At 36.9% G+C, this 67,439-nt stretch overlaps 6 protein-coding genes and 3 pseudogenes across 6 annotated transcripts; 4 read left to right on the forward strand and 5 right to left on the reverse strand.

Annotated features, from left to right (window-relative positions):
* The first annotated feature begins 437 nt into the window (after positions 1 to 437).
* On the forward strand, positions 438 to 3,357 carry LOC147298525 (putative WRKY transcription factor 31). Its single transcript, XM_086238577.1, has 5 exons — positions 438 to 937; positions 1,059 to 1,163; positions 1,305 to 1,487; positions 1,670 to 2,101; positions 2,207 to 3,357. The coding sequence occupies exons 1-5, from the start codon at positions 572 to 574 to the stop codon at positions 3,044 to 3,046; spliced, it is 1,926 nt and encodes a 641-aa protein (XP_086094703.1). The 5' UTR covers positions 438 to 571; the 3' UTR covers positions 3,047 to 3,357.
* Positions 3,358 to 7,211: 3,854 nt separating this feature from the next.
* Positions 7,212 to 11,991, forward strand: APA1 (aspartic proteinase A1). The gene is made up of 14 exons (XM_086230155.1): positions 7,212 to 7,256; positions 7,793 to 8,170; positions 8,280 to 8,340; positions 8,729 to 8,823; positions 8,906 to 9,018; positions 9,104 to 9,272; positions 9,377 to 9,416; positions 9,550 to 9,614; positions 10,313 to 10,426; positions 10,556 to 10,620; positions 10,807 to 10,963; positions 11,048 to 11,173; positions 11,467 to 11,555; positions 11,663 to 11,991. The coding sequence occupies exons 2-14, from the start codon at positions 7,799 to 7,801 to the stop codon at positions 11,745 to 11,747; spliced, it is 1,551 nt and encodes a 516-aa protein (XP_086086281.1). The 5' UTR covers positions 7,212 to 7,256; positions 7,793 to 7,798; the 3' UTR covers positions 11,748 to 11,991.
* A 5,787-nt stretch (positions 11,992 to 17,778) lies between these two features.
* LOC147298527 (mitogen-activated protein kinase kinase kinase 18 pseudogene) lies at positions 17,779 to 19,162 on the forward strand (annotated as a pseudogene).
* A 4,119-nt stretch (positions 19,163 to 23,281) lies between these two features.
* On the reverse strand, positions 23,282 to 25,056 carry LOC147298528 (uncharacterized). Its single transcript, XM_086229420.1, has 5 exons — positions 25,013 to 25,056; positions 24,710 to 24,862; positions 24,553 to 24,626; positions 24,358 to 24,437; positions 23,282 to 23,964 (listed from the first exon to the last, which is right to left on the reverse strand). The coding sequence occupies exons 1-5, from the start codon at positions 25,014 to 25,016 to the stop codon at positions 23,808 to 23,810; spliced, it is 468 nt and encodes a 155-aa protein (XP_086085546.1). The 5' UTR covers positions 25,017 to 25,056; the 3' UTR covers positions 23,282 to 23,807.
* An 11,187-nt stretch (positions 25,057 to 36,243) lies between these two features.
* LOC147298529 (B-cell receptor-associated protein 31-like protein) lies at positions 36,244 to 38,629 on the reverse strand. The gene is made up of 2 exons (XM_086250253.1): positions 38,058 to 38,629; positions 36,244 to 36,940 (listed from the first exon to the last, which is right to left on the reverse strand). The coding sequence occupies exons 1-2, from the start codon at positions 38,341 to 38,343 to the stop codon at positions 36,558 to 36,560; spliced, it is 669 nt and encodes a 222-aa protein (XP_086106379.1). The 5' UTR covers positions 38,344 to 38,629; the 3' UTR covers positions 36,244 to 36,557.
* A 574-nt stretch (positions 38,630 to 39,203) lies between these two features.
* Positions 39,204 to 40,523, reverse strand: LOC147298530 (putative F-box protein At4g22030 pseudogene; annotated as a pseudogene).
* Positions 40,524 to 43,716: 3,193 nt separating this feature from the next.
* Positions 43,717 to 46,996, reverse strand: LOC147298531 (peroxisomal membrane protein PMP22-like). Its single transcript, XM_086251451.1, has 7 exons — positions 46,689 to 46,996; positions 46,234 to 46,332; positions 45,009 to 45,110; positions 44,808 to 44,883; positions 44,444 to 44,514; positions 44,264 to 44,349; positions 43,717 to 44,122 (listed from the first exon to the last, which is right to left on the reverse strand). Exons 1-7 carry the CDS (start codon positions 46,758 to 46,760, stop codon positions 44,068 to 44,070), a joined length of 561 nt encoding a protein of 186 aa, XP_086107577.1. The 5' UTR covers positions 46,761 to 46,996; the 3' UTR covers positions 43,717 to 44,067.
* A 2,970-nt stretch (positions 46,997 to 49,966) lies between these two features.
* LOC147298532 (putative F-box protein At4g22030 pseudogene) lies at positions 49,967 to 51,480 on the forward strand (annotated as a pseudogene).
* Positions 51,481 to 55,328: 3,848 nt separating this feature from the next.
* On the reverse strand, positions 55,329 to 58,656 carry LOC147298533 (Glycine cleavage T-protein family). Its single transcript, XM_086248327.1, has 4 exons — positions 58,497 to 58,656; positions 57,179 to 57,753; positions 56,435 to 56,553; positions 55,329 to 56,032 (listed from the first exon to the last, which is right to left on the reverse strand). Exons 2-4 carry the CDS (start codon positions 57,737 to 57,739, stop codon positions 55,486 to 55,488), a joined length of 1,227 nt encoding a protein of 408 aa, XP_086104453.1. The 5' UTR covers positions 57,740 to 57,753; positions 58,497 to 58,656; the 3' UTR covers positions 55,329 to 55,485.
* Between the last annotated feature and the right edge of the window lie 8,783 nt (positions 58,657 to 67,439).

Below are 67,439 nucleotides of genomic sequence, written 5' to 3' on the forward strand. Positions count from 1 at the left end.
GATTGGAGAGTAACGTGAAGGGTAGGTGGGGTCAAGGGGAGACTAGGCCACTGCCCCACCCGGTCATCAGTCACCGAGAGAGAGAGAGAGAGCCGGGCCGTCAAAATCATTGACTTAAATTTGGGCCCTGGTGGGCTATTTGGCCTTTATATTATTTCCTCACGTGGAACGCGCCGCACACTTCGGGGCGGTGGGATTGGATTCATTTCTTTCTCACTTTTCTATTGATTTTGCGGGAACGAGTCAAACTCATTGTTGACGAAATGTGGAACATGGGTCGGGTATTAAAGGGGAAACGGGTGGCCCGGTTTGACAGATGGCAGACTGACGCACCATCTGACGCAAGCCAAGTCATCCAAATCCCATGAATTTCTCGTCTCAGAAATCCAAGTCTACGTCCACACCCTTTTTATAGGCGAGCACCTTGCACCGGTAAAAAGACTTGACAGACTTCCGTCACCCACACACACACCCCTCTCTTCTCTCCCTACTGTTTAAAGCCTCTCCCTCTTCTCTCTTAATTTTCCACTACTGCTTCTTTCGATCTGTTCATCAATCAATACATAATTTTATGGACAAAGGATGGGGTCTCACCCTTGATTCCGATTCCTTCGGCTACTTCCTCAACAAGCCTCCCCCTGCTGCGGCTTCACTTCAGCTTGATCATCATCACCATAACAATAAGCAGATCAAAGCCAATCTCTTTGCTGGCGAAAGGGTCATGTTTCAAGGGATTGAATTCCCGGTCAAACTTGGGTGCAGGGAAGACCAACCTGCTCCAGCACCATCCAACATGAATCGGGTGGTTGTGGATGAGTTGGACTTCTTTTCTGATAAGAACAAGCTCAAGACTGATCATGATCATCATCAAGATTTCAAAACCAATAATACTTCTGTCAGTGTCAAGAAGGAGAATTGGTCTGCTTCCGATGTAAATGTAAGCACTAGCTACTACCCATTTCAATTTTGTACAAAATTATTCAATCTAGCTAAGCTTCATTAATTAATATATCTACCACATGGACTTATTTTTCTTTTATTTTTGGATCTAAATATAGACTGGTTTGCACCTTGTCACTGCCAACACCGGAAGTGACCAATCAATGGTGGATGATGGGATTTCATCTCATCATGTGGATAATAAAAGACCAAAGAATCAGGAGGTAAGAAATATTAATTTCTCAATTAGATGCACACCCAGTTGAGAACATGATCAGATATCTGCTTTTCATTTTCAATTTAAGGGCGACCCATGTAATTAATTAATGAGTTAATTAAATATTTATTTGGTTGATGATGATCAGCTAGCACAGTTGCAAGTGGAGCTCCAACGTATGAATACTGAAAACCAGAGGCTGAAAGACATGCTTACTCAAGTGACTAACAACTACAGTGCTTTACAGATGCACCTTGTGGCAGTCATGCAACAACAGCAGCAACAAAATCAAACAGCAGCACCTGAAACCTCCCAAGACCAAGATCATCAGGTACTAATTCATTCACTTTCTTAATTAATTAGAGTCTAAACATATATGTAACAACATTGATTCCAATTAGTGGGAGGAAGTCTTGAATTCAAATCTCATGGACAATACCTGATTAATATAAAATATATCTATAACATCTTCGATTCGCTTGACTAATTATTCTTTAATTTTGGTATGCTCAGAATGTCGAAGGAGTAAAATCTGAAGATCATAAGAAACATGAGATTAATGGAGGAGGACTGGTGCCAAGACAGTTTCTAAATTTGGGGCCCAGCAGGGCCACAGCCGAGACAGCAGCGGATGAGGTTTCCAATTCCTCATCAGAAGCCAGAACCCCATCAGCTTCATCAGCTCATCAGACTGTTCATGAAGTTGCTCCATCAAAAGATCATGTGAAGAATAAAAAAGATCATCAGATTGTCTCGCCTAATTTCCGAGATGGCAAAAGGGTTGGCAGGGAAGAGAGTCCTGAATCTGAATCCCAAGGCGGCTGGGTGCCCAACAAGGTCCCCAAACTCAACTCTCCACCTAATGACAAGCCAATTGATCAGTCCACCGAGGCCACCATGAGGAAAGCCCGTGTCTCAGTTCGAGCCAGATCCGAAGCTCCTATGGTAAGTACTAAATAATGTGACAGTGTTTCATTTATTCAAATATGAAATTACTCGGAATTCTATAAAATTAATATTAATATCAATTTATTGATGGGTTATTTTCAGATTACTGATGGATGCCAATGGCGAAAATACGGACAAAAAATGGCGAAGGGAAACCCATGTCCTCGGGCATATTACCGGTGTACTATGGCCGTTGGATGTCCAGTTCGCAAACAAGTACAGCGCTGTGCTGAGGATCGAACTATTTTGATAACAACCTATGAAGGCAACCACAACCACCCACTGCCTCCTGCTGCAATGGCCATGGCATCAACCACCACAGCAGCAGCTAGCATGTTGCTTTCGGGGTCCATGTCAAGTGCAGATGGGATTATGAACCCAAACAACTTGCTAGCCAGAGCTATTCTTCCATGCTCATCAAGTGTGGCAACAATTTCAGCCTCGGCCCCATTCCCAACTGTCACATTAGACCTCACTACAACCCCACTACAGTTCCAAAGACCACCACAACATGCCCAGTTTCAGGTCCCTAATTTCCCAGGGCAGCCCCAGAACTTTGGGTCATCAGCAACAACCCCTTCATTGCCTCAAGTTTTTGGACAAGCGCTTTATAATAAGTCTCAGTTTTCTGGGCTTCAGTTGTCTCAGGATTTAATGGGGTCCTCCCAACCGCAACAATTGCACCAAAGTCACCATCAGCCCGGTGGTGTGGCCTCATTTGCTGACACAGTGAGTGCTGCTACGGCGGCTATCACTGCCGATCCAACCTTCACGGCCGCTCTTGCCGCCGCCATCACCTCCATCATTGGCGGATCATCTCATCCGAACAATGCCAACAACAACAACTCCACCACCTCCAACAACAGCAATGGCGGCAACAACAACACCACCACAAGCAACAACAGCAACAGCAACAAAATCAGCAGTTTCCCAGGAAATTAAATTACAATTAGTGGGGATCTATTGTTTTTGTTAATTTGTTCTTTTTCTTGGTGTCAATCAGGTTCTTCTTTTTTTCTTTTTTTTGGGGTCGAGAACGTACGAGATTTAACATGTTCATATACCTTTTGTTCTTCTTGTGGGGGTGAGGGTTAAGTTAGAGACCAGTTACATAACTCTTCATTCTTTTCTTTCTTATTTGTTTCCTTCTGAATAATTTGATTCAAATTTTTCAGTAAATACACACAAATTATTATGTATGTATCTATGTATTTACTATTCCAATCAATATATATATGATGACAAGTGTACTACATGTTTCTTGTACTCTAATTAATATCTGAAACAACCTTGACTAACACCACAGCCATCGAAGACAGACAGATATAAATGATCGTTTAATTACAAGAAAACCCAGAAAGAAAAAACCAAAAAAAGAGATTAATTAATGTGGCGTTTGGTGGTATATTCTCATTTGAGCAAGCTAGGTGCAGTCAACGAATTCGGCCATTTCTATCTGACACGTAAAGAATGGTGTACTAGCTACATCCATGGACCATCAGGCATCAACCATATATGGACCTAGCTAACTAAAACCATAGACTTAGCAGAGACTTCCAGGAAACTACGTATGGCTTAAATTAATGAATGAAAATGATATTGATGAATAAGTTAGGAGGAGAAAGAGAGAGACAGGACTGAGGAAGTCAAATTCATACAAATAAAGAAAAAGTTAAGCAAGCTGCTAGCCATTGATTAACTTTGTTGGGTAGTAGTTTCGTGGATAGTTGGCTGCTATTATTCAATTGGATGCGTTGTTGACTTTGTGTACACTTAGTTTGACATCACGTCATTGCCATTGAATCAAATGAATCCAATCCAATCATGTGAATTCTTTAATTGGCATGTATATATATTTAAATTGGGAAAATTAACCAAAACCAAACGTGGAGCATTGTGGGCTGCAACCGTACCTCATCCTCCGTACAACCATCTTTTACTCTTTAATGACTCTGTCTATCAAGTATCAACGCCTTCATGTTCAATTCACCTTCATAGAAAATCATAAATATGAGAAAACTCTAAAAGTCATGGCATGTAAAAAAATATATTTTTTTATCTTTATATATGTTGAAATTATGTCGCTTGATATTAAGATATGGTTGTGAAAAGAAATTTCACATAAAAAAAGTGATACAACAATTTATAATATATAAGATCTTTCAAGATAAAACCCTATACATATGTAAATGATGATTAAATTAAAAATAATATCGCTACAGGAGTAATATTAGTAGTGAGCACACAATGGTTCGTTACCGAACAAGTGGCATTAGAGCCAATAATTCGGCTAGTACACACGTCATTCAAGATGAAAGAAACATATAGTGGGCCCATGTTGGAACAGTACCACGTCGACGTGATTCAAAGTAGAACAAACACATAATATATAACATTAAATACATTTGTAATTAATGAATTTTGAGGAATTTGTTTTTTTGGGTGTACTAATTTTGAGGAATTTACTTTGTCATGTTAGAAACAGTTTGTCAATTATGGACTCACGGTATTATACAGAAAATTCTATGTTCATATTATGGTTGATGGTGGGTAGGAACAAGGAAGTGGAAGTCTTTATGAACTTGCATGTGAGCGAGAAGACCAGTCTCATCGTCTCAAGATCTTTCTTGTAACTTGTATATGCATTCTTGACCTGAAGAAATGGGGATCCACCGTGAAAGGGATATCATATTTGACAAATGAGTTTTATAGATATGACATGCGAACGTGCGCAGTTGGATATTTTGGACTACTACTACTACTACTGTAATTGATTTGAAAGAGTTTTGACATTAACAGCCTAACTACAGCTAGACCATTAATTGAATTAATCAAATAGTTTAATTATCAACATAAGAATTGTATGGATCGAAGAATTGATTTTTGAACAGTATACACATTTTTATTTCCCTTATTCACCTTTGAAGAGTTTGGGATCTTTTGGGTACGTTCACACTTTAAATTACGAGAGAATGTCAAATCTGTCCATTGCGTCTTTGGTATCTTTCTAATTGAGAATAAAGGGCCTAAAGGCAAAGGAGCATTCTAGCTTCCAGAGGGTCTTTGTGGACTCAGCTGGTTCGTTTTGTCTTCCACGAAAATGAAAGCAAATAGAAAAGAGTTTTCATGTATGAGAGGGATGTATATGTTTTAAGTGTTTAATTTTCTCATCACATGATAAGATATCACGTAATGAGAGAGACACATTGAATGTATATACACCCGTCTTATACAAGTTTTTCTCGGAGAGAAAGACACCTGCCCATAGATATATTGGACCAAACTTCACTATTAGGATTAAGATGAGAAGAAGAAGCACATGAGACGAGAAGCATAGTCTGGTCCAACTCCAGGCCTTACTTTTGAGCTAGGTCCATAATCTCCTTTTATAGCATTCAATAAAGAGAGATTTAGAGTTTAACTCATTTTATAAGTCTTTTTAACACTAAAACTGGTAGTGATTTATGGTTTTTAATCAAGTTTTTTTATTTTTCTTCTTTGACGGTTATATGTTAAGTTTTAACTCAAAAATTTTGGGCAGATACAAAGTCTATTCTACACCATAGGAGAGGAAATACCCTTTAATTCGAAAGAACTTTATTATGAATTAAAAAGATTTTCTTATAAATTAAAAAGACTTTATTATGAATTAAAAAAAAATTCTTATAAATTAAAGAACTTTATTATGAATTAAAATGATTTTTTTATAAATTTTAAAACATACCGATTTTTATTTAAAAATTGTTATTCGAACGAATCTAAGTTTAATTATCTCTTAAATAAATTGCTCCAAAACAAATTAACAAACGGTGGAAAGGATTAATCCAACTAGGTCATGTTTGCTTTCCTACAGCTACAAGCCCAAAACCATTTGGATCGAGTTTCTCTTAAATTTTTTCCATATATGATTAGACTGAAACAATAAAAAGCCCATTCTGGTCGATTACTCAATTTGAAACCTATTCTAATTGGGCCCAAACTAGTTGAGGCCAACCAATGGTGGGCTTCAAATGACCCAATTATTTTCTTGATAGACCTAATAAATTTGGAAACCCCTAGATTTTGAAGGCCTAAAAGAGTGGTCATCCATCTTAAAATAAGGGATAAAAAGGAAAAGTATAGGACAATTTTGCCTTGAAGAGGACCATTTTCTTGCTTGCACTCAGCAATTACCCTTCACCCTTGGGCAATTTGGACATGTAGGCTACCTTGCATGATCATTTTGGACAATTTGAGGTTCAAATGACCTCTTTGCTTGTAGGAAACCTCTTCATTATATTTTCGTTTGTCCAATCCCTTCCCCACCATAACTCAATTTTTTCTGTTAGATGAGGAATACATTTTTGAGCAATCATGAGCAGCAATAGTTAAATTTATTAAATTCAACTAGTAAAGGCAATAAATTCACTGGTGTTCAAAATCTGTCCCTCAAAGAAAACAATACTATTGTACGTAAGTACCATTAACATGAACATAATGGTATTTATTATAACTTATAAGAGTTTTAATCATAATTTTTCTTATTTGATTCATAATCATAGTTATTATTTGATTCATAATTTGATACCAGTTGTGGGTTTTATACTTTTATGTGCACCCAACACCTGACGGTGGGCCCCAAACTTGGCCAAGTAGGTACGTCAGAAAGGAGGAGGTGTCGCGTGCCAAAGCAACCAAAACGCAAAAAACCGCATGCGTCCATGACACGTAAGCCTTCAGTTGCAAGTAACCTATTACTATATTCCCGCGTTGTTTTCCTGGCACAAAAAACAAACCCCACCTCTTATCTCAAGGACCCACCGTCGGATATTCCCTTAACCCTTAATCACCGTTCATCTTGCCAACCGTTCCGAAACGAGACCATCGTGATTCTGACGCAGCGTGCTGCACACCGTCCCGGAATCTCGACGGTTAAAGCTCACCAACGGACGGCTCAGATTAAAAGGCATTACCGCAATACGCAATATAGGTATGAGCTTCTCTGGGCCCCACTGGGTCAGGCACAGTGTGACACGTCGGTTTCTAGTCCCTCCCTTTCTCTCAAATTTTCTTAGTTTAAAGTCTGTTTTCTGTTTCGTTTTTCTTCACCAACTTTCCTCTGGTTCTCTCTCTCTCTCTCTTCTTCTGCTGCGAGCCTGCGACGATAGAATCGGTGATTTTTATTTATTTATTTCCGTATTGTAATTTTTCAGATTATTTGCTTATATTTTCTGTAATATGGCAGTGAGCAATGGCTTCTTTTATTTTGATAGAAATTTATGGTTTCTATTTTCTGCTAGAAATTAATGGTTTCTCGTTTTAGCTCTTAGTTTACACTTTACATTGACCTTTTTTTTTTGGGCTGACTTGAAACATATAGTGTAAGTGGTTTTTAGTTTGATCGAGGTGTGCATGTTTGTGTTTGAGTGTTTTGTATTTATTAATAAGTTCTCTAGAAATTAAAATTATTATTGTTCAGTGAATTTTGGTGAGAACATTTCCAAAATGCATGTGTAAAAAAAAAAAGGTTTTTATGTTAAAAAAACGAAAAAATAATAAATTTGGCCCCGTATACTGTTTGTTTGATTGTTTGGCTATTGAAACTCCTCAGGTTGCTTTCAAATATTGTATTTCGAATATCTGGGATTTGAACATTGTTTTCGTGTTTCAGAATGAGTTGTTTTCATTAATTTCTTTTTGGATTTATAGGTGAATATGGAAACCATCTTCAAAGCGGTGGTGTTGTCTCTGTTCCTTTCGAGCTTGTTGTTTTCTCATGTCTCCTCTGCACCCAATGATGGGTTGTTTAGGATTGGACTGAAAAAGGTGAAATTGGATCCAAACAATCGGGCTGCTGCTCGGCTTGAATCCAAGAACGGAGAGGGTTTGAGAGCTTCTGTTAGAAAGTATCGTCTCCCTTCTAATGTCGGAGATTCCGAGGATGTTGATATTGTCACATTAAAGAACTACTTGGATGCTCAGTACTTTGGTGAGATTGGTATTGGTACTCCCCCTCAGCCGTTCACTGTAATTTTTGACACCGGTAGCTCTAATCTGTGGGTTCCATCCAACAAATGTTATTTTTCGGTATGCCTTAACATTTATATTTGCTGTAAATGTAATGAAATCAAATTTTTTGGATATGTAAAGAACTTGGTCTGAGATAACAAGATCCTGGTTTTTCACTTGGGTGCAGGTTGCATGTTACTTCCATGCCAAGTACAAATCAGGCCAGTCGAGTACATACCAGAAGAATGGTTTGTTTTCTGTCCTCATCCATAATGGGTTCTAAACATATGTGTCATCATTTTAAAGTAAAAGCAGGCTTGTAAACTAGTTCTATGATGGCATCTTAATTTTGCCACGACTTCGGTATAGAACAATTTTTGTGTTTAAAAATCTGATCCAGAATCCAGATTAAGGTCTTGACTACTCTTCACAGTAGGAGTCACATTTTTTTAGTAGACAGTTCTTTGAGTTATTTTAGGCTCATAACATGATTGGTTCAACATAGTCCTTTAGTACAAACTATTTGACGATCCAAAGTTGTATTGGGTGTGATAGGACAGTTACCATACAAATGCTGCAATATATATATATTTTTTGTGTTAACTGTATAGTGAAATACTGTCTGGTACTGTGCAGGGAAGTCTGCTTCTATCCAGTATGGTACTGGAGCTATTTCAGGTTTCTTTAGTAATGACAACGTTAAAGTTGGGGACCTCGTCATAGAGAACCAGGTAATCATAATTCCAAATCCTCCCCCCTTCACAAGTCTAGTGTTGTGATTTAACTGTACTCACTACTGTTGATCATTATCAGGAATTTATCGAAGCAACTAGTGAACCTGGTCTCACATTTTTGGCCGCCAAGTTTGATGGTTTATTGGGACTTGGATTTCAAGAGATTTCAGTTGGAAATGCTGTCCCAGTGTGGTATTCATTTGTATCTTTGGTTTTCTCATTGTATTACATAATTCAGCTTTCAGTGTTTGAGATGGGAGACATGAATGTCATTTAGGTACAACATGATTGAGCAAGGTCTTATCAAGGAGCCAGTGTTCTCCTTTTGGCTCAATCGTAATTCAGCAGAAGATGAAGGGGGTGAAATTGTGTTTGGAGGAGTTGATCCAAATCACTTCAAGGGCAAGCACACATATGTTCCTGTAACGAAGAAAGGCTATTGGCAGGTTGGTACTGAAACAGTTATATCCAATGTGAAGTGTCTGATACATTTTTTTAAATCTGTTACTTTTTATTTTCCTCTTTGCTTGCTCATCTCTCTCTATGACAGTTCGACATGGGTGATGTTCTTATCAGTGGTAAACCAACTGGTATGTACCCTATTGATGCCTAAAGCATCAGTTCAAATGAAAAACACATAGAAATAGGATAAAAAGTGCGAGCACGCTTTTTTTTTTTGTATGACTGCGAATATTTTTCTAAGTTAAGCATACTGCTGTTCAGGATATTGCACTGGAAGTTGTTTCGCAATTGCCGATTCTGGAACTTCTCTTTTGGCCGGTCCAACGGTATGTAATTCTGGTATTACTTTGTTTTTCTGTTGATCAATTTTTTGTTTGTATCTTCTGGTTCTGGGGATATAATTTTATCTAGGTCTTGTTTGATAAGCTGGCTCCAGTTAGCATTCTAATTTCTCAGGCTGAATATTGTTATAGAAGCAAAATGAGAAATGAACTGGTTTCAATTTTGTACTGGAGGAATTTAGCCCCAACACATGACAACTATGGCAGTTACAAGCATGTTAACTGACTGTTCCTCCTGTTTGAAGATCTAATGATGTACTTGTGCCTATTATGTTCTTCTAACATATATTCCCGTAGCAGTCATATGTTAACTCTCATTCTCTTTTGTTTTTTCACATCTCTTTTTCCAATTTCCTTTTCCTGTTTTTTGTGCATTGGTTACGGTGTATTTTAAATATTGAATGTATGACCCTGTATATGTTAATGTTAGTCTTTGTCACATTCATTTAGTGGGTAGCTAGTACTACGTTCTTTGGTGGCTTTGAAACTGGCTGTCTCGAAGCCTTGCCAGTTTGCGCCCACTACCTTGCCATCATAAACCTTGAAAATAAGAATTCTGAATCTTTGCTTTTTAAAATTTTTCATCAGTGCAGATAAACTGCATTGTTTGGTATAGTTTTGCGACTCTTGTTAATGATTTTCTTATCGATTAATCTCTCTCTCTCTCTCTCTCTCTCTCTCAGACTGTGATTACCATGATAAATCATGCCATTGGAGCCACTGGTGTTGTTAGCCAGGAATGCAAGGCAGTTGTTCAACAGTATGGACAAACCATTATGGATCTGCTCTTAGCTGAGGTAGCTTTTATGCCATTCAAGTTTTCAATTTTGCTTGTCAGATATATGTGAGTTAAATAATAATTTTACCTTGTTCTCGTGACTGGAGAAGATCATAATTCACTTTTTCTTGCATACTTTCTACTACAGGCCCAACCAAAGAAGATTTGCTCCCAAGTTGGATTGTGCACCTTTGATGGGACTCGTAGTGTTAGGTCAGGACTAAAAGACGTTCTTTATTAATATTCTTGTGCTTGTCTTCATTTTTTCTTTTCAATGCTTTATTAGAATTTCCTGTGTATTTATTTATTTTATTAGGGAGCAAAAGCTGTGATGTTTGTCACTGTTGTTGCTATATGCTTGGGCAATAAACTTATTGTTTCATAATTGTGTCTGTATAGCATGGGCATTGAGAGTGTGGTGGATGAGAACAGCAGAAAATCTTCTGGGAGTCTTCGTGATGCTTCATGCTCTGCTTGTGAGATGGCAGTTGTCTGGATGGAAAACCAGCTTAAGCAGAATCAGACACAAGATCGTATATTGAACTATGTCAATGAGGTAAAATAGTTGTACGATCCTTGATTTAACAATCCTTATTTGCATTGTGTCTCTTGCTGACTCCATGGTATTATACCTCTGCAGCTTTGTGATCGAATGCCCAGCCCAATGGGACAATCAGCTGTTGACTGCAGAAAGACAAGTCTTTCTTCAATGCCTACCGTTTCCTTCACCATTGGTGGTAAAGTTTTTGACCTCACCCCAGAGGAGGTATGATGGCATCCCAACTTGTCTTTAGCTATATGTTTGCATCTCCCTTCCCTCAGTTTTAAGATTGGAGAATATGATATCTCTTCTTTAAAAAAAATAAAATAAATAAAATAAAATGTGTTTGAAGTGTAATTAAACCAATACTTTCTTGAACAATAGTCGATGTACATTTTCACGACATATGCATGCTGTGTGGATTTACGGGTATAGTAGCAAGGTTATAGATTTGCATGCCTAAAGTTGCAGTGCATGTTACCTTTGCACTTATGCCAATTTTCTGTATGTTTGAGCAGTACATACTCAAGGTGGGTGAGGGTCCTCAAGCACAGTGCATAAGTGGCTTCACTTCAATGGATATTCCTCCTCCCAGGGGACCTCTCTGGTATGACCATATTATTCGATCCTCGATTTTGCCTCGAGCGTATTGTTAGTCATGTTTATGGTAAAACTTTTGGTTTGATTCTCACTCGCTGTACCAATGCAATGCAGGATCTTGGGAGACGTCTTCATGGGTCGCTACCACACTGTCTTTGATTATGGTAATATGAGAGTTGGATTTGCAGAGGCAGCATAAAGAACAACACTCGGACCCTTCTGTTAATTAGCTCATGCTCATCTTAATTTACTTGTTATGTTAACTGTTAAGTGCACTTCTTTTTCTCTTTTTGGTCAACATATGTGTACTTCTATGTAAACGAGTCATGAGTGGTTGAAACTTGAAAGTTGAGGTGTCAGCCTCAGCCTAAACGTAGCACTTGTAAATATAATGTTTGCAACCTTCTATCAAATGTTCAAAGTTGGGGTGTAGACGGTAGAAAGATTTGCAATATTCTCTAGTACTTTGCACAAATTCAGGGATCGAGTTGCTAAGCCATTCTGAAAATTGATTGTGAGCAATCGCATACCGTTATTATTCATTTGTGCTATCTTAACAATGTAATAGTAACAAATAACGAAAAGTTGGAAACTCTTTTAATATCAAAATAAAATGTCTCAAGTTCTTAACAAAATATGTGTCAAAAAAAAAATGAACAAACAAAAGATGTAACAAATAGTATGATCATCCGAAGTCATGTTTTTGTACCATAAATATGAAATGACTGAATTGTTGACCAACCGTCTGCAACTCTGCATGATATGCTACAATAAATAGAATTAATGCTCGTTGACCAAGTGTTAAGCTTTATTCCTACTGTTGTAACCACCCAAATGAATTTGGACCTGAACCGGGCTTTTACTACGGAGGAAATTAATGTGGCGGCTCAGCAGCTGGGGGCAACTAAGGCTCCTGGGCCTGATGGTTTCCAGGGTATCTTCTACCATTGTTTCTGGCCCATTTTGCAAGATACTGTGCATAGGACAGCCCATGATTTTTTTGGCAACAAAGAGCTCTTGTTGGAAATGAACCGCACCAATATTGTCCTGATCCCAAAGGTCCCCGACCCGGAATCGGTGACACAATTTAGGCCTATCAGCCTTCGTAACTTTTCTTACAAGATCCTGGCTAAAGTGTTGGCTAATAGGCTAAATTTAATCCTCTCCGATATTATCTCCCCTCATCAGAGTGCCTTCGTCCTTGACTGCCAAATCCAAGACAATATTTTGATTGCTCATGAAGCCTTTCACCACCTTAAACTTAAGAAATCTGGTTTGAGGTATGAGATGGGCTTAAAGCTTGATTTAAATAAAGCCTATGATCGAGTGGAGTGGGATTTCTTAGAGGCTACCATGTTAAAGATGGGTTTTAATAGTCAATGGGTGGGGCTTATTATGGCTTGTGTTAAATCTGTTTCCTTCTCAGTCATGCTCAATGGTTCTTCAGGTGATTACTTCTATCCGAGCCGAGGCCTAAGACAGGGAGATCCACTCTCACCTTATCTCTTTTTATTTGTCTCTGAAGCTCTCTCCTCCATTCTTACGAAGGAAGTCTCTAATAACAGGATTGCTGGTATATCTCTAAGTGAGCAGGGTCTCATTATCTCTCATCTTTTTTTTGTGGATGACTCACTCCTGTTTCTTAAGGCCTCTGCTCTCAACTGTAGCCAGCTGAAATCTATCCTCAATCTCTTTTGTGAAGCTTCGGGCCAACTAGTCAATTATCACAAGTCTAATGTCTTTTTCTCCCTAAATACCCCCCTACAGTTAGAACTGGCTTGTGCTCAATTCTAGAAGTGAATGCTACACTAGACCCATGCAAGTATTTGGGCCTGCCTACTCTTTGGGACAGATCTAAAAAGAAGGCTCTGGGCTTTGTCAAGGAGAGTATTTTAAGTCGAATAAAGGACTGGAAGAAAAAATCTTTAAATCTTGCTGGCAGAGAAGTCCTTATCAAGGCCATTGCCTTTGCTATCCCAAACTACCCGATGCATTGCTTTAAATTCCCCAAAGTGCTTTGTGAGGAAATTGATTCCCACATCTCTAACTTCTGGTGGGGCCAGATTGATGTTGAAACTAAGATCCATTGGAAGTCTTGGCACTTCCTCTGTACTCCTAAAGATCATGGAGGTATGGGCTTCAGGTCATTATTTGCCTTCAATGACGCCCTCCTGGACAAGCAATGTTGGAGGCTAATTAACCAGCCTAACTCCCTCTGTGCAAGAGTAATTAAAGGCCTTTATTATCCTGAGGGAGACCTCTTCTCTGCAGGCAAAGGTCTTGGGCGTGGAGTAGCCTTTTAGTTGGGAGAGATTTACTTCAAAAAGGGGGTTATCTGGCAGGTTGGAAATGGTGCAAACATTGACATTTGGGACAATCGGTGGCTCCCTAATTCCCCCTCAGGCAGGGTGGGGACTACCTCTGCGATTTCTGATTCTACTCCGACTATCTTATAGAGTTCTGAATAGCAATTTCACCTCATTTCAACAATGGCTCTCTTTACTAACCTCTCTTGCAGATATTTCGAAAGCTGACCATGAACGACTCCTCACTATCTCTTCCTTCCTCATTTGGGAGATTTGGAAGGAGCGTTGCAAATTTGTTTTTGAAGCTGTTCCGCCTTGCCCTACAGCTGCTGCTTCCCGTGCGGATTGTACGGCCAAAGAAGTCTTTTTACTCTCTTGAAGCCTCCTATTTTTGAGCCCCCACCAAGACCCTTTATTGCCCCCCTTCCTCTCGCCAGAATTGGGTTCCCCCCATCGGGTTTCACAAAAATTAACCTTGATGGGGCTTGGAACCCCCTTACATTGAAGTCGGAAAGGGTGTGATAGCCCGAAACAACTTGGGATCCATCATGGCAGGCTTCTTTAGGCATTTCTTTGCGTTTTCGGCTCTGGAAGCCGAAGCTACTGCTGCTCTGGATGCAGTTATTTTAGCCCAAGACTATAATTTCACCAGTGTCTTGTTCGAATCTGATTGTAAAAGTCTCATTCAAGCTATTTCAAGAACAACTCCAAATACTGATTGGAGAATCTTCCCACTAATTTATGCCATTCACCAAGCTCAATCTTCCTTCCATGCGGCGTCTTGGTCTTAGGTGCCCAGAGTTGCGAATCAGGCGACAGATTTCATCGCTGCCAAAGCTTATAAAAGGATGTGCCCCGTTACCTGAGTCCATAGACCTCCATCCTCTTTGGTCTTCCTTTTTTCTCGCGACGGCCTCCCCTGCCCTTCGAATTCAGAACCTATCACTGCGCACCATCAGTGACTAGTAGCTCTCTCTTTGGGGTACTTGACTTTTGTTTGTGGCAGTTTTGTTGTCTTTGTCTCCTTTTGGTTAGGTTCTATTTCTGTTCCTGCTCGGTTTGAGCTTGGCTTCGAGCCTTCTCTTTGTAACCCCACTTTTGGGTTGTTTTAGCTTATGGAATGAAAGTGCAAGTTTTTGACCTAAAAAAAAAAAAGAATTAATGCTCGTTGAAATTGATATGTTGAGCAAAATAGAACTTTTAATGATTATATCTTCAAAAGGTAAATTAGAACCTTTTTTTTTTTTTTTGAAAAAATATTCTTTGATTTGAATATTATGTTTTCATGTAAGATATTGGAGTGAACTAAATATAATTTAGAAAATTAGGATTAAATACCAAATTCCAATAATTTTTTGGTATAACATGAAGACCATATAATATTTCAATTAAACTACCAAATTTAAATATAGTTTTTTAGATTAGGTCACAAATATGTTGGCCCCTTTGATTTGAGCCTTTTTCATTTGACATTTTTATCCTTTGGCCCACATATGATGAGTGTTAGTTAAAATTTATAAGGTTTTGACAAAAGTGCCCTTGAAGCTTTTATAGTATCTTGACAATTTGCTAATGTGATCTCAACTTCATATTTAGTTGTGACTGTACGACACTCACAACTTCAAATTTAGTTATGACTGAACGACAGTCACATCTAAATTGTGAGACAGTCACAGTTAAGTTGTGACTTAATTGATTTTTTTTTAGAGAAATTATACTACAATATAATATAAATAGAGGTCAAAACAATATTTTTACTCAAAATAATATATAGTATAGTGATGTGAGTTGTCTTTTTCAATTTACCAAGACAGTCACAGTTAAGTTGTGACTAGATTGATTTTTTTTAATAAAATATAGTATAAATTAATGTAATATTTGTGATGTAAATTTTTTTATTTTTTTATTATAGTGGCATGTGATGTAATATTTGTAAATTCTAATACCTTTTACTTTATTAATTTGTTTGACTTTTCAACTAGTACCTAATCTAAAATGCTATTTAATTTTAGTACCTAAACTAAAAAGTTATTGAAATTTAGTAGTTAAAATCAATGGACCTTTTAATTTATGAGTTATAGGACTTCATCCCCCAAACCTAAATTAAAATCATTAAACCCTTATAAAAAATTTAAATTTGTATGAATTTGAAACAGTCACAATTGTAACTGTCGAACAGTCATAACTTGCTGTTTTGCTGAAAAACTATTGATATTTGGTATTTAATCCTAATTTTCTATAGATTAAAATCATTAAACATTAAAGTTTAAGCCTTGTAAATATTGAAAAAACAACAAATCAATAAAAAAGTTATGACTGTTAGACAGTCACAGCTCAGTATAACTATGTTTTTTAAAGTTGGTACATAAACTGAAATTTAGTATCTAAAGTGAAATGACAAAAACGTTTTGGTAGTTATAATGAAAAAACATTGTAATTTAGTAGCTAAAGTCAACAAACCTTAATTAGATTTCCCAACCTAATTATTTTGTACACTTAGATCTCAACAAATAAACTTACATATTAATTAATTAACTTTAATTAATATGTAATTAACTTTAATTAAGTGAGAAAAAAATAAACTAAAGGTCGGTTTGGTATCATTTTGCAATAACAGTTTTTCGTTTTACAAATTTGAAAACCCCATAAAAGGAATAGCTTAGCTCAGTCACACTCCTCACACAAGCTAGCCTAGGAAACGCTTTCTTGTTAGGATGAAGATAGCACAATTATGTGATGTGGGTCTCAAAAGCTTTGCCGAAAGCTGACACATATACATAAATCATAATATAAGACGAGGAAAAGATTGAAAACTTGAAACAAAAAAGGCAAAGAATTGGTAGGTGGCATGTGAAGAAAGGGACTTAAAAAAATCATTGGGTTGCTTGGAAGGGACAAATGAGTTATCACAACAAGGTATCATACCATTTATACTCCATCTTCATAATTGGCGTATGTCCCAAGCTACCTCACAGCCGTCCAAACCAACTTAAGTAACTGCTGTGACCACTCTCACTTGTTTGGTTTGGTATGGATTGTAACGAACCAGACTGGTTGGTGTGTTTTTGAGAGATCGAATTAGAAACTCAGAATGTGAGTTGGAATTGCCGAATTGGTGTGGCGGCTTTGGCGGCTTTTACAACTAAATCCCAACTGTCCACCTCCCTATGCACTCTGCACTCACCACTCACAATAGACAAAATTCTTTGCTTTTAGGAGTTGGTTGCTCTCTCAAACCACCTTCTTTTCTTGTTCAGTTATGCCCTTTTCCTTTGTTTATGAATGGTTTGTAAATTTTTAGCCAAAGGATGGTTTGGTAAGTCTCAATTATTAATTGGGTACAGCTTTCTTTTAATTAAATTAAATTAAAAATGGGTACAAATTATCCATCCAACTAATGAATTAGGATCCAAAAGTTGATTATTGCTAGTAGCTTTCTACTTGACAGAGAGACTATTGAAAGACCAAAGAGTCGTTAATTAAAGTCAATCCAATCTCTATTGAATAAGGAATATCCAATGAAATGATCCAATCCATTGTGCTTAGTACAGTTGTAGCCATACACGTACACATACAGGAGTAAAGTAAGGATTAAGCTAATTACGTCAACACGTGGGCAGCACAACTCATCCAATTAACTCATTCCTAATTAGTAATTAGCTATTAGCTAAGCCAAATAACCGCCGGCCAAAGTAGTAACATTGCAATTTGCACCCTCCTTTTGCCACGTGGATCCCTCGGATGAGCAGTCGAGAGACGGCGGCCGCCCATTGGTCCAAAAGCCGAAAGAGCAAGAGAAAGTTGTCTTTTTTTTTTTTTTGAAAAGAAAAAAAAAAAGCATAGCTTCTCGCTTAAGGCCAAGTTAGCCAACCATACCAAGTAACAAACCACACCAACAAGACTTACTCATGCTCACTACTCACTACTATATATGCAACCTCACCAAACAAACCAGCTAAAATTATTTGTAAATTCTTCCACATTCATAATGGACTGGACCAGAGGCCCAACCATTGGCCATGGCTCCTCCGCCACCGTCTCCATCGCCAAGTGTAACAACTCCGGCGACCTTTTCGCGGTCAAGTCAACCAAGCTCTCACAATCCCAACTCCTTCAAAAAGAGCAACAATTTTTATCCACATTAAGCTGTGCCCAGATTGTATCATACAAAGGCTGCAACATCTCCACCGAAAACGGCATCGTTTTCTACAACCTCTTCATCGAATACGCACCTGCCGGCACACTCTCCGACTCAATCAGAATCCAAGGCGGTTCGCTAAACGAGTCCACCATCAAAACCCACACAAGGCAAATTCTGCTCGGTCTTCGGTACCTTCACTCCAAAGGATTAGCTCATTGCGACATAAAAGGCCAGAATATTTTGGTCACCAGCGAAGGCGCGAAAATCGCCGATTTGGGTTGCGCTCGGAGCGTGGATTGTGATGATGGGTCGGTCCCAATTTGTGGGACCCCTGTGTACATGGCACCGGAGGTGGCGCGTGGGGAGGAGCAGGGGTTCGCCGCCGATGTTTGGGCTTTGGGGTGTACGGTGATCGAGATGGCTACCGGGCGGGCCCCCTGGAGCGACGTTTCGGACCCGGTTTCGGGTCTGTACCGAATTGGGTTTTCGGGTGAGGTTCCGGAGATACCGGCTTCTCTGTCGAAGCGAGGTAGGGAGTTTGTGAGCAAGTGTTTGAAGAGAGACCCATTGGAGAGGTGGTCGGCTTGTGAGCTTCTCAAGCATGATTTTTTTGTTGACGATGAGGAACCCAATTGGTCAAGTAGTCCGACAACTGTGTTGGATCATCATCTTCATGGGTTATGGGACTTTGACGAGGAGGATCCGTTGGATTTGGATCACAATCGGAACCCGACCCATGAAAGTAGTTGTTCAAATTCAGCTAGGGAAAGAATTAGACAGTTGAGTGAAGGCAAAGCGGCGTCGTTTGCAGGAGTGCCCAATTGGGCTTGTGATGAAGATTGGGTCACAGTGAGAAGCAACAACATAAAACATTCAGATGGGCTCCCATGGAATGAGGCCCGTGATTATGAAGAGCCAACAAATACAAATGTTAGCAGTAATAGTAGTGGGTTGGGTTTGGATAGTTGTAATGCAGCTAGCTTTAGTAGCAGTAGGGATAGGAAGCTCAAATGTAAAAACTATTATGTGTTTTGTGGAAACCTAAATTTTGTAAACAAGGATTTATGGTTGTTTGACTTTGTGCATCATATTATTGATCAGCTCCTTATAATTCTACTCTGGGTTCATTGTTTTATTTCATTTTTACCTAGATCGGGTCTAACATGACTCATCATATTTTCATCATGCATTGCCAATTAGAGGTATACAACGGCCCGGCCCGGCCCGGCCCAACCCATTTAAAGTCGGCCCATTTAATAATTTGGCCGGACTGAGCCGGGCCATTTAATAATTTGGCCGGGCCGAGCCGGCCCAATTATTTTAAACCTTAAGTCCAGTCCGGCCCATGGCCCACCCAATAATGGGTTGTGCCGAGCCGGGCCAGCCCGATTAATTATTTTAAGTTTATATTATTATTTAATAAATCAAATAGTCTTTAATGTCATTCCATTTTCTATCAAATATTTTAATACTTTCATTCCATTTTTTATTCAATTTCACCACCAAAATCAAAATAAAAAATTGAAACAAGGTTAATAGTAAATTTTTTAAAAAAAAAAATTTGAAAAATACTAGTATAAATGGGCCGGTCCAAACCCATAACGGGCTCGGGCCGGTCCAACACAAAACGGGCTAGGGCCGGGCCCGTGCCAGATTTGGGCCGGCCCAGCCCATTGTACATCTCTATTGCTAATTAACACAAGAGTGATGAGCTACTGACCAACATGCTAATTTAGGTGCTCAAGACAGTAGCAAATAGCAAATACATATTCTCAAAAAAAAAAAAAAAGCAGTAGCAAATACATAGTAATAAATTAGAATTAAGATCGGCACATAATTCGATTCTTTTCAATAAAAAATTTCAAGAATCAACATTATTTTGGTATTGTAGCACAAATTTCATTAAAAAAAAAATTAAAAAGATGTGCAATGCCTTCCAATTAGCCAAAAAATTGAAACAATTAGGATTTTCCAAAAGTTATAAAATATGCTTTTTACATATCTTCTTTTGTAAATTTTAAAGACACCCACATAGATTACGTTTTTTTTTTTGCAAGCGTTGTAAATTGTGAAGCGTAGAACACGTCATTTAATTATGATGTTTTTTTAGTAGTGACATGATCGATTTGTTAACTTAATATATATTGTTCATCGATAATTGTCTAATCTGGTATTAGAGCTTTATTTGCAAGAGGTCTTAGGTATTAGCATAGGTTACAATCATCCCATCATGCAAGATTAAAAAAACATATGATCACAACACGAATTATGTGACGCTTGTTGAAGTCCCTCCCCTAGAAAATTCTTTAATTTAGAGAGTTTTGATGTCAGTATTTACTACATGTGTATTCTTTAGTTTTATTTAGTCCCTCATGTATATTTTCATCATGCATTGCCAATTAACATATATAGGAGTGGTGGGTGGGTGGGAGAGCGACCAACATGGTAATTTAGGGGACAGTAGCTCCAGTTCTTAATTGGTAATTTACGAGATTCTATTGCCTGATCGAAGTTGCTCCAGTTCTTGGTAAGTGTCCTTAAGCTTCTTCAAATCCCTGTCAATGTTCTTCATGCACTTTACAAGGTTTCGAGTCCTTGCAAGAGTTTGTATTACTATTTCTTTAGTCATACCATCATGGAGGTGCTCCAATAAATTATCATAGATCTTGTTGCGAGCTAGATTCAAGTCTTTCAAGATCGAAATGATAGTTTCTAGCTAGAAAGAAAAAGAAAAAAAAAAAGGTTGAGTAATTAATAAACTTGTATGCGTACCTTGGTTCCATTATGTTTTTTTGGAGTGTGTTTAATTTGTAACAAAATATTCGGCTTCTGCTTTCAAAACATATTTCAATATCTTATAGTCGTTCAAAACTTACACACACCAAGTAAATTCATGATCATAGGATAAACATATTATAACACAATTTGAATAATATTGGGAATCGTAGTGATATGGGGATTATGGACTAGATAGGGCAACATCATAATATATACTATATAGAGATGCATGCCTTGATATGGGGATTATGGACTAGATAGGGCAACATCATAATATATACTATATAGAGATGCATGCCTTGATATGGGTTTCCCATCCATACTGCTAAAGCTAGGCTAGCTAGCTGCATTAGAAGTCTCATATGATCACAACACGAATTATGTTACTTTTGTTGAAGTGTCCCTCCCCCAGAAAATTCTTTAATTTAGAGAGTTTTGATGTCCCTATTTACTACATGGGTGGTTATATTCTCACCCCTTTCTTATTTTCCCAACCATTTTAATTAAAAAAATAATGACAAATTTATCTTTTTGTAAAATAACCTCTAAGGACTTAACTTAAAAAAAAATTAAAAAAAAAAAATCTACTCTACCTACCCTTCCCTACTCACTCACCTACTTACAACGATCTAAACTCCATAAACCTTTAAAAAAATTTCTCTTCTTTTCTCCTATCATTATTCCTTTGATTATACTATTTTTGGGTGATATAACTGCAAAATCCTTCATCAGGCACACCCACCAAACCATGCCAATTGGTCTCAAAGGGCACAGTTTGCAGTGCCTATTGATCATCTAGTCACGGTTTGGGGAGTGGTGCGATTGGGAGGCGTATCCATTGTCACACTGTCACGGTTTACCTAACCGTGAGTCCATTTAGACCGGGTCCCACACCATTCGGCATTAGCATACTTCAGCCAAGCTTATATACTTGAGCCAAGCTTAAGCCAAGCTGATATATACAAGTGGCTTAAAGTGGCTTGGTGGAAAATGAGACCACTCCAGTTAATGCTCTCATGGTTGTACAACCGTGAAACACTAAATAATATTAAAATATGCTATACTGTGACTGTGTAATCTGATGTCTGACAGTGAGTTAACAGCCACAATAGAAACTAATGTGTTAGTCAGTGCTATTCTTAGGCTACACTTACAAATTAGTTGGGATATTGGTTTGAATGGGAGAGTTGGCAGCTACTGCAAAATGGAGTTGCTTAACAAATAAGGATTTCCAAATTGAAAATGGTTTTGTTTGTAACATCCATATGCATGGCAGAATTAAAATTTGATTGGACCTCATGTAGCTTTGGACATGGTTTCCAAATGTGCTTCTTGCTAACCAATTAAAGAACAAGATAATAATGCAGTAATTCATACACAAGAAAACTCAGAAGTTGATCCAAAAGCAATTACATGTATATTAGAGATCATCCATTACAAAACACCTCTGGTGTTCCAAATGTGCGTTCCAAATGTGCTGTTGTACAATACACTTAAGCAGAAAACTACATCGTTATACTGATCTTTGTTCACCAACCTAAATTCACACCCCCCACCACATTCACAAAAACAAAATAATCCACTTTACAGCACTATCATCCCTTCAGTGTCATCCTTTTCTGGATCCCCTACACCAAGCTCAAGATCCTACTAGTAATGTAAAGCTCACATAACTACAAAATGAAATTTGTTGGACTGTACCACAAAAATATGAAAAAAAAAAATTGAATGTGAGTACTTACAGTGAGCTTAGAAAGTCCTTAAATTCCTTTGAGGGTTTGCAGTTTATTTTGGGCAACCGATAACCATCCTAATTCACACATGACTTCAACCCCTGTTTTTTTAATAAGAACCAACACATATAATTATATAAACATTTTGTATTCAGTATAGTCACAAAATTCACAACACTAAGTCACTAACTTCTCAAATTGATTACCAACATTATATAAACAATTTGCATTTAGTATAATCAAACAATTCACCACACTTATATTCTCAAATTGCTTACACAATAATAAAGTAACTCGTGTAAGAGATAAACTATAACAGCTGAAAATTTAAGTAACCAAACCCCAAATTGAACACACATGGCACTATAGAATGTATGGAAGAGACAATTAAATAGACTTGTTGTTGTAAGCATTTCACCATGGCACTAGTATGAACATAAAATGCATAATGAAATATAAAGATAAAAACAAAATAAAATGAATAAATGTTTTATTAAGAGTGAATGAAAGTGAGTGTGTAAATGAAACCTACTTAGTTCTCGAATTGTTCAAAATTTTCTTCCTCAATTATGTCATAACTCAATTGACCCAAGAGTCTATCAATGTATTACTGTAAACAGTCATAACCATCAATGGTATACAAAGGTCACATCAATAATAAATTCAACAAAAAAAGTGAAATTTACATTTACACTTGCGAAAAAAAAACTTACAATTTCTATACAAGTCTTCGAAGATCCAAGTTAGATGATCCAGAGAATCGGGTTGAGGTAAAAGCTTAAAAGTCATGTTAACCATAAAAAGAAACATAGCAAAGCCAATATAGGTCTGCAATATGGTAATTGAATTAAAAGAGTAAGTCACCCCTACAAAAGAAACCAAAAGGAAGAAACAAAACTTGTCTAATGGTATAGACTTACAAGGAAAGCAACCTGGTTATGTGCCCATGTGAGAGAATTGCCCCTGTGAGATTGTGTATGCACAGGCTAGTAATCAATCACTTAACATCAAAATAAATAAATGAATATTCTATGGATAGAAAAAAAAAATTACAAAACACAGTAGTATGATCATAGAATTTTGTCTTTCAATTACAAGTATTCCATGTTGCATAACTAACCAAGTTCAGCAGGGATGTACCTATTTTACAAGTGAAAATACTTTATGGATGATGGAGAGATGACTTTCAATAGCAAGGGCTGGAGAACTAGAAGGTAGCAGGAAAGCCCAGACTGTTGTCTGCTCGACAGAAGTTCTTGTCCATATAAGTTATGAGACAGGGAATAAGAGAGATTCAAGTCTTACACAACAGCATCTAGGCCAGCCAATTTGGGTAAAAACCGCCTGATATGATCTTCAGCTGCTTTCTCAGATTTCAGTGTCTCACAGTTGAAAGAAACCAAAATCTTGTTCTTCCCATGCTGTTCTTCAACCATATCTACAACATCCTCCTCCCAACTGCCTACCAATTAATGCAAACAAGAGGCAATTGTTATCTACATGCAATGGTCGATCATGAAAGGAATAATTGTAAATAAAAATGGAATTTCAGATATGAAACTATGAAACTACATAACAAATGGAGTATAGAAAAGGTTATTCCATAATTTAGTTATTATCAAAATCTGAGGTAATAGTTTAATCAAGTCATGGAAGACATTGCGTTTGCGCATGATTCTAGAAATTAGAGAGATACAGGAGTATCAAGGCATAAACTTTTCACAAAAAATGATGCCAAAGTATCTACGGTTTCAAATATACTAATGGACATACACCAAAGATACAATATTTCCAAGAGTCTACTGTATTGCAAGAACCAGCAAGATAATTCTAATTTCTAAAGTGGGTTACCCATGAGCATGATCAATGCTATTCAACCTGGCAGCATCATGGCCTCTACACTCCACAACAATGACTTTTTCTTTCTTTCTCTGTCATCAATCATAAATCCAAACCCATTAGAGGTCATAAAGAGAACTAAATTGATGACAGGCAAAGAACCATTCTGCTAAAACAAAAAATAAAAAATAAAACAATCCATCATACATTGTAGTCTATGATTGCAAGCTTGATTAGACGATAATCCTCTCCCCTGCTACACTCCTTTTCACATGCCAACTCTACAAACATGGTACAGGGCATTCATGACTAAGCATCCAAAGGCACCATGATAAGATCACAAACCGAGACAGAAAGGAATTACCAGTTCCATGAAGACCGTAGCAAACGTTAATGGAACCGTGGTGTTGGATGAAGTGGCCTGATATGGACCCACATGGCAACAGTGCTATTGAAGCCACTCCTTCCATTACCTCCCCTACGTTCCCTCTCTCTGATTCCACTTCCCCTCCTTCATCTGCCACAAAAAGAAAAAGAAAAACAGAAGTAAAATACGGAAACACAGCATCTACCCATTTATTCTTAGATGCTGGTGGACTGATTAATACCCATCAACGAGAAAGAAAAGATACATAAAAGGAAACAAGAGAGGGACATGGTGACTTACCCATTTGTCTCCTTTTGCTCACAAACTTATTCAGTTATTCTCAAAAAAAAAAAAAACAAAGAAACCTGTTTGTTTCTGGGCTTGGGTTGAGTAGATCTGGCTGATTGAAGTCGCCAGAAAATGAAGAGAGTGGTCGCGGCTAGGGTGGTCGTCGAGATGATCTGAAAGCACCCATAAACTCAGAGCAACGAGGAGGTGAAGATGGGAGTAGTTTGACATGCCTCCATCGCTGGAATAGTGAAATCGCCAGCGACAGGGGCGTTTTGTGTAACTTTGAATCATTTCGATGGCTGGGTGTTTGGATCGACGAAGACCAGAAGAGGAAAGAGGAGAGGGAGACGAGCGTTTTGGTGGTGGTCTCGTCATCATTGGCCGCCGGACAGAGATGGTATCACCGGAGAAGACTCTCGGCAGAATAGAGAGAGGAGAGAGAAAGAGAGGGAGGGTGCGGCTGTGTTCAGGAGGAGAAGATACAGTAATGTTGGAGCTGGCTGATTATAATAAAACCCTAGTTTGCAAAATTACAATTTTGCCCTCACAACTTCATATCACATATGCAATATTATTTTGGTCATGGCACAGTATGTAAACCGTGACTAATAGATAAAATCTGACAGTAATGATGAATCGCCTCTGGAGGACCGGTCTTCTCAAGAGAGGTCCGGTTCTTAATTCAAGCAGAAATGATGGATCGCCTCTGGAGGACCGGTCTTCTCAAGAGAGGTCCGGTTCTCTGTTGCTTATAATTTCAGGGTTTAGGGTAAACCGTAACAGTAGCAATAATACTTTTGATCATGGCACAGTATGTAAACCGTGACTGAAAGATAAAATATTACTTTTGGAATAGGCACTGCATGAAAACAGTGACTAATAGTTTAAATATACACAATTTATTCAAAACCGTGAGACTTTAGATAACCACCAAACTTGTACAAAATCCGAACAATACTAGTACATGTCACGGTTTGGAAATCTGTGAATTACTACATGTCACAGTTTGGTCATCTGTGACTTAGTAAATGCGAATGTTTCAGTTATCGGCTCCGTTGCAGCGGCTCCACGCAGCCGAAGCCGCTGAATTTTAAAAACCCTCACAGTTACTAGTGCCTATTATTAAATTACTCACGGTTACACCGTGAACACTAAGTTTGAGTTACTGATTGCTCAAAACCATGTTTGGAAATGCTGTAATCTCATTCGCCTCATAACTGTGAGTCATTATTCGTGCCTACTGTCCATTTTTCCAGTAGTGATAGACAATCAAATTGACGTCGAAGATTATTCACCTAGTGAAAAGGTAAGCAAAACAGTTCTTTTTGTGAGATACTTTCATTTTTGTTTTTTTGTTTTAGTAGGACAACCATGTGAGTTCAACTCTTGGGTGGAACGACCATGAAAGTGTATGGGTGAATGATTTATTCAAATTACGGGTGGAGTTAGCTTTCTTTTGAGACTGGTGAATGGAGAGAGTTCAATGGATCATCTCCAATTGAAAGATTGCTTGGAACCAAGAGTTGAACTGCATCCACCCATATTGCTAAATTCATCCACCCGTAATGCAATTAATGGTGGTTCGAGAATGGCATCCAACTTTTATGCTAAATTAATCCACCAATTGAATTGCATCCACCAATTAATAATGAGTATTAATTATGGAACCGAGATGATATCATATGATCCTTTCCGATCATTGTCTTCTTCCTTATAGCTATAATAGGGAATATTGCATATCAATCCGGCCTACATCTAATTAAGATCGGTGAGAAGAATGTTTATTGAATGAGTGTTTGAGTTGGTATATCAAAGGGCCTATTATAAGAATAATAAAAAGTATGAAGAGTGTTTTGATATTTTTTTTTTAAATTTAATAAGTGATATATAAAAATAAAGTAAATAAAAAAATAAGACAAGTGGATGAGAATATAACCACTCTTGCTACATACGTGGTTTTTACTAATTATGAGTTGATGTCATAGATATCCAAAAAGTACTCATCTGAAATCAAACATAGAATAATTTATGAACTATTCTGAAAATACAGGTGATAAAAAGGTAAATACGTGCTTAATTAAGACAGTAGCAAATCCTGAACTAATTCCAAGAGTCATGCAATGTTACCTTGGTATAGCAAAACAAAATTCTATTTTTTTTTTTTTTTGAAAAGAAGAAAAATTTCAAGAGGTGGGCAATTCCTCATTGATCACGACCCAAGTATCATCCTCATTGGTATTTGTTGAAGGTGAAAAAGTCTAGTCCAGTGGCTGCGAGTGATCCCATGTAATCTCGTCCACAACAGTATCATTCTCACGCTGACGATAAGGGGCACTAGAGGCCAACTCAGAATGCTCATCGTTGATTATTCTTCTGAGCTCGGGGTCAAGTTGGTCGAGCCATCTAGGTAGTTTCGTTATTAGTTGCTGGAACCATGCGTGCACATGTGGTCCGATGATGACAAAGAGGACTAGGCCGAGCAACGCGCTGCACCCTACAAGTCCACAATTAATTAAAATCAAGGAAAAATTTTACAATGCAAATACGTATGTCATGCAAACATTATATGTTATGTAAACATTTGTTGATCTTTGAGTATTAAAGAATTTATCTTTTCATTATTAGGGTATAAATTTTCTACTATTAGGATATAAATTCTCTACATTAAAGGTATTTGTATGTGTTTAGAGAAAGATTTCACATTGAAAATGTAAGACCTTACATATGGCTTATAGGGTTTGAGTTACTTTTTCCATTGCCAATTGATTTTGGGATGAATACTTAGATTTCTATTATAATATCAGAGCAGACTATCCACGTGTTAAGCCCAATGACTACACGTGCTTCCACGTCACCCAATATGAATTGTTCACGTGTTCAGCTTAAATGACACCATACGTGCGAAGCGTGTTGAGAGAAAAATTTCATATTGAAAAATGTGAGGCCTTACGTAGTAATTTGTATGAGTTTAAGCTACTTCTTTCATTACCAATTGATTTTGAATTAGACGCTCCAATTCTATTAGTGTGACATATTAAATAAGTTTAGATGACATAAAGTGTTTGCGTTATAGATGTGCTCCATAATCAAAATAATATCATATTATAACAATAACTAAAACAAAAAGCAATGCAAAACAGTACAAGAAAATCACAACTCTTCTTTTGTTTTTCTTTCTTTACTTTTTCCACCGACATATAATAATGCTCAGAACAAGATTAAAAAATTAAACAACCTTGTCAATTTAAAAGACTTATAAACTCTAAGGTATTAGAGGAGTTAGTTCGGATGTGTAATTGTAAACCCATGCACCCGAGTTCGAGTCTTCAGTTCAACCCTTGGAGCCAGGAAGTAAGGGAGGTAAAATCCCTTATGAATTTCCTAGGCTCGGCATAGATTGTCTACCTTTGACTGACCTAAGAGATTAGTTTGGTGTGCGAAAGCTGACCCAAGACACCTTCAACTACCCAAAAAAAAATCTAAAAAGACATAAATATATATATGACAAGTTTGGTTCTTTTTTAATGACTTTTTGTTATTTTTTTTTATCTTATCCTTGAAAAGTTTTAATATTTTAGGATAAAGAATTATTTCGGATAGTTAAAACCTAAAATTTAATCGAGTAACGAGAGAGTCCAAAACTTAGGAGTTAAAACTTAACGATCTAACCAAAAAACGGAAAAAACGGATCTCTCGATCAATGATATATACTTTATATATTAAACCTTCTAAAGAATAAGATCGTGAAAAAAATAGAAAAAAAGGTAAAAAATCCATGTCCACTGTAGAAAAAAAAAAAACTATATATATAGCTAGTTAAGTTTGATGACTTACATGATATTATCATTATTGCTGAAACCACAAGTTTGAATATATGAAGGCACAAAGTTACGGTCTTGGTCACCACCTTCCTCAAGGGAGTATCGAACAAAATCGCCAGTGCCACATCCAATGCGAAAACCACCGAGAACAGTACCTGACTCATTATCAATATTGTGTGTGTGTGTGTGTGTACGTGTAAGTTTTTTTGTCAAAGGATGGTGTAGGCAATCAACAATGAAGAAGCTGATGGCTTGTTATATAAACTAATCTATTGAAAAACCCTAGTGTAGTCCGTGGCGGATCCAAAAATGATTTCGTATGGGGTTAAGATTAAGGTTGAAGTCCAAGAGTATGTTGGAAGAGCCGCCGAAAGTGTATCTAGCTCACTTTGTTTTGAACAAATACAAACACATCAACCAATAAAATAGAATTAAAATTGTAGTATATTCCTTACATAATCTCAGAAATAAAATTTATTATAACCAAGCAGCCATCAACAAACAAAACGGAAAAAAAAAAAAAAATTATTACGGGTGTTGTGCTCTATTACTTAAAGTCATCTATCATACAATAAAAAAATCATAGAAAGAAAGTGTGAATGAGAAAGAAAATGTAAGTTTTTTACCGAGCAAGATCATAATAATGAAGCTAACAAACTCATTTGAATAACAAATCAAAAAATAAAAGGTACTTAAGTATTTGCATGAAGAAAACTCACAGTTATATTCAAAAATAGAGAACGAGAAAGATGTTTAATTGGGGCATGCCATAGAATGTGAACACATATTTGCATTAAGTTGTTCTCTACATTCCCTGGAAAGATTTTTTTAAGTAAACTCTTAAATAAAATAAAAATAGAAAATACATGCAACATTATTGATCAAATATCAAATTCAAGGAAATAGAAAACAAAAAATTGCAAAAACTTACCCAAAGGTGAAGTCCAAGCTTTGTGGGAGGAAATGTCAGAGGAAGAGGTGGGAGGGCGGAGACTGGCTATGAGAGTGGTGAGAAGTTGGGAACAGACCACCGTTTTGGCCATTTAACAAGTGAAATCCTAAACTCCACATCTTTGTCACGTGATTCAGCCTATCTTCTTCTTCTTCAGTTCAGTTTTTCTCTGTGGCATTTTCACAAACACCTGCAACTGTCTTTGCCCCTCCATCTTCAAGAATCAACCATGGTTTCATGGGGTCAAGATTGTTCGCATAGGCTAAGTTTTTAGAGTTCATGGGGTCAATTGACCCCATTGTACCTGTAAATTAGTTCCTAATTGAATTATAATTCCTAATTCTAATGGGTTTAGGCTGTACTAGAAGTTCCAATGAGAAAAAAAAGGGTTAAGGAGACTGAAGATAGAAAGGAGTAATATGAAGATGAAAAACCAAAATCTACAAATACTCATTATTAAGTTTCCTTTTGAGTTTTCATCCTCTTTTTCTTTTGGGTGAAGGAAATAAAGACGTAGAAGTTAAAACCAAAGGAAAACTCTAAGATGGAAGGTCCCTCGAAAATAATGGGAGCTTGCTGGATTTGGGCTGATCATCTGGTGGGTAGTGCTCTGTTTGAGGACTCTTGTGGGTTTCTTGAGGCCTTGGGCCATTATTGTGTAGTAAGGTGTTCTGGGCCTGGGCCTTGTTCTAGCTTCTCTTTACTTCTGCATTTTTCATGGATACTGCTACTAACAAAACAATAATGCAATCCACACAATCCATCCAAGATCACTAGTCACCAAACACCATTTATTGGAATTTATTTACAAATTGTTTTTCATAACTTACAAGAAAATATAAATAGCCAAGAATATATATATATATATAGAAAATCTACTAAAAATTCACTATTATTAATTTATTACCCTCAAAATGTATCACAATTTTACAGAGACAAAATTGATCCATTCTACTTCAACACTCAACTTATAGTGATTAATTTATGATAGAGCCTATTTCCTCTTTTTCTTATTTTTTCCCTTCTTTTTTTCCATCCCATTTTCTCCACACTAACAGCATATATGGCAATCTGAAATGTAATATATAAATCCATCTTCGAACTGCCAAACAACTACTATGAAAAATAAAACTGAAAAAATAATAATATATATAAAAAATTGGGCAATCCTTTATATATGAATCTTTCTTGCTACCTGAACGTGACAATTTCCAGTCCACTGACTGCAATTGGTTCTTTAAATTTTGGTTTTCTTCAAGTAAACGATCATACTCAAGAAGGAAGCCTTCGGATTGTTTTCTTAGGGCAACAACATTGGCTTCTGCAGCATGAACGTCATGAACGTCTTTTGTCTTTGAATCAAGTTCAGATTCTAGATGTTTGAGTCTTGTGCGTGATGTAGCCATCTCATTCTCCAAGGCTTTGATCTCATCGATCCACACCGCCAGCTTTCCCAACCTCAGATTCTCGGGTCTGTTTCTTAATGGCTTCCATGCCCTTTCTTCGTATACGAAGCTCTCTAATATAGTGTGTAGCCTGTCTATCATAAGACCAAGGAATAGGGAGAAACCTGCAAGTATATATGGCAACTCATATGGGTTCATGGCTGAACAAACAACAATGATAAAAGTACGACCACATTGCAACCCACAACACGCGTTATGAAGGCACAGCCAGCCAGGTGATTATCTTTTACGGTCAGCAAACAAAAACTACTCTATAACAATGCAAAAAGCAAGAAACATATATTAGTTACGTTTAAAAGTACATGAAGATCACATATGTTCTATTCGTTTTAAACTGGTTGCATTTAGTAACTGACCATACTACTGATAGAGATGGCATAATGAAAACTGAGAAATGCATTTAACAAAGATAAGGCCGGAATGCAAGACTCTAGCAGCAGATCGATAAAATACTTCTATGCTTGATACAACCTATACAAATGATGGAGCTGGTGTGTTATCACATTGATGTATACATTATATATCAATAGATAGAATGACCTATATTACTTTTAAACTCTTTCCCTTTCTTTAACAAATTAATTTAATATTTAATCCTCCAACTCAATTAAGAACAAAAGAGAGTTCTATTTTCTTGCTCTAAATGGCTTTATGGCGGTAATTAAGCTCATTACTCATGATTGACACAAAAGTCAACAGAATGCACAAAAGTCAAAAAAAAAAAAAAAAAGGCAGTAGCAAATACATAGTAATAAATTAGAATTAAGATCGGCACAGAATTCGATTCTTTTCAATACAAAAAATACAAAATTTCAAGAATCAACATTATTTTGGTATTGTAGCACAAATTTCATTAAAGAAAAATTAAAAAGATGGGCAATGCCTTCCTTAGCCAAAAAATTGAAACAATTAGGATTTTCAAAAGTTGTAAAATATGCTTTTTACATATCTTCTTTTGTAAATTTTAAAAACGCCCACATAGATTACGTTTTTTATTTTATTTTTAGCAAGTGTTGTAAATTGTGATGTGGAGAACACGTCATTTAATTATGATGTTTTTTTTAGTAGTGACATGATCGATTTGTTAACTTGATATATATTGTTGATCAATGATTGTCTAACTTGATATTAGAGCCTTCTTTGTAAGAGGTCTTAGGTATTAGCATTGGGTATAATCATCCCATCATGCAAAATTGAAAAAACATATGATCACAGCACGAATTATGTGACGCTTGTTGAGATGCTTTCAATTTATTTTTTTTTAGTAGGACAACCACGTGAGTTCAACTCTTGGGTGGAACCACCATGAAAGAGTATAGGTAAATGATTTATTCAAATTACGGGTGGAGTTGCTTTCTTTTGAGACTAGTGAATGGATATATCATCTCCAATTGAAAGATTGCCTGGAACCAAGAGTTGAATTGCATCCACCCGTATTAATTAATTAGTTACACATAATCTAATTAAGACTGGTGGGAAGAGTGTTTATTGAGTGGGTATTTGAGTTGGTATATCAAAGAGTATTATACGAATAATAAGGGGTGTGAATAGTGTTTTAATATTTGTTTTCAAATTTAATTAATGAGTGTGTAAAAATAAAATGAATGAGAAAATATAATAAAGGGGGTGAGAATATAAGCACTCTTACTACATATGTGGTTTTTGTTAAGTCCTTTACATGACTCATTATATTTCCCTCAAGCATTAATTGCCAATCAACATATTAGTGGTGGACTAAGGACAACTGTTGGCATGAGATAAGTGAAGTTAAAGGTACCGCTGCTTTTCCCAACTCATTTTAGGCAAGAACTACTTCTTTGCCCTAAATTTGAAATCAACCAAAAAAAGAGCTTCCAATTACCCAAATAATTTATGATAAAGGGTACAACTTTGATCTTTCAACCATGATGCAATTCTTTCTAGCCACGGTACTAAAAAAGATACTATATGCTCATGCAACAACTTCCGATTCACACCATCTCGAACCATCTCAAGATGCTTCATTGCTGAAGTGAAGTCATCATGGACGCCATGAAAATCTATAACCTCAAGTCGTTCCAATTCCTGGTAAACGTGTACAAGGTTCTCCAATCCTATATCAATGCCCTTCATGCAGATCAAAATCTTTCGAGCCCTCTCGAGATGTTGGTTTTTTGAAGTCGAATCGTAGGGCTCTGTATCCTTACATTGCTTCAATAAATCGTTCCAGTTCTTGATGTTATTTTCAATATCCAAACGAGACTTGCTAGAAAAGAAAAAAATGTTAAATGTTAATGTTAATGAAACAAGAAAGTATAGAATGTACAAGGATGCTAATTAAACTTCTATACCTTGGTTCCATTCTACTTCTTGGAGTGTGTTTTTACCAAACTTTCTAGCTTCAAATAAAAATTGTATAGTCGTTAATGGGTCGTGTATAAGAAATGAGAATTCAAGACTTGCACATCAAGTAAATTCCTAATAAAGGAAGAAGAGAAAGATCGAAGATATATACTAGCAAATCAAAGAGATTGGAAGATAATTAAGAACCAAATAAGGATATAGTTTGGATGATATTGAAATTCTAGTGATATTGGGACTTATTACCTAGGGCAACATCATGGAAGAAATGTGTTGATGGTTAGGGTTTAGGGTACGTATATGTGAGGGATGTCCTTCTTTGTATATATAGTGGATGGATGCCCAACAAATTAAAGAGAAGCCCAACAATTATTCCGTTGGGCTGAACATATTTTGATCATCCTATTGGTCTTAAAGCCCAAGTTCACATGATCGGATCCCGTTGCATTTTGTGACCTTTGTTGAAAAGGTCTCCCCTACCCTTAGAAAATTCTTTTAGAAAGTTTTATATCACAGTTTACATATATAGTTTGTTAAGTGATTAATAAAATGTAGTACGAATTCTGTGTGTATTTTTGTAGCAATTCTTTGGCCAATAGAGATTAGAACTTGAGACCTCTTTCAATATTAGAAAGATAAATACTACAAGCTAGTTGGTGGATAATTCATGAAATTAAAAATTCTTTAAAATTAATTATCAAAAAACAATAGCTGTATGAGAAATTAATATATTAACAACATTTGCATATATAAGATCACCTTTTTTTTTCTTGACTATCATGCAATCAACAATCACATTATAAAAGAAGGGTACTAATTTACTAATTAAGAATTGATGTCATAGATATCCAAAAAGTACTCATCCGAAATCAAACATAGAATAATTTATGAACTTTATTCTGAAAATACAAGTAATAAAAAGGTAAATAAGTGCTTAATTAAGACAGTAGCAAATCCTGAACTAATTCCAATAGTCAATGTTAACTTGGTATTGCAAAAGTGCAAAACAAAACTCTTTAAAAAAAAAAAAAATTCAAGAGGTGGGCAATTCCTCATTGATCACGGCCCAAGTATCATCCTCATTGGTATTTGTTGAAGGTGATGAAGTCTGGCCCAATGGCTGCGACTGTGCCTTTGTACTCTCGTCAACAACAGTACCATTCTCACGCTGACGATGAGGGTCACTAGAGGCCAACTCAGAATGCACACCGTTGATTATTCTTCTGAGTTGGGACTCGAGTTGGTTGAGCCATCCAGGTAGTTTCGTTATTGGATGCTGGAAACATGTGTGCACATGTGGTCCGATGATGACATAGAGGACTAGGCCGAGCAACGCGCAGGACCCTACAATTCCACAATTAATTAAAATCAAGGAATAATTTTACAATGCAAATCACAACTCTTCTTTTGTTTTGTTTTTAGTTTTTCTCTCTTTATCTCTTTACTGTTTCCACCAACGTATAATAATAATGCTCATAATAAGATTAAAAAATTAAACAACTTTGTCAAATCTAGAAAGACATATAAATATATATATATATATATATGACAGGTTTGTTTTTTTTTTTTTAATGACTTTTTGTTATTTTGTTTTATCTTATTCTTGAAAGGTTTTAATATTTTAGGATAGAAAAATATTCCAGATAGTTAAAACCTAAAATTCAATCGAGTAACGAGAGAGCTCAAAATTTAGGAGTTAAAACTTACAATCTAACTGAAGAACAAATCTCTTGATCAATCATATATACTTTATATATTAAAAAATAAGATCATAAAAAAAAAGGTAAAAAATCGACGTCCACTGTAGAAAAAAAAACTATATAAGTATATATATATAGCTAGTTAAGTTTGATGACTTACATGATACTATCGTTATTGCTGAAACCACAAGTTTGAATATATGAAGGCACAAAGTTACGGTCTTTGTCACCACCTTCCTCAAGGGAGTATCGAACAAAATCGCCAGTGCCACATCCAATGCGAAAACCACCGAGAACAGTACCTGACTCATTATCAATATTGTGTGTGTGTGTAAAAGTTTTTTTGTCAAAGGATGGTGTAGGCAATCAACAATGAAGAAGCTGATGGCTTGTTATATAAACTAATCTATTGAAAAACCCTAGTGTAGTTGGTTCCTAATTGAATTATAATTCCTAATCCTAATGGGTTTAGGCTGTACTAGAAGTTCCAAGGAGGATAAAAAGGGTTAAGGAGACTGACGATAGAAAGGAGTAATATGAAGATCAAAAACCAAAATCTACAAATACTCATTATTAAGTTTTCATCTTCTTTTTCTTTTAGGTAAAGGAAATAGAGACGTAGTAGTTAAAACCAAAGGAAAACTCTAAGATGGAAGGTCCCTCGAAAGTAATGGAGCTTGCTGGATTTGGGTTGATCATCTGGTGAGTAGTGCTCTGTTTGAGGAATCTTGTGCGTTTCTTGAGGCTTGGGGCCGTTAGTGTGTAGTAAGGTATTCTGGGCCTGGGCCTTGTTCTAGCTTCTCTTTACTTCTGCATTTTTCATGGATACTGCTACTAACCAAACAATAATGCAATCCACACAATCCATCCAACATCACTAGTCACCAAACAACATTTATTGGTATTTCTGTACAAATTGTATTACATAACTTACAAGAAAATATAAATAGCCAAGAATATATATCGACAATCTACTAAAAATTCACTATTATTAATTTATTGCCTCAAAATGTATCACAATTTTACAGACAAAAAATTGATCCATTCTACTTCAACACTCAACTTATAGTTAAATTAATCAGACCAAGTGGCGATAGAGCCTATTTCCTCTTTTTCTTCTTTTTTCCCTTCTTTTTTCCATCCCATTTTCTCCACACTAACAGCATATATGACAGCCGAAATGTAATATATAAATCCATCTTGGAACTCTCAAACAACTACAATGAGAAATAAAACTGAAAAAATAATAATATATAAAAAAAATGGGGCAATCCTTTATGAATCTTTCTTGCTACCTGAACGTGACAATTTCCAGTCCACTGACTGCAATTGGTTCTTTAAATTTTGGTTTTCTTCAAGTAAACGATCATACTCAAGAAGGAAGCCTTCGGATTGTTTTCTTAGTGCAACAACATTGGCTTCTGCAGCATGAACGTCTTTTGTCTTTGAATCAAGTTCAGATTCTAGATGTTTGAGTCTTGTGCGCGATGTAGCCATCTCATTCTCCAAGGCTTTGATCTCATCCACACCGCCAGCCTTCCCAACCTCAGATTCTCGGGTCTGTTTCTTAATGGCTTCCATGCCCTTTCTTCGTATACGAAGCTCTCTAATATAGTGGTGTAGCCTGTCTATCATAAGACCAAGGAATAGGGAGAAACCTGCAAGTATGGCAACTCAAATGGGTTCATGGCTAACAAGAATAAATCATGAAACATGAAACTCTTCACTGATATGAACCACTGCTGAACAAACAACAATGATAAAAGTATGACCACATTGCAACCCACAACACGCGTTATGAAGGCACAGCCAGCCAGGTGATTATCTTTTACGGTCAGCAAACAAAAACTACTGATAGAGACGGCAAAAATCAAGAAACATTAGTTATGTTTAAAAGTACATGAAGATCACATATGCTCTATTTGTTTTAAACTGGTTGTATTTAATAACTGACCATACTACTGATAGAGATGGCATAATGAAAACTGAGAAATGCATTTAACAAAGATAAGAAATGCAAGACTCTAGCAGCAGATAGAATACTTCTATGCTTGATACAACCTATACAAATGATGGAGCTGATGTGTTATCACATTGATGTATACATTATCAATAGATAGAATGACCTATATTACCCTTAAACTCTTTCCCTTTCTTTAACAAATTAATTTAATATTTAATCCTCCAACTCAATTAAGAACAAAAGAGAGTTCTATTTTCTTGCTCTAAATGGCTTTATGGTGGTAATTAAGCTCATTACTCATGAAGTCATGATTGACACAAAAGTCAACAGAATGCACAATATGAAACTCTCTGTTTGATCTAACTCTGTGTGCATATATGATTTGGGGCAGCCCCAGAGTATAATAAATTTGAAACCAGTAAACTTACAATCAGACCACCAACACAGTATGCTCAGAATCAGATTTCTAGCGAAGCAAAAAAAAAAAAAAAAAAGGGTTTTCAGAAACAACTTTAACAAGATCCAGAGAACATAGCTTGTTTCACTTACAAGTTTGCATTTTTATTAATGAAACATTTTTTGAATATAGGAAGGCACAAAGTTACAATCTTTATCATCCACCATTTCATTCCCAAAGCCATCAAAGCAAGCACAATTCAATCAAATCTCATTAAACAGAAAATATCAATCAAACTAAAGCACATTAAAGAAATCCACACTAAAAACAAAAACAAGAACTACTCACATATCATTAAGTTTGAGTAATTGACCCACAAAAAAATTTGAAAAAAAGAAAAGAAAAAGAAAAGTACCCATGAGAGTGGCTTCAAGAAGGTGATTGGTCACGAGAACCTGATCGGTGGGAGTAACAATGGCAGCATTGCCGATCTGATTCTTCTTGATCATCATCATGTTGAAGAGGCTGGTCATCATGACCACAAAGACCGTTCCCGCCACGGACTTGACCACAATGGGTCCACGGCCGCGCTTGATCTGATCCAGACCCATTATCACCAGCTTCCTCAGGGGGGTCTTGAACAAAAACGCCAGTATCAGACCCATCTCTGAGAATATCACTATGAACAGTAGCTGAATCATCTTTCTTAGATTTTTAGTGGGTAAACACTAAACAGAGTATATGTGTGTGAAAGTTAAAAGCTTGGAAAGAAAGCGGATGTAATGTGGCCTGTAAGTTTGTTATTCAAGGATGGACTGTACGGATTCTGCGGAATTAATGAAGAAAAAAAACTGGTCCTAGAGTAATTCTTATCATAAATAAGGATAAAATATTAAAAGGGTATGCTATATATCTTATATTAAGTCCCCAGTTGGAGTCATCATGTAGATCACGTTAGGTATAACCATATAGATAATAGATGCAGGTTTAGATCTCTCCTCTTCTTCTTCTTCTTCTTCTTTTTTTTTTTTAATAAGAATATGATATTTGCTTAATTAGTAATTACTTTTCCATTTTTGGTGAGGATTACTGTATCACTTTTCACAGGTTTAATTAGTTGGTGTGGATAACCCAGATCCATCATCAAAGGCAGTCGGCAAGCAAAAAAGCATAAAGGCTTTTGGCCTTTAGAGGGTGTGACAAGTAGTATACATTAAGACTCTATATTTATGATGTAGTCAACATAGCTGGTTCTATATTGCCCATCTTTTGTCCCACAAGGATATATTGTTCACAATGGAGCTGGATTGGGCCTACCATTTGGGAAACGGGTCAAATCTTGGTTGGTCATGGGCTTTGAAGTTTGAAAACCTTTGATGGAATCTGGGCTCTGTTATTTGTATCGTCTATGATTCTATCAATATCCAGACCACTTGGTTTGATTGTTCATGGAGTGAGACATGGTGATGATGTTTGTGAAAAAGTTAATGTTACATCAATATACAAATTACATCACAAAACTAACCAAATTTTGAAGTGAACTAAACATGTGTACACAAGACTAGAATAGCTTGCTTGCAAACTTTTGATCAGAGGCCTCACCAAATTTGAGTTCTGATAGGCTCCTTCCCAGCTGCAAAGCCACCTTCATTTCAAACACTTGCCCATTCTCTCTTCTCTCAACTTGTTTCTCTTTCACATTTGACTCTATAGTCTCTTGCATGAGCCTAAAGAAACCAGCATTGTTTCTATACATTTCAACCACCATCCCAACTTGACCACCATGCTCCATTGTGTTCACCACACTCGCCAAAGCTCCACCAATGACTCCTACCATCACACCCCATGCCCCAAGAGCACTAGAAGTACCCACAAAAGCAGACCCCAGGGCTGCAAGGCCAGTTAATAGAGGGCCAGAAATGGCCAACACTCTGTTAATTTTCAAGGCTTTCTCAGTCAACCTCAAGTACTCTGGCACATCCTTGCTCTTCAAAACCTCAACAATCTCTCTCATTTCCTCTTCCAGTTTCTCACTCCAACCATTTCCATCTACTAATCTTCCTTCAACCCCATGAAGCACTCTTCTTCGATTTTGTTTTGGCCACCATATTGCAGGCTTCACAGTTTTGGGAAATTTGTCAAGCATTTCACCTAGTAAAGGAAGTGGGTATGCTCTGTCCAATGCCAAAACCTTCTCTATTGCTTCATTCACATCCATTATAGTACTACTCCCACTGCCAAGAGATAGTGCTGTTTGAATCTGGACATGAAGCTGCTTGAACAATCTAGCAGCGTTTCTTTGCTCTTCAGCGAGTTGGGATGGTTGGATCTTGTTCATCACCACCAACATTCCAGTGGCTGCTACATAGAGTATAGTGGAAGAGAGCTTGAGTGCCACAAGGGGTGCTCCTCCATCACTACTAGTGCTGCCTGCAATTGCTGCCATGGTTGCAGCAGTGAGAGTGATTGCATTGATGGACATCAAAAGGAGGTGGTTCCAATTGTCACGCTGTGCTCCAATGTTCTTATGCATCTCCACTCTGTCTGCAACAGCCTCCATGATTGCATATAGCTCAGAAATAACCACTGTATCATCAGAAAGATTTGCACTATGTTTTGTGAAATTGGCGCCATTGGTGTTGATAGCAGAGTTAGAATGATATTCCTTGTCATTTTGGGTAGTGTTTGAAGTTGTGAAACCATTGCTTGTCCTGTCCAAGTCCACAGCCAAACTTCTTGTTGGGGGCTTGGGAAGAGAAAGTGGAGTCACCAGGACTTTTGGGGCATTATTGGTGGTGGCTGTAATGACTCCTTTATGAAAACGCATTTGATCAGACAAACCCATCAAACAAAATGTGGTTGAAGCTTGAAAGGTTGCCATATTTTCTTTGGCAAGCTAATATCCTCTTTATGGGTATGGATTGTGTGTTAGATAGATGATGGTGTTGTATTTGGGAATTGTGGATTGGCTTTAGGCTTATAGGAGAATGTAGTCAAAGAGAAAGGGCACTTAGCATGGGATTTATAAAATTCTTTCAAGTGGGAGGCGTAGCATAGAATAAATTATAGTATTCAATCCAACAGTATGAATGAGTGAGTGAAAAAGTCCCAAAACATTTTATACCATAATAACTCTTTACATTTTTTTTTTGTTACCACCCAAACTTTTTTTCTTGTCAATTTACCACTTGAAGTTATCAATATGTGCCAATGTGGCACCTGCCATCCATTTCTATCAATTTTTTTGTTAACTTAAAGGGTACTATTATCAATTCATGTTATAGAATATCTTAAAAAAAAAATCCAAATAAAACTCTTAAACTAAAAAAAAAAAAAAAAACAAATCTAGCCAATCCACCCTCATCCCTGATGTGAGACCCTGTAAATTTTTTAAATTTTATTTGAAATTTATGATATTTTAATAATTTATTTAAAGAAGTTGTAATTTTCAAAAATAGTTTGGAAGTCAAAAATAATATTTTGACCCCTTAGATAATTAATACTCACTGAGACGAGTCCGTATGATTTTTCGGTGATTTTTTTCGAGACCCGAGCTATTTTTAACGAATTTTTAAAAAGTAATATTTAATTTTATTTAAGAGCAAACTATAAAGTTTGAGAAAAAAGTTGATGATTTAACAAAAATATGGATGGTAGGTGCTACATTGGTATATATTAATAACTTTAGATGATAAATTGGTAAGAAAAAAAATTTGGATGGCACGGGAATACACCTTTTATATTTCAGGTGATAGTTGAGTAAAAAAGCTTTTTTTTTTTTTTTAATCATAGACTGAGAGTTTTACATTCTATTAGTCTATTATTCTATTGTTGATAGTTTGAATATTCTCTACTTATTAGTTATTAGACCAATTCTCACATTGGGGGTTTGAGAATGGTCAGTTTGGTTGCTTGGGCAAGTAACCTATTGGGCTTCATAAATTGACTTTCAACTGCTATAAGCCTATAACGAATGGAGAGCAATGAAAAAGCCAATGACGTCAGGACAAAAAATGACTTGTCTAATTGTCTTATTTAATTTTATCCAATGACGTCAGGACAAAAAATTGAGAGCATTGAAAAAGCCTATAACAGGTTGTGTTATTTAATTTAATCCAAGTATTAGATGTATTAATGTACCTCCCAACTGTGCGTACGAATTAATTCAAGAAAAGGAGAAAAGTGTGTTGTAAATTTGTAATTTGTAACGAGAACAAGAATGCATTGAGATTCCATTTTGGTTTTCAAATGTTTTTAGTAGGGGTGGGCACGGGATGGAGGGGGATGGGACTTACCTCATCTCATTCCCATCTCATGATTTGAGTTCGGGATCGGTACGGGATGGGATGGAGGTTTGGGATTATGGTACCATCTCGTCCCGTACCAAAGTGATTCGGTACGGGTTCGGTACCATCCCGATCCCAAACAAAAAAATAATAAAAAATTAATTATTCAATTTTTATTCAAAATTCATCTTCAAATAATAACCTGTAAACAATAAACATAACCTATTTTTATTCAACTATACAAACAAAACAAGAATTCAAGTAATAAACTGTTTTTATTCAAAATTGAAAATTCATCTTCAAGACTTCAACAATTCAACCAATTATTCAACAATTCAAAAAAAACAACAATACAACATAAACTTCAACAATTCAAATATTCAAAGTTTCAAAGTTCAAACATAAACTCATAAATCAGTAAATCACAATTAAGCCTCATGGCTTATTTACCAAATCCAAACTAAAAAACATAATTAAGTCTTATGACTTATTACATCCCAAACTAAAAGTTAAAAAATAAAATGGGTTTAGTGATATTTGCCTATTTGGGCCCATTAAATTATTAAATAATTAAATTTTTAATTGTTCGGTACGGGACGGGATCATCCCGGTATTGAACCTTCAGGACCGATCCCATCCCGTTTAAGATCGGTACGGGACGGGATCGGTACGGGATTGAAAAAAAAAAAACGGGATGGGACCAAATGATACGGAATGACACGGAATGGGATGGTTTCGGTATTTTCGGTCCTAATGCCCACCCCTAGTTTTTAGATTAATTAAGTTTATCTTTATGATTTTGTCCAACCATGCACGTGATTGTGATGATACTCGTAATAAATAATTAAAAAAGCTAATTTATTCTGTTCAATGAATATTTGGGTTTTATTTTAACTCCGAAAAAATCCCAACAAATCTTCATTCTAATCCAATATTTGTCGTAAACTGTACGATTACATTTTCTTATTGTCTTTCTCAAATTTTTCCAATGGCCATGTAGCCTAGTGGCACTGTGGCATCACTCCTCAACCTCTGATGTGAAGGTGGTGTGTGTGGTAACGTGGTTCAACTACTCCTCATATGGGCAGAATTAAAATAGATTTAGTGATGTGGGTGCTTAATATGCAACCATTGTGCAAAGATGATGTGTTTTTTAGCATAGTGGTTTCATCTTTATTTGCAAATTGCCAAAGTCTACATTATCTCCAAATGCATCAAACCCAGATAGTCAAAAGAGTTCATAATGAATGATATTCAGTATATAGTTAAAAAATCCTACAGTTATGAGAATGTGGAGTGTTATCTCACATTGAAAAATTATAACCTTATAGTGTATTATAAGAGTTTTGGGATGAATGCCTAAATTTTTTTAGTAGTCTCATTTGTTATTAGTAAAATCCTTCAAAACCCTGCATTACATACATTGACTTTGGCATGCACACAATGTGTATTCTTTACATGGATTGTCAATAATGGTAAGCCATCCCAAAATTCATTTTAGGTAATACACCTTTGTTTTGAACAAAAGCTCATTTTCTATTCTTCCACATGCTGAACACACCTAGATTTAGTAATAATTTTTCGTGTAATTTCCATATTCAACCCTCAATTCAAGGTGAGATCCAACGTGATAGAATGATTATTCAGAGGCCATCTCCGAGAGACTGAGTCGTTCTGGGCCATGGCTTATTTGCAAAACAAGCAAATGCTTTTTGATTTTATTACACGTCCCCTGCTTTGTGCTTTGAGCTGTCGCATTTATATGCATGTGTGCAAGCAATAATAATATACTGCTTAATTTCGTAGCGTCACAGGTATCTCTTTGATTGCAATAATTAAGTGCATTGTAGCATATGATCAATTCACACTTGTTTAGTCAAAAATACATAAACAAAGATGCAAGAATTTTAGAACAGTTGACACAATAAATGGATAAATATAATGACAAGCTAAATAATGGACCAGGGGTCACCATTAAACATTTAGTCATTTAGAATATTTTTAGCAAGATCCAGCATACATGAAAACGGGATCCAGGACTTATTGCTCAAGGAGAGACCATCTGTGAGCAAACTAGCTGGCTAGAAGTAACTCGTAGGGAGCACAAATTATCTGAGACTGATGACAAATTTCGTCGGTTCACTTAGCCTTTGGTAATGCCACAGATCTTGCCTGTAAATTTAGGAATATTCCCCTGAAAAAAAAAAGGGGGAAGGTTACAAAAGAAAAAGCACAAAGACCAGCCGGTTTGGTAATGAATGGGGAAAAGAATACCAAGCATGACCTACATGCATATTATAGAGCAAAAAGGAGATTTAAGTTTTATAGTTTATACCAGCCAAAAGCAACCAGGCTGTGGAAGACGACACGGAGATGGAGCGGCACATACTGGTGATTTATCCATCCCAGAACAGGCCAGAACTGCATTTTCATCAGTCCAAATTCTAAGATTATGAAATGATTTCTGTTTTCTTATAATGTTTTAACATAAATCAAAATCAGGATAGCATTGTACCGTCCACGATGTGTATTGCACCGACGGGTAGTCCTTCTTAATTTTATTTTTCACATGCATCCACGGTCTTCCTGCATTTCACATCTTCGTTAGACAATAAGCAGCAAAGTGCACATCATCTGTTACACTAAATGTTCATATCTAGCCCACATGCTGACATCCTCTTCCAGGCTGACTTTCTTTGAAAATTAAGAGTTGTTTGACTTTATCATAATATTATAATCTCATATACAAATAATACAATGCTTAGATCTTAAATCATATCTAAGGGCTGCTAGGAACTACTGCATTCATACTGTATTTCTCACATGCCAACATTTCAAACATAAAAAATTGAAGATCACAGTTGTTGACATATACTTACCCTCCACAACCAACCCATAGTAAATCATGAAAAGCAAGTTATTCCAAGGAGAAGCTGTCAACTGTTCCACAAGCACCTGAAATAATTTCATTTGCAATTTTAGAATGACCAATACATTCTTTTTCTTGTCACTTTTCACTTCATTAGAATGCCTTTCTCAACAACAAACCAGAGTATGAAAGCATGTAGAGTGTAGCCTACCTTCTTGGCTACCGTTTTCGAATCCTTCTTCCCCTTGAAAATCTTATCCAGCATTAAATGCAGGAAATGCCCAAATGGTCCAAGATAAACAGCTCCTAAAAGCTGAATTCAGCAATGCAAGGTTATAATGGAAGACACATATGTAACAATAGTCATGTACATTCGACATATTAGCAATTGCCATGTGTGCCTATAGCAATTCTTAGTTCTTTCCCTTGGCACATTAATAATTTTACGGCAAAGCAAATACAGTCCTAAAGCGGTAGTACGTATCCATCCAACCAAACTTCTTACACAATCTTTTCAGAAATTTTAGATAACAAGAAGTAGATTTCACCCAATAATATTTGTAATTATGACTGCATAATGAGATCTAACCATTATCCCCAACAACCATGCTGCATATTTTGCATTTTCTCATTTTAGTGGCATATTTTCTGTTTGCTATACTAGTTTGCAGAAAGGTTTAGTGATATTCATTTCTCTGGACAGTATGCCTTAATCTATAGACCCAGGTCAGGTGTGTGATATGCAGGCTGACGTTATAGGCATCCTCCCAAGCGAAATGCACCCCATCCTAACCATGCTCATTCAGTACTTTACACATTAAAAGTTAGTATGAAACTTTTTTACTCGACAGATACATACAATGTAGTTACATTTTAAGGCAGTCAAAACGAGTTACAGAATAACAACAAAGAATGCGGAGAAAAGAAAAGGTCCCTCCTTTTTACAGATTATGGTACCAATAGATATTGTAGCCTTGTAGCGCTGATGAAATTAGTTTGTCAAAACTTAGGTTCACAAAGTAAAAGGAAAACTTCTACTTTTCAAAGACTCTTTTGCACATGCATTTTGTGGGGTTTCCAGTCCAAATTTAACAAGAACATAATTCTAAATAAGGTCAAACAATGAGTTTAGGCAAATGCAATGTGTGTCTGCCATGATAATACTAGTACCCAACCATAATCTCGAGTTCCTTTACTAATTGTTTTTCTCTGAATGAAAGTCAAATTTAACGTCACAATGATCAAACAGAAGGAGCATCACTAAGCTAAGGTTGGGATCTTGCCATTAATTTAGCGTAACTGCTCACTATCCAATTATACAGAATAAAGGAAAACACAGTTGCACACACACACATACACAAATCATATATACAAATCTTTTGTGAAATTGGCAAACCAATGAACCACAATACAATGGGGAGAGAAAAGGACTATACCACTTTGAGAAGAAGCCGTCTTATTTGAAGTTTCTGTATGCCAGTGAGCTTCTGAGACACTATGTCACTGATTGCTGACAAAACCCCCGCAGTTATTGCCTGTACGAAAAACAGTATCACCAAAATCCCCAATTAACGACATGTTACAGAGTCATTCATCTTCTTGACTAAATGAAAAAATTAATCTGAGAGTACTTCATGGCTAGGACTTCAGAAAAACTACATCAGCCTCTTTTCAATTGAGCCAAACAAAAGTACTAGTCATAATTGAGCTGAAAATACAAAATCTTTGAAAACCCCAGATAAGAAACTAGTCCTAGAAATATAAGAAAATTCATTCTTTTTGGCTTTCCTTAAGTTCCTCAGCGTCATCTAAACAGGGTTTTAAATGGAAAACAGGAACAAATCAAGGTAACCCATTACAAAGTGAGAATGAAAGAGAGATGGGGTTTGACCTTAGTTCTCAGTGGATGCTGCTGCAGCTGAATCAAATACTGCTGAAACCCCTTCTTTGCTATCGACCCCATGCTTCAATTTCTTTGTTACGAAGTGGCTTCCAATTGTTGAAAGAGACTGTTTTCGCTTTTCAGTTCTGAGCTATATGATCGATATGACTCTCTTCTAGTTCTTTTAAGTTAACTGTTAGAGAAATATCTTGGTCCAAAAAGGACCATGAAACTCAGACGGTCTGACAGTCTTGGCGCTCTTGAGTCCAGCGTTGCTCTTGTGGAAGTGCCGGAGCGGATTCACCAATAATTAGGAGAGAGTAATAGAGTATCTTTGTGTTATTTTAATGTGTAACAATTCGCATATTCTTGTTTACGGTTTTACCAACAAGACCATTTGTTATAAGAAAACTACTCAAAAGCCCCCAAAAACTTTTAAGAAGACTTGAAAGCGAGCATATAAATATATATAAGGGGCGGATTCATTGCATTCTATTTCTTATATAAATTTTAACACAAATTTTTAATAGAGTTTATTCTAAATAAGATTTTATCGATCCAAATTATTTATCTTTTAGGTCCCTATTAAAAGATTATTCTTACAAAAATTAAATAAATCGGAAATCATTTTCCTACAAAGATTAAGTGTTCAACAAAATAAACACTTGAAATGTTAACCATTTAATCTTTATAGGTAAATAATTTTCGATTTACCTAATTTTTTATAAGGATAATTTTTTAATTGAGACTTACAAAATAGACAGTTCGGATTGTTAAACTCTTATATGGAGTGAGTCTTATTGAAAACTTGTGTCAAAAATAGAATGTCATAGATTTTTTTCCATATATACATATATATATATTTTTTTTTGACACATAAAAACACGTACACGGGTGCCCATCCGTATTTTTATCGTACTAGTGCTTAGCGATCAGCTAGGAAAGACGAGTGGTTAGTTACTGTAGTGCCGTAACAGTTTCAAGTATTATTATAGTGCAAACATTTTTTTTTTCCTATTTTCTACATGTTGGTTGATAATTTTTGTTGGTAGTTGGGTCTTATTTGAGTGCGTTTAGATATGATTTAGTATGTTTTAAAGGATTCATAAGGTTAAAAATCTAAGATTTACAATTTTGAAGTTTTTTAAGAGATATAGAAGTGTAACTGCATTGCAAAAAATATTATTGTAGTACAGAGCGCTCGGCCCATTTTTTCGTTCTTAAGAGTTAAAATTCTACGTATATTGGTTTTTCAATAAATTAAGTATGGAATAGGATCTTTTTAGTTGAAAGCCCTTTTTTTTGTGATAACTTAACAAGACTATTTCTTTCAAGGTTGACAAATGGGCTTGAGGTTTGAGTTGAAAAATTGGAAAGTCATTTGAATCCAAATTGGAAAGTCAATTTAATCCAAATCTACGCTTGCTTTTTTTTTTTTGGGGTCAAAATCTACGCTCGTGGCATTAGTGCTTTACCTTATGCATTTTGTTATCTTTTATTAGTTAATTTTTATTGTATTTTGTGTTGCTTTTTATTGTATTGAAACTCGAACCCCAACCCTAAACTTTGAAGTCTTCAGCATTTTCTGTTGTTAGTAATGTGGAAGTGCAGTTCATATAGGGCAATGCTATTTCTAGTCTTTTCTAAACTTTATGTATTTTGCTGTAAGTGCTTTTAAAAATGATAAAATATTAATTTTTTTTTTCTGCTACAAGCCTACAAGGGAGGCCACAAGGGGAAAGAAGATTTGAACTTTAGCCTTGGGTGCAGGGGATAAAATATTAATTTAGAGACATGGTAAAATGAGAAAGCAAATAGCAATTTTTTATGGGGAAAAATTTACAAACAGAACATATACTCTGATGATTGTTTCATTTCAGGATATTTATTTTGCTTTGTGTTAATGAAAGACACATACTTTTATTTTATGTCAATTAAGAACCATGTTTTCTTCAGTTTTTATCTCAACTTTGGTCCGACATTAGACCTATCAAAACTCCACCAAATCCAAAAAAATTATACTGAGTTTAAAAATATGCATCTCCTCTTTACAACTATACTCCAGATAATCTGCCCCAAAGTACGGTACTCGAAACTGTCCAATTTTCTAAATTTTTTCCCAAAGGTCCGATTGGATAATTTTGGGTACCCTACTTTTGGGCCAATTATCTGGAGTTGTAGATGTCTGATTTGAGTGATCTTTATATGGTTGTAAAGAGGATATGTATAGCTTTAAACCAAGTATAAGTTTGCTAGATTTGGTGGAGTTTTGATAGGTCCAATGTCGGGTCAAAGTTGAGATAAAACAGAGTCCTTAATTGACACTAAATAAAAGTATGTGTCATTCATTAATATGAATCAAAATTAATATCCTGAAATAAAACAACCATCAAAATATGTGTCATGTTTGTAAATTTTTCCCTTTTTTTATATATTATAGGAAAATTTGTGGCATATTTGTTTTTGTATTAATCAATTGTCGTCCATGATTTGAATTTAAGATCATCTTATGATAAAAGAGAGACTATGTGTCATTCACTAGAATAAATGGCCTTTGACAAAATTTGTGATATGTAAATGACAAATGATAAAAGATAGCCCTTATAAATTGAGTCTTTAAATTTTTAGCAAAATGATCAAGTTCACGTACACAACTATTGTCAGAATTAATTGTAATAATGCACCCGACAACAAAAAAGAGAAATCTTAATAATGCACTCAAAGCATGAAGCACTAAACTATAATATTAGAAGCCACTCCACTATTGATTCACAAGTGATAAGGAATGGATTCAATGGAATGGGCGTGGTGTATGTTAGAGGTTTGAATTTTACCAAAAAAAAAAAAAACAGAATAAGAAAGACTACGCATTTAGAAAATTAGAATGTAATGCTAATTAATGTTTGAAAAATAGGTAGTTGGAGCACTCGGTCTACCAAACAACCAAGTGAAGACTGAAGATGCGACCTTTTCAATATTGTAAGTTGCAAGTAATAAATTATTACAATTGTATGCAAGCATACGTAGATATCACTATACATCTTGCATTGATGCATAGTGGACGAAAAATTTTAAACAGGAAAATAAAAAATGGGGTGAATGGGTCAGGTTGGTCAGCAAATGGGCCAAGTCTTGCCCATTCAGCATTTCAGCCAGTCAATGTTTTCTAAATCTGACCCCTTCAATTTTCAGTTGTGCCTTCAATTCCTCACTATAAATAACACCAATTTGGACCCTCTACTATCATTCCAAACTCTCCTCCTCCTACAACAATACAAAGCACGACAACAACAACAACAGCATCTACACACCCAAAAGAGCCAAAACGACTCACATCCTCTGCTTTCATCTAAGAACACAACCAAATGGCTTCCTTGCAAACTTCAAGTCTCATATTCTCTTCTTCTTCTTCTTCTTCTTCTTCTTCTTCTTCATCATGTTGTTCTTCAAAGAGAATCAATGCTGCCATCCATGTCCCCAAGCTTCCAAGAGTCCGCTTCACAGTCCCCAAAAAAGCAACAAAGCTAGTGCTTGAGGGACTGCAATTGAGGGATGGAATCACAAACACAATCCCAATAGCACCACCAAAACAACATGATGATGCTTCATATAAGCATCAGTCTACTACTACAACTAGTACTACTTCTACAGCTATTACTCAGCTGTATGCAATCTTAGAGGCAGTAGCAGACAGAGTTGAGATGCATAAGAACATCGGCGAGCAGCGTGACAACTGGAACGCCCTTCTACTCAACTCCATTAACATGATCACTCTCACGGCTTCAGTCATGGCTGGAGTTGCAGGCTCTTTAGCAGCCGGTGCTGGAACCCCCATTTTGGCCTTGAAACTTTCCTCCACTCTCTTATTCACTGCAGCCTCCGGAATGCTGCTTGTGATGAACAAGATGCAGCCTTCACAACTAGCTGAGGAGCAACGCAATGCCACAAGATTGTTCAAGCAGCTCCAGACCCAAATCCAGACCCTGCTTGCTCTCCGAGATCCAACCCAAAAAGATGTGAATGAAACTATGGACAAGGTCTTGGCACTCGACAAAGCTTACCCACTTCCCCTTTTGGGTGCTATGCTCGAAAAATTCCCCGAAAAATTCGAGCCAGCAGTTTGGTGGCCTTCAAATCAAACTCAAACTCAAACTCCAAGCAAACCCAAATCCAAGATGGGAACAAAGATTAATGGGTGGAGTGAGGAGCTTGAAGAGGAAATGAGGGAAATTATAGAAGTGGTGAAGATGAAGGACTTAGAGGACTATGAGAGACTTGGTAGCTTGGTGTTGAAGATTAACAAGGTTTTGGCCATCTCAGGCCCTTTGCTTACTGGGGTTGCAGCCATTGGCTCTGCTTTTGTGGGACATGGGTCATGGACCGCCATTGTTGCAGTGGCTGCAGGGTCATTGGGTGGAGCAGTCAATGCATTTCAGCATGGTGGGCAGGTTGGGATGGTGTTTGAGATGTACAGGAACTGCGCTGGCTTCTTCAACAAAATGGAGGATTTCATTGAAGCCACTCTTGAAGAGAAAGACTTGGAGAAAAGAGAAAATGGGGACTTGTTTGAGATGAAGGTGGCTTTGCAATTGGGAAGAAGCTTGCCTCAGCTTAGAGAGATTGCATCAAAATCAGCTTCTTCTCGTTTAAATGGAACAGCCATAGATGAATTTGCTTGCAAGCTTTTCTGATTAGTTCAATTTTTTTTTTGGGTACAAAAAACTGAGGAAAAGTCCTTTGAGTTTTTAGTTCTTTTTAGATTTATTGATCAGTTCTTTGTACAATCATGTAACATAGAAGAATTAATGTTAACATCCTCACTTTTTTTTCACTCCAATCTGTGCAAAAGACAAATGTGTTTAATTTTCTAGTTTCTCCAGCATTTGCTGTCATGCGTGACAGCAAATGTAATAGTTATTTATTTTTATTTTTTACTAATTTAAATTATTAAGCCATCTCAACTGTAAGTAACAAGTGGGATATGTGTCTAATTTAAGTTATTGACTTTTTAGATATAAGTTTATGTCCTAATTGAGAGAGGAGGGAGTTTTGAATTAGTATCTGTACAAAAATAAGGTTGTTTATGGCATATTTGAATAGTTAATTATCATAGGGTACAAGATTATGGTCTGGATTGGATGGCTGACATTAAACTGGAAATTTTGACTTTTTGAGGCAGTGTGCTAAATTGGATGGTTGGACTTGGCCCATGCCCCATGGAGTTGGGAGTCGATCAAAATTGGGCAAGTCAAATCTCAAATTCAGCCTAGACATTGTGGTCAATGTAATTCTCCTATTATAACTTGGTCAATGGCTTGTTGGTTTGTAAAAATTCTACGATTCAGCCACGGCATTGCATGGACATTTTTTAACTCCTAGATGATGATAAATTTATAATAAAAAAGAAAAAGAGGATAGATTCAATTTTTTAGATATACATTTTTCAATATTAAATACGTTTTATGTCATATAAACACAATAATAAAGAAAAACTTTTTTTTTTATTATATTAGAACAATTCTAACCATTAATTTATTATAATCCTACCTCATTTTTCCAACCTCTCTCACTACTTGGCTAATATCAAATGTGGTAAGAAGCTACTAGGCCGGTGGTCAGTCACCTCCATTGTTGTGTTCATGATAAATTTATCATTGTGAATGATTATTAAAACCTATACAATTGGACAAATTAATGATGAAGTCAAGGAGAATATCAGAATATTAATGAGCTATTTCATGAGGAAATTAAGAATGAGTCAAATGACTTAAGCATCGACATCATACAATTAATGAGTTACTCATATAATCATTTTTATTATTTTAGAGTTTTTGAAATGACATATCTACTCGGCTTACCGAGTTGACCTTTGGTAGTATACAATTTTCAGCAGTGACACACTATAATTAATTATATAACTTACCATAATTAGCTATTACTCACTAGCTATAGTCAAGAAATAAAATTTCGTATTTCAAAAAAATTTCAATAGAAATTTCGACTAAAATTTTACAGATTTTTAAATTTTAACAAAAATTAGACGGAAACGACGAATATTACTATCAAAATACAAAAATTTTTATGAAACTTTATTATATGTTTATTTAACATATTATCTACTAAATTGATAAAAAATATTGAAAAAATCAAATTATATAGTAAGTTTTATGTGATATAAGATGAATATAATTTGCACTAGAGACAAATACTATTAAATAAAATTAGTATAATGAATAAATGAAATTAGTATATTATTTATACTTTATAATCTAAACACTAAATCATATATATTTTATAATCTATACTCTATATTGTTTAGGATATGGTATATGATATTAGGGTTTAAGCCCTTTAAGGTATTTTAAAATTTTTTTAGGGAAAGTTAGCAAAAGGACTATAACTATACCCTTATTTTCAGTTGAGGATCCCGTTTTCACTTTGGTTCAATTAAGGACTATTATTTTTCAAGTATTTCAATCAAGGGTATTCCGTTAACTCCGTCAAAAATTCTGTTAAAATTGATCACGTGACTCGCACGTGACCAGTTTACAAGGGCATTTATGTATTTTTTGTGCATTTAAAAAATAATTATAAAATATTAAAATAAAAAAGCTGGGAATTGAAACCCAGCCACACCAACCTCACCCCCGCCACCATCAACCCACCTTCACTCCCCAGCCACCACCGTCGACTCCCCCTCCATCACTGGTGACTCCCCCTCCACCGACGACTCCCCTTCCACTGGCCATCCTTCTTCCCCATCAGCCCAGCCCCGCCCATTTCCTCTCTCTCAAACTCACTCTCTTTATGCCCCTCTTTCTCTCTCATCTCTTTCTGCATTTCCTCTATTTCTCTCTCATCGATCTCTCTCTGCCTCTCCTCTCTTTCTCGCACCCAACCCTTGCACCATGCTGACCTGGCCTTCCCCTTTCCCCTACCCAGCCTCGTCACTCCCACCACCACCTAGCCCGACCCTCTCTCATCTCTCTCTCCTTTCCCAACTCATTCTTTTCAAGCTCCTTACCCAGCCCTGGCCTCGTCGCACCCAGCCCCGACCCTGCCTCATCCCTATGACACCTCTATCTTTTACTTTATCTCTCTCTCTCTCTCTCTCTATCTCTCTCACTTTCTCTCTCTTCGATCTGGACGGGGCCAAGCTAGGTGGTGGGGCAGGGGCAGGGCTGGGAGGGGGAAGAGGGAGGGTCGGGCTAGGTGGTGAGGGGGAGGGGCGGGGCTAGGTAGGGGAAGGGGGAGGGCCGGGTTGGCATGTTGCAGGGAGTGGCGGTTGATGTTTTTTTTTTTTTAATTCATTAGTTTTATTTTTTAATATTTTTTAGGAGAAATTACTTTTTCGTCCTTATGAATTGGTCACGTGCGAGTCACGTGATCAATTTTAACAGAATTTTTGACGGAGTTGACAGAATATCCTTGATTGAAACACTTGAAAAATAATAATCCTTAATTGAACCAAAGTGAAAACAGGATCCTCAACTGAAAATAGGGATATAGTTATAGTCCTTTTGCTAACATTTTCCTTTTTTTTTTTTTTTTTTATATAGAAATATATTAGATTTTATTGGTTTAGGGTTTAAAAACAACTAAACGAAACTCCAAACCATTTTTTTTCTTTATAATTGTTCAAAGGCTCCAAACTCCAATCAACCCTAAACTTTTTTTTTTTTTTCCTTTTTTTTTTTCCTTCCTTTTCTTTCCTTCTTTTTCCCCGTGCGTCTCCACTCTCCAGTTCTTTTTTTTCTTCTTCTTCATCCTATGTGCCTCTCTCTCTCTCTCTCTCTCTCTCTCTCTCTCTCTCATTCATTTGTCCCTCTCTCTCTCTGCATCTCCATCACCAACTCACCCTCATCTTTTTCTCCCTCCTCTCTTTCTCCCACATCTCCCTCCTGTCGCCCCCTGCCACCGGCCTCTTTCTCCCTCAATCTCCCCCTGTTGCCGCCCCTTTTTTCTCCCTCGATCTCCCACCTGCTGCCCCTTCCTCGTCTCCCAAAACCATCTTTTTCTCCCTTGATCTCCCCCTGCCGCTGTCCCCTCTTTCACCCGTTGAAAATTTTGTCGAAATTTTGATAATTTCGACGAAATTATCACGAAAAGTTAACAAATATGGGTTTCAATTTCGACACCCAAAAAATTCGAAATTTTCGACGAAATTTCACCGAAATTTTGAAATTTAACACCTTGGCTATAACTCACTATAATTAGCTATAACTCACCGAGTCCATTTTTGTTTATCACAAAAAAGTGATGATGAGCATTATTATCATTATGAAAGGATGATACGTGTCCATTATCATGAATGATAGAACACGTGTCACCCATCTATGATGGTAATAATACTCACCATAGTGAGCAAAAATGAATCCATAACTCACCAAACTGTAATTTGCTGTTTGTTTTTACTTTCTGGATTTGTTCTCATCTAACTTAAACAAAGAATACTGGTAGTGTTCATTCAACTTTCTTTGGTCCATTTTATATTGTTGAAAGTTGGAAAACTAGTCACACACTGGAGCTATCGACACCAAACAAAAGATTACGAAGCTTCCTTGATATATAGCACCTTAACATGTAAGGCCAACTCTATATTTTTGATAGCTTCAAGGATTGTATGCCATAAAAGTGAAACACAATCAATGCAAGACATCCAATGATACATTTCATCTCATTCCAGATTCATAGCAAGTAGAGAATGGAAAATAATCAGCATTGACTGCAACAGTCAAGTTTTATAAAGAAAGTTGAAAGAAGGGAACCAATTAGAAAATCCCGGTGATGAAATACCACACTTGAATTAGGTTGGCTTGTAGTATTTTGTTGGAACAAAAGGCATTTTTGTGACAGCTCCATCGTGGGCCTTTCCTCGGACAACAATCTTAACTTTGGTTCCGGCCTTGTGTGATCCAGATTTCACATACCCCATAGCTATGTTTTTCTTCAGGCAGGGGCTAAATCCTCCACTTGTGACTTCCCCAATGCTTTCACCTTTATCATTCTGAATCTCACTGTGGCCTCTAGCAGGTGGGCCTGAAGAGATCAAACCCACGCGCCTGATTGAAGGACCTTCTGCAAGTTGTTTGAGTATTACCTCAGCACCAAGAAAGCCACCTTCTGCTCTTCTTCTCTTCCCTATAGCCCATGTCAGCCCAGCCTCCACAGGTGTTATGTGTTGCTCCATATCACTGCCATATAAACACAACCCAGCTTCCAGTCGGAGACTATCACGAGCACCCAATCCTGTCAGCCTCACTTTCCCCTCAGATTTCTCCAAGACTGCTTTGGCCAGATCCACTGCATGCTCAGAAGGAACTGAGATTTCAAATCCATCTTCACCAGTGTACCTAAATATATCAGTGAAAAGAAGAGTAATCAAATATCCTTTATGACTCAATCACTCCAATAAGAGAGTACAAATGTCAGGTTGGTGAAAAGAGGAATCAAAAAATGTAAACTAAACAGTAATAGCAAAGTATTGCATTCTGATCCCTGTATACTTTTTTTCTGATATCAACAAAGAAAACCACAAAACAGAACTAGCTTTCTTCATTCATCTTCTTAGTGAATGCATATGGATAATGGGCAAAGAAAAACGACTAACTAATGTCACAGCACCCACTAAAGCACTATTTTGATATAAACTGAGGGTCATCAGCTGAAAACTCAGTTGGCAAAGTCACATAAACCCCCTCACCATGCAAGGTAAATTCTTACTTTGGAAAATAAGAGAGAAAAAGTAAACATACCCAGTCCTTGTGAGAAAGCAGTTTGCCCCATTGATATCCAAAATTTGGAACTCTCCAAAATATAACTTGCTCAAATCCTCCTTCGTCAAGTGTTGAAGAGTTGGGGCAGCAAGAGGACCCTGCACAAGAAAACCAATAACTCTTAACACATATCACTATAAGGGATATTAATCAGCAATTGAAGCAAAATCAAACTGTGTCAACAGTGAGCTTGCTTCACTATCATAACCGCAGCAGTTTTAACTGGTAACATTTTTGGCAAATCAATGTAAATAAGTTTCAATTGAACTACAAAACCTGAATCTTCTAATTACTGTACTTAGCTTAAATTTCATTTGAAATTGGGTTGTTGATGTAAGAGAAAAGAAGAAACAATGAAGAGCATAAAGCAAATAAATTGCAACCAGGTGTCTCACCAGAAGTTACAGCCAATTGAATTCAAATACAAGCAGATGTTGGAAGGGAAGAATGTTATTGGGTGGGAGGTGGGACAATGATCATAGGGAAAAATTCGTACAGATGTTTTCATACTGTTGCCATGCATTACTACAATCATACAATTACAAACTAAAAAACAGTTGAATCACACAACTATTCAAATATGCAACACTGCAATCACAGACATCACTTCTAGCAAATGGGCAACTGCATATTCTAAAAATAAAAGTATCTGATAGATTTATTGCAAGGAAAATAAGAATCAACAATGCAAAGACAAGTAAATAGATGAATCAAAGGAATGACCTGAAGAGCTAGAAGAGATCTCTCATCGTGGATGTGCCATGAGACATCTCCCCCTTTAGCCTTGAATGCCTTCATATGCTCCTCAATGTGAGCCAGATCTTTATCCCTACATCCAGCATTCACCACCAGGTATAAGTGATCATCGGTAACCTTGGTAATCACAGAGTCATCAATTGCCCCTCCCTTTTCATTTGTAAAGACAGTTAGTGTCCCTGTTCCAGGGGCAAGCGCGGCAACATCAGCAATGACAAGCTTTTCAAGGAACGGAATGGAGTCCTTCCCCTTGAGGCTCAGTCCACACATATGGGAGACATCAAACAGACCACCATTCTGCCTACAGTTTAGAGTGGAGTCCATGATTGAGTCCTTATACTGAATAGGCATGCCCCATCCAGCGAATGGCACCATCTTCCCGCCATTGGCGACATGGAAGTCATAGAGAATTGTCTTTTTGAGCTCAGCTTCTGAGGCAAAGTATCGACGAGCTACAGCCTTCTTATCACCCTGAGCAACACGTCGGGTGATTGACTGACCAAGTTGCCACAAACCCCCTCCTCTCATCTTAGCAGAAATATCTGATCAACAGAATCATAGTAACTTTTAGGTTCATGTTACAATCCAGATAGGTCTCAAATGATAGAAAGGATATACCTATATGTTTTGCCCTTGGAAAAATAAAAAATTTCAACAAGACATTGCTTCTAAATGAGCAACTAAAATTCAAGCTAGACCCCATATCTCTAAGAACCATAATCAAAATATGCTAGCTCGTATGTTTTTTATGCAAGGAAGAAAAATAACAACTGATAAATCCATTGAAAATGTTGCCTCGCACTTCATACTGCAGCCTTACAAGGTTGCATTGAGGCATTACCATAATCGCCAAAATTGGAGACAGATGTTGTTAGATTATAAAAAACACATTTCAGGAATAGGTTTGAAGTCTAATAGAAATCATCCAATGGTAGAAAAACACAGTTGAAATCACCAAGCAGATCTCTTTACAAACCACTGCTTAATCCAAAATTTAAACTTTACAGTAGGGAATCCATCGAAGCATCATAACAAAGTCTACACCACTGAAAATGCTACTGAATCAATCAAATTCAATTAGAAGAACAATCATATTTTACCAAAAACAAAAAAAGAGCATTATAAAACAATTGAATATCAATGACTCATGTGGATCCATCAAGGCACAAAGAGCAAGCAAACCAACCACACAGATCTCCTAATCTTACATTGCTGAAGAAAAATGCCCAGTAAACAAACCCAATGAAATGCAATTTACACAAAGGAGAGAGAACGAGAAACTCACATGCTGAGATGGGTTGTCTTCTCTGTTATCTGTTCTTCAAATACAAGCAAATCTGAGAGCCCAAATGAGCATCTCTAAGCTCAAAAAAAAAAACAGATTAAAAAAGATGGGCTTTTTATATATATATGTATATATATATATATATATATATCTGAGCGCAAGTCTGAGACACAGAGACAGAGATATTAAAAAAAAAAAGTTGGTGGTATGTAGTGGGTGGAGGAGGGTTTCCCTTCCTAATCGAGACAACACCCCATCGCTAGTGAGTGGTGATATCACTACGTGACGGATAACCCCAATCTACGATTCTATCGCTGTCTCACTCACTCTCTCTGTTTCAGTCTTTCCCATATTTGGGTGCTTCTCAGTCACACCCAGATTTCCTATGTACTTATTATCCAACGGCTGTTCTGATGGCAGAGAATCAGACACTGGGCTAATCTTTGCCGCTCATCTTGTCCGAGGTTTACTAAAATTGTAGTAGGAATCGGGACCCACTAATTTAGTTGTTTTGTTGTGCGGATCCTTGAAGTTGAACAAGTCAGAGCCTTGATAGAACCCTAGTTTCTACCTTAGAGATGACTGACTAAGAATCAAGAACGAGATCACTTCATTATTCATTAACCGTTCTTTACACAAGAGCTGCTCTGGTAATATACCAGCAACAGAGCCGTTGCAACAGAAAGGCCCAACGACCATATAGCCAAGACCCACTAAAAATATGACATGTGGCAGCCACATGGTAAACTGTTTATAACAGTTTACTATTTACATTTGAGTCCTATCATTACCCTCCCCTATGAAACCAAATTTACAGAATGTGTAAACGAATATTAACAAGAAAATCAACAAAAAGAAAAAAGAAAGTCCAAATGGCAATTGCATCTTCAACGTCCAAGCACAGCAACAGCCATAGTGCAATTGCATCTTCACCGTCCAAGCGCAGCAGCAGCCGTAGTGCAATTGCATCTTCACCTTCCCAGCACAGCAGCAGCTTCCGCTTGAGCAATGAATTCAGGAAATCTTGCCTTCATGTCGTAGTAATCTTCCCATGTAGCCTCCTCAGGAGAGTGATGTCTCCACTGAACCAGAACATCCACCCCAGCTGCATTACCCCTCTTGACCAACTTCCTTTCCAAAATAGCTAAGGGTTCATCTTGGACAATGCCATCTTCAGTGATCTGTGGTAAAGCTAGTGTAGGAGTAACATGATTTCCTAGCTGCTTCTTCAAACATGAGACATGAAAAACAGGGTGAATCTTGCAACCCTCAGGTAAATTGAGTTTATAAGCTACTGACCCCAACTTATCCAAGATTTCATAAGGACCATAGAATTTAGGCAAAAGCTTATGGTAGGAGTGAGTAGACAGTGACTGCAATCTGTAAGGAATTAATTTCAAGTACACTCGATCACCAATCTGGAATTCCTTTTCTCGTCGATGTTTATCTGCTTGAATCTTCATTCGGTTCTGTGCCAGCCCCAAATTAGTTTTGAGAAGGGAAAGCATCCTATCTCTCGCAACCAAAGTTCTGTCAACCCCAGCAAATTTAGTTGTACCTTGCTCATAGGGAGTAACAGTGGGAGGGGGTTGTCCATACACCACCTCAAATGGAGTCAACCTAGTAGCAGTATGGAAAGCTGTATTATAGCTAAACTCTGCCCAGGATAACCATTGAACCCATTTCCTTGGTTGAGCCGCAGCAAAACACCTTAAGTATGTTTCCAGGCACCTATTCACCACCTCTGTCTGACCATCTGTTTGAGGATGATAGCCAGAACTCATCCGTAAAGCTACATCATGTAATTTGAAATATTCCCTCCAAAAATCACTGACAAAAATTGGGTCCCTGTCACAAACTATAGAACTAGGCATCCCATGGAGCTTAAAGACATGATCCACAAATACCTGAGCAACTGTTGCTGCAGTATAGGGATGAGCTAAGGCAATGAAGTGAGCATATTTGCTCAATCGATCAACTACCACGAAGATCACCGATTTGCCATGGCAAGGGGGTAAGCCAATAATAAAGTCCATAGAAATGTCAGTCCAAACTCTATCTGGCACAGGCAAGGGCTGTAGTAGACCAGCAGGGGATAAGGTCTCATACTTATGCTGCTGGCAAGTGTGGCACTCGGCAACCCACTGCTTAACATCAGTCTTCATACCCGGCCAATAAAAACTTCTAAATAATCGCTGATAAGTTTTGAGAAAACCAGCATGACCCGCTGTTGGTACTGAATGGTGAGCATGAAAAACTTTGGCTTTCCATTCAGATGTGGGACTCAATACTATCCGAGACTTGTATTTGAGGAGACCATTATCAATATGGTACTTCTGCAGATGATTAGTAGCAGAAACGGACTGAGTATGGACTGGTGGGGTAGAGCTATTTGATGAAAGTTGCTGCATCTTAGCCAAAATCCAAGGGTCACCTTCATTGTACCTCCTCAAATCATCCATCCAGCTATGATAAGGGTAGGAAATAGCAAGAGTCTCCGAACAAGCCTTAGTATCTGCTAGATCAGATGACCCAGTATCCATGCAACGCACCTGAGCCATTGTAGAACAAGAACTAGTAACAAGTGGGGATCGGGATAAGGCATCCGCAGCCTTGTTATCACAACCTTGTCTATAATGGATCTCATAATCATAACCGAGCAATTTGGTGACCCACTTCTGTTGGCAAGGAGTGTGAGCCTTGTGGTGCAAAAAATATTTGAGGCTATGGTGATCTGTTTTGATCACAAAATGCCTACCCTGCAGATAGTGATGCCATTTTTTAATTGCATGAACAATGGCCATCATTTCTCTTTCATATGTGGAAAGAGCCTGATTCCTTGGACCAAGTGCTTTGCTGGTGAAGGCAATAGGTTTCCCATCCTGCTGTAACACAGCACCAATTCCAGTGCCAGAAGCATCACTTTCAATAATGAAAGTTTTTGTAAAATCTGGTAAGGCTAAGACCCTTGGGGATAGCATTAATGCTTTAAGCTTATGAAATGCATCAGTAGCCTCTTGAGTCCAAATAAAACCATCTTTCTTGGTCAATTGAGTCAAAGGGTAGCTCAATCGTCCGTAGTCGGGAATAAATTTCCGATAATACCCTGTAAGACCCAGAAAGCCGCGCAAACTCTTCACAGAAACTGGTAAAGGCCAATCTGCCACTGCTTGCAACTTGGAAGGGTCAGCTGAAACACCTTCTCTAGAAACAATATGGCCCAAATATTCAATAGTTGTGACTCCAAATGCACACTTAGACATCTTAACAAATAGTTGATGTTGTTGCAGCAGCCCCAACACAATCTTAAGATGGCTTAAGTGAGCTTCCCAAGAAGTGCTGTACACTAGTATATCATCAAAAAAGACCAGAACAAACCGCCTCAAACAAGCTCTGAAAATCTCATTCATTAAACCTTGAAATGTGGCAGGGGCATTGGTCAAGCCAAAAGGCATTACTAGAAATTCATAATGTCCCTCATGAGTCCTGAAAGCAGTCTTCTCAATATCTGCAGAATGAACTCTTATCTGATGGTAACCACTCCTCAAATCCAATTTAGAAAAATACATTGCCCCATGTAATTCATCCAACAAATCATCAATCAATGGAATTGGGTATTTGTCCTTAATAGTGAGCTCATTTAATTGTCTATAATCCATGCACATTCTCCAAGTGTTATCCTTCTTTTTGACCAGCAATACAGGTGAGGAAAAAGGGCTGTGACTGTTTCTGATAAAACCCTAGTTTCTACCTTAGAGATGACTGACTAAGAATCAAGAACGAGATCACTTCATTATTCATTAACCGTTCTTTACACAAGAGCTGCTCTGGTAATATACCAGCAACAGAGCCGTTGCAACAGAAAGGCCCAACGACCATATAGCCAAGACCCACTAAAAATATGACATGTGGCAGCCACATGGTAAACTGTTTATAACAGTTTACTATTTACATTTGAGTCCTATCAAGCCTCAGAGGGGTGTAGGAATCCATGTGGTGGAACCGAGGTCAGGTGATCAGTGAAGACCAAAGCTGGTGACTTGGTGAGGAACTCAGGGAGGCATGGCCGTCAAAAGGGCACTATAAGAAATCAAGTTAATCAATGACGTAGTTGTTGAGATGGGGAGATGTTTGCTTAAGTTGGGAAGAACAAGAAGGTTGTTCGAGCAATACTATAAACGGAAATTTACACATATGTCCCCAGACTATTGGGACGGTCTCACATTGTCATCTAGAATAAAAATTGAGCCGTATTATTAGTTAAATTTTGGGTTAATTACATTTATATATTTTAATTATACATCACTTTTAATTTAGTACCTCAATTTTAAAAAATTGCATTTAAGTACTTTAACTGTGATATCTCGTCACTTAAATACCTCTGTTAACCTCACCGTCAACTAACTTATTAATTGCTGATGTGGCGAAGATGTGATATATTGACTTTGCTTTTATAAATTGCCTCATGGTAGTCCATACGTTACCAAGTTAGTGCACAGTTGGGAATATGAATTGCCAAGCAATTTTTTTTTGGGGCATGTCCTATAAAAAATTCCCTCACAATGAGGTGGATCGACAATACATGAGGCTCATCTTATTATAAGAGGATGCCTCATAAGATGTCACGATCTGCATTCAGAGTTGTGCTTTTATAACATTAATTGAAAGATGAGAGGTCGAATGACAAGAATGTAGTGTTCATTTGGCGAAGAGATGGTTAGCTCCATATATATTATCTTATTAACTAATTAACTCTAAAGCGCTACTTATATTAATTACCGTATAATCTAAATATAGTGCCATATGTGCATGTTAGTGCATGTTGGTTTTTAAATCAAGAAGGATGTCACTTATATATCTTGGAAGGTCATAATAATTGCCAATAGAATGTAGCATTTGAATTTTCAATCATAGAAACTTACATTGATTATTCTAAATCAAATTACGTCTGACACGTATTTGTAAAAGTGATTCAAATTTTCTAATGCCTCGCGAGCTTTCTTCTTTGTCTTGCAACTTGATCAAAGCATTAGCTATAAGCCTTAACACGTACAAGTGCAAAAGCATGCATAAAGACTTTAATATGTCCATTGAGGCTTAAGGGTCACCCGGGCCATCACCACTATCCTTGCTATTATAATTAGATCCACCACTTGATCCGATACCAAACCCAAATCCAATGCCCATTCCAAATCCTATTCCTATCCCATTACTTCCACCATACCCTTTGCCACCACCATCGCCTCCTCCGCCTCCTCCTATGCCACCTACACCACCACCACCACCAAAACCACTACCATGCCCATAACCTCCATTAGAACCACCTCCACCTCCTCCGCCACCTCCTCCGCCTCCGCCTCCACCTCCGTTACCACCTACATAACCACCAGCACCAAAACCTCTACCATGACCAGACCCTCCACCCGAACCACTACCACCTCCGCCGCCTCCACCACCACCTCCTCCCCCTCTGCCGCCAGTTCCTCCTATACCAACGCCCGCGCCAAATCCACTACCATGACCTGAACCTCCACCAGAATCACCACTACCTCCACCTTCCCCCCCACCCCCACCCCCCGTATCATCACCTGCCCCACCCCCAACGCCATACCCTTCACCATGACCCGATCCACCTCCGCCTTCTCCACCACCACCGCCACCACCTCCAGCTCCACTACCAGTTTTCCCTCCTCCAGAACCAAATCCCTCTCCATGTCCAGAACCACTGCCTACACCATTACCACTTTCTCCTCCACCTCCACCACCGCCACCACCACCACCACCATGCCCTCCATTATGACTCACTCCCTTACCAGCATCCCCACCAAAATCTCTGCCACCTCTTCCAAAAAAGCTTCCACAACCCCGCCAACTTGGATATGAACAATCGTCCTCATCATCATCAAACCTCCCCCCGCTTTCATCAACTTCTTTTCCATGACCAAACCCACTTAAACCACAGAAAATGCTAAAAAGAAGAAGAGCCACGCACAAAAATCTACCGTGCATTCCCATGGCTCTTAGAACAAGCAAGGCTCTGTAACCCAAGCTAGACCACTTGCTTAATTGGCTTCTTAATTAGTACGTAATGTCTTCGATCTCTCTATATAGGAGAAATTTTTCTGCTCCACCACTAACGTGCTGTTATGAATAAAAAAATTGAGATAATAGTTTGGTGTGTTTGATATTTATTAATGCCTAGAATTCTAAATCTTAATTAAAATCTTTAAAATTGTACGCATATTATAATTTAATATCACGTTAACATATTACCTGGTGTTGTGGTTACACTCAATATTCATATATAGTCAGCTGCCAAACTAGCCCACAAGTGCTCACTATATATACATGTTGTGATAAGTTAGGAATTTAATTATCTGTTTGTCTTGTTTTTGCTTATTTTAATCTTAATTAAGTAATAGGGTTTATGTAATTCTATATATACTCAAAGAGTACTATAAGAGTATAAGATACTTGACCCAAAAGAAAAAAAGAGTACGTACTACAAGATCATTTCATATTTTACTCTTATTCTTAGATAATAAATGTATGTATAAAATTAAAAGTGAAACAAAATCAAAGAAAGGATCTCAATCCTATAAGTTATAATTACCAAAAATACTGGTCCATGCTCTGATGCTCATTCATTAATGTTTTTCAAAGAGACAAGTAAGTGGGGGGAATAAGTGAATAACACCAAATCATCCGAGTCAAGAATGGTCCAAGCTAGCTAGTTAGTCCAAACTAATTATTGTGAGGTCAACTACAGATCGAGCGCCGACAAGAAAGTATAAAACTCCAACCCTTATCAAAGAATACTTGCCCTCTGTTATCAATACTCTCAAATAATTGCGGAGAGATTGCAAATAAATTAACCCACTTACAGAATAATAATCAAGCAGACATGGTGGAGTAGGCCGGTCAGTAGGTGAGGGAATCTTCTTGATATTTCGAGAGAGGGATAGTGAGCCATAGTGCAACTAATTAATTAAGGCATTTTTAAGTCTATAATTCATCAATCCACATGCATGTCCCATGCATATATGTCATCTTAATTACTTTCCACAAATTGTTATATATATAATGTTTCTGAACTCAGGCTAAGTGATATATATATATATATATATATATATATCACTTAGCAATTTCCAGAGAAGCAGACGAATAGGATCATGTAAAAACAGCCATGTGACCAATTAATCTGGTATATATAAAAGAAAAGTTTAAGTATTGTTGTACAGGTTGTTTGGGTGGCATAGACACTTGAAGTGTACCCCCTAGCAAAGTACGGATTACCTGGCCAGCAATATCCATTAATTCCTGCATTTCTTTTGTTTTTTTGGCCGTATTCCTGCATTTCATCATATATATATTATATATATATTAATTGGTGCACATATATATAGAAATAGTTGGGGAGAATATTGGACCACTCAAGCAATAATTTTGAGTACTCAGCGTTTAGTTAAAGAGATATATTATGTTCTTTTGGTAATATCCTTTAAAGATTTCCCTTATCTTGTTTCTGTACCTGAGCCTTGGCCTTTAGCCTTTAAGCTTAAGCTGCTTCCCACACCTTCTATTGGAATACCAACTTTTATGGCCAAGCCCTAATGGGATTATTGCTCAAGCTAACTACTCCCACTTTATCAACTCCTATAAATTTCTTCCATAATTTCAAGTTTCAAAACCTCAAACTTAATTGCCTCCACTACATGTACACACATGCAGTAGCAATAATCAAGTCACAAATACAACACCAACTAGTTTGTGGTCTCTCCACAATGTTACAGAGGTCCCAAACTTGAATCCCCAGCCCTCCTCAAGATGAAAAAAGGGGGAAAAAGTCACATATGCTACTAGTTGTCACATGGGAGTTTGTATCTGTATGTAGTGATTAAAAATTACATCGACATCTAAGATGTCAAATTCAAATCTTCCATCTTTGAATATTATCAAAAATTATGAATATTCAGAGTAAATTTACATTGATTTGAAAAAAGTACAGAGATGGAAGATATAATAATACTATTAGAGTAACAATACTAGAATTGCCAAATTTGCTAGAAATAAATAAGATTATGAATGGATCAAAAGTTAAATAAAAGAAACAATATACCACATCATGACATCATTTGAACAACAAAAGTTTGCCTAAGGCGATAGTATGATCAACTGTGGCCGGATAGGCCCACTTCTAAATTTTGGTCCAAAAAGGCATACTCACTGGTGCGATATATTGGCTTCGAGTGACTCGAGTCCAACCAAGGGTCTGGCAATTCTCTGCCTTGTAGTACGTAATTATAGACTTCCATGCGGACCATGCCTCTGTCAATCTCTGATCTGCTCAATTAATCTTTCGAATTATATGCCTAAAAGTACAGGCTGCAACCAAGGTGATAAATTTGCTTCTGATCGTGCCTAAGATAGAATATATAGATTAAAGGACGAGACAAGCAAGAGAAGGTGATGAGCTTGAATTTATATTATATATATGGTTAGAATTGAAATAAGTAAAAATAAAGAAAATAGAGAATTCAAATCCTATAATTATGACCTATCGATTATTTTTAGTTTTAACAATAATTAATAAAAATATTTAATTAGTGAGTTATGACATATGTACATCCTTAATTTCTCTGTTTTTGCATGACTTTTTTATTTTTTTAATCTGTCTTCTTAGCTACCTTTAACGTGGTTGAAAAGAAATTTTGAATTTTGTAGCAAACTGAATAAAGTGCTTATCTTTGATAAATGATAACGTTGAGATACGTACGTTTGCTACATTCCGGTCACACATTTGCATTGCAAAAGAAAATGTTAAATGATCATTACAATTTTTTTACTCCATATGATGTGATTATTATATTTTTAATATATGATCGATTTGTCAATTATATTACTCGATCACACCCATCTATATAATACAAACATATATCTTTA

Source organism: Dryas octopetala, chromosome 1 (genome assembly GCF_963921425.1).
Source record: "Dryas octopetala chromosome 1, drDryOcto1.1, whole genome shotgun sequence".
Lineage (NCBI taxonomy): Eukaryota > Viridiplantae > Streptophyta > Magnoliopsida > Rosales > Rosaceae > Dryas > Dryas octopetala.

Coding starts and splice junctions, on each gene's coding strand:
- LOC147298533 (XM_086248327.1), bottom strand. CDS start 57,739: ATGAGAGGAGGGGGTTTGTGGCAACTTGGTCAGTCAATCACCCGACGT. Junction 56,554..57,178: donor GATCTCTTCTAGCTCTTCAG/GTCATTCCTTTG, acceptor TTTCTTGTGCAG/GGTCCTCTTGCTGCCCCAAC. Junction 56,033..56,434: donor TGCTTTCTCACAAGGACTGG/GTATGTTTACTT, acceptor TGATATATTTAG/GTACACTGGTGAAGATGGAT.
- LOC147298525 (XM_086238577.1), top strand. CDS start 572: ATGGACAAAGGATGGGGTCTCACCCTTGATTCCGATTCCTTCGGCTAC. Junction 938..1,058: donor GGTCTGCTTCCGATGTAAAT/GTAAGCACTAGC, acceptor ATCTAAATATAG/ACTGGTTTGCACCTTGTCAC. Junction 1,488..1,669: donor CCCAAGACCAAGATCATCAG/GTACTAATTCAT, acceptor TGGTATGCTCAG/AATGTCGAAGGAGTAAAATC.
- LOC147298528 (XM_086229420.1), bottom strand. Junction 24,627..24,709: donor CTACGGTCTTCATGGAACTG/GTAATTCCTTTC, acceptor CCATGTTTGTAG/AGTTGGCATGTGAAAAGGAG. Junction 24,438..24,552: donor TTGCAATCATAGACTACAAT/GTATGATGGATT, acceptor GATTGATGACAG/AGAAAGAAAGAAAAAGTCAT.
- APA1 (XM_086230155.1), top strand. CDS start 7,799: ATGGAAACCATCTTCAAAGCGGTGGTGTTGTCTCTGTTCCTTTCGAGC. Junction 9,019..9,103: donor GGAAATGCTGTCCCAGTGTG/GTATTCATTTGT, acceptor AATGTCATTTAG/GTACAACATGATTGAGCAAG. Junction 10,964..11,047: donor TATTGAACTATGTCAATGAG/GTAAAATAGTTG, acceptor ATACCTCTGCAG/CTTTGTGATCGAATGCCCAG.
- LOC147298531 (XM_086251451.1), bottom strand. CDS start 46,760: ATGGGGTCGATAGCAAAGAAGGGGTTTCAGCAGTATTTGATTCAGCTG. Junction 45,111..46,233: donor GACGGCTTCTTCTCAAAGTG/GTATAGTCCTTT, acceptor TGCTGAATTCAG/CTTTTAGGAGCTGTTTATCT. Junction 44,884..45,008: donor CGAAAACGGTAGCCAAGAAG/GTAGGCTACACT, acceptor AAATTATTTCAG/GTGCTTGTGGAACAGTTGAC.
- LOC147298529 (XM_086250253.1), bottom strand. CDS start 38,343: ATGATTCAGCTACTGTTCATAGTGATATTCTCAGAGATGGGTCTGATA. Junction 36,941..38,057: donor TCTTGAAGCCACTCTCATGG/GTACTTTTCTTT, acceptor CCATACTTGCAG/GTTTCTCCCTATTCCTTGGT.